Source organism: Phragmites australis, chromosome 6, assembly GCF_958298935.1.
Source record: "Phragmites australis chromosome 6, lpPhrAust1.1, whole genome shotgun sequence".
NCBI classification, from domain to species: Eukaryota; Viridiplantae; Streptophyta; class Magnoliopsida; order Poales; family Poaceae; genus Phragmites; species Phragmites australis.
Genome location: NC_084926.1, coordinates 39,817,992 through 39,889,636, shown reverse-complemented (window position 1 = coordinate 39,889,636; position 71,645 = coordinate 39,817,992). Strand labels below are relative to the sequence as shown.

General features: G+C 42.2%; 3 protein-coding genes across 12 annotated transcripts; 2 read left to right on the top strand and 1 right to left on the bottom strand.

The window, feature by feature from the left end:
• Positions 1–6,200: 6,200 nt before the first annotated feature.
• On the bottom strand, positions 6,201–9,328 carry LOC133922431 (uncharacterized). 3 transcript variants are annotated; one of them, XR_009910463.1, is made up of 3 exons: positions 8,535–9,328; positions 8,332–8,436; positions 6,201–6,589 (listed from the first exon to the last, which is right to left on the bottom strand). XR_009910463.1 is itself a non-coding variant. In XM_062367769.1 (2 exons), the coding sequence occupies exon 1, from the start codon at positions 9,232–9,234 to the stop codon at positions 8,536–8,538; it is 699 nt and encodes a 232-aa protein (XP_062223753.1). In that variant the 5' UTR covers positions 9,235–9,327; the 3' UTR covers positions 6,201–6,589; position 8,535. The 3 variants fall into 3 exon arrangements, 2 of the variants coding, with proteins under 2 accessions (XP_062223753.1, XP_062223752.1); XM_062367769.1 differs by lacking the exon at positions 8,332–8,436 and having other exon boundaries at positions 8,535–9,327; XM_062367768.1 differs by lacking the exon at positions 6,201–6,589 and having other exon boundaries at positions 7,500–8,436.
• Positions 9,329–26,258: 16,930 nt separating this feature from the next.
• LOC133922430 (peptidyl-prolyl cis-trans isomerase CYP95-like) lies at positions 26,259–36,057 on the top strand. Of its 4 annotated transcripts, none has more exons than XM_062367766.1 (14): positions 26,259–26,428; positions 27,313–27,435; positions 27,606–27,660; positions 29,251–29,339; positions 29,632–29,656; positions 30,413–30,451; positions 30,748–30,862; positions 32,005–32,171; positions 32,314–32,677; positions 32,746–32,858; positions 33,580–33,778; positions 33,862–34,695; positions 34,772–34,852; positions 35,389–36,057. In XM_062367766.1, the coding sequence occupies exons 2-14, from the start codon at positions 27,358–27,360 to the stop codon at positions 35,729–35,731; spliced, it is 2,502 nt and encodes an 833-aa protein (XP_062223750.1). In that variant the 5' UTR covers positions 26,259–26,428; positions 27,313–27,357; the 3' UTR covers positions 35,732–36,057. The 4 variants fall into 4 exon arrangements, with proteins under 4 accessions (XP_062223750.1, XP_062223749.1, XP_062223748.1 ...); XM_062367765.1 differs by having other exon boundaries at positions 35,386–36,057; XM_062367764.1 differs by having other exon boundaries at positions 35,380–36,057.
• Positions 36,058–42,570: 6,513 nt separating this feature from the next.
• LOC133922429 ((6-4)DNA photolyase) lies at positions 42,571–46,316 on the top strand. Of its 5 annotated transcripts, none has more exons than XR_009910462.1 (14): positions 42,572–42,995; positions 43,084–43,155; positions 43,233–43,313; positions 43,416–43,586; positions 43,667–43,738; positions 43,857–43,943; positions 44,040–44,138; positions 44,256–44,339; positions 44,425–44,511; positions 44,607–44,678; positions 45,222–45,335; positions 45,414–45,555; positions 45,638–45,722; positions 45,817–45,957. XR_009910462.1 is itself a non-coding variant. In XM_062367759.1 (14 exons), exons 1-14 carry the CDS (start codon positions 42,678–42,680, stop codon positions 45,999–46,001), a joined length of 1,626 nt encoding a protein of 541 aa, XP_062223743.1. In that variant the 5' UTR covers positions 42,572–42,677; the 3' UTR covers positions 46,002–46,316. The 5 variants fall into 5 exon arrangements, 4 of the variants coding, with proteins under 4 accessions (XP_062223745.1, XP_062223746.1, XP_062223743.1 ...); XM_062367759.1 differs by having other exon boundaries at positions 45,414–45,501; positions 45,627–45,722; positions 45,817–46,316; XM_062367761.1 differs by lacking the exon at positions 45,222–45,335 and having other exon boundaries at positions 42,571–42,995; positions 45,414–45,501; positions 45,627–45,722; positions 45,817–46,316.
• The last annotated feature ends 25,329 nt before the right edge of the window (positions 46,317–71,645 follow it).

The following is a 71,645-nucleotide window of genomic DNA, read 5'->3' as shown; positions in this document are numbered from 1 at the left end:
AATTTTACCAGATTTTTAAAAATTTATTTGAGGCGCTAACAATTGCTAGAAGTTATAAAAGTAGCCTTTTTTTGAAGAATTTTAGTTTAAATTCTACACAGGTTTTTTGGGTGAATTAAATTAAAATAGGTTGCACATGGATTATGTAACACGTACAAAAAATTTTTAGAATTTTTGGAGCAACATAACATCATTGTTTTGAATAGAGAAGATACGAGTGAAAATGAACTTCAGAGTACTGTTCATTGAGGTTTACTGTTCATGTATTGTATCTGCCCGCCTTCGGAGGGCTGAAGGCTAGCCGCCTCATGAAAGGGCGATAAGAGCCTGTGGGACTGCTTACAGCCCTCTCAGAGGTGGTAAGGCCTAACCGCACTATGAGAGGGCGGTAGACGTCTAATTTTGTAATTTTTTTCACGAAGAATCTATTTATTTGAATTTTTAATAAAAAAATATAAAAATAAAAAAGCTCTAAGTTCACTGAGTGTTTGGAACGGAGGAAATGTCAATCCATTTCCTCTAGAATAATGTAGCCAGGTGCCGATTTCCCAGGAAACAAAAAATCCACTCAGATCTTTTGGTTTTCTTTCCTTCGTGTATGCCCAAGGCAACGCGTGTAAAGTGGAGATGAAAGAAGGCAGCACGCCGCGGGAAGAGCTTGGTTTGCCGCCGCCATCGCTATCCCATGGCTCTCCCGTTTGGACCACCGTTGCCGCCCGTCCCAGGACATGCGGTCCACCTCCTGCCCGTGGTTGGCCGATCTGCGTCTTCTCCTCACGAGATCGACAGAGAATAATGAAGAGCGAGAGAGGATACGGATGAGAACGACCGAGGGAAGGGATAGGAAATTGATCTGTGAGAATAGAACGGCTAGGGCTTTGTTTATCTCACTGATCATGAGACCCTCAGCTTATTCGGTCACATTGTCAGTGGCTAAGAGATGCTCATGAGGGAACGATGTCATCCAAGATGTTGCTGATGATTCAACGATGGTATTATCAGTGTATTTTTTTCTTTTTAACACGAATTTATGTAAGATTTTATTTTATATTTAAACTTTTTATGTTGCATTTTTTTTTTGCAAATTTCAAACTTATTTATTGCATTTACGATGTAGTAAGACATTTTTAATACATTTATATTGTATTTTTAATAAATTTTATACTCGTATATTAAATTAGCAGTCTTATGAAAATTTTAAGTGCACATCCAACGCAATAATCCTAGCCCCGCCACTAAAACCATATCATCTCACGTTTGACAACCAACGGCAAACAATCAGAAACGAGAAGGCATGCGCGAGAGGCAGCCACGTTCATGGCATCGACGACCACCTGAAGATCCTCTCCGGCCCCTCCGTTCGCATCCTTGCACCTAAACATCGGGGGAGTGGAGGACGCCACGATGAGTGCCTCGGCAGGCAATCAGTAGCGCATCCCACCCACTCTTTTCGGGACCCGTGTTTTGAACCTCAGCTGGCCCCAAACGTTACACAATTCCATCGATTTTCTCTAGTGATGTCTCAACTCTCGAGTCTGTGCGAACGAGCATGGAGCTCGGCGATAAGACTCTAAGGAGGAGTCAAACCGGCGGGGGTTCGAGCCTCCGTTCTTCACCTCTGGCCTCTCAGAAGGCCGCGTAAGTTAGGGAAGCGTCGTTCAAAAAAACCCTCGAGTTTGTACGAAAGCAGAGGATTGGAACCATTTTTTGACCCAAATAAGTGAGGAACTATGCATTATATCCATGATAAGTCAGTGAAAGCAGAGGATGGGAACCATTTTCAATAATAATTTCGAATTTCAAGTAATAATTAAGCTTCATATATTACGACTCAAGCAAAATTTTGACCGAGAAAAACAAAATTGGTAAACGGCAAGCATAGCTAACTCCAACCTGACAGACAATGATCACATAGTTCCAGGGCTTCTCCACACTTGAACCGTTGATTTCAGATCATAGATAGGTAATGATCACATAGTACGTCGGATTGTTCCTCACTGAACCAAGAGGTGAAATGCTCAACTATGTTCTCACGAGAACCTGGTGGGGGCATGCTACATATGTTATAACCTCTGAAAATTAGCTTAAATGAAGACACCGAAGTTAAGCTTTCAACTTATGTGCAATTAACTTTTTGCCATTCTTACTAGTGGCGTACTCTCAAATATCACCGTTACTAAAAACTTTGACAAAATGCCACCTGAAGTGTAAAATGACTTGTCCGTCCTTCTTCTTCCATGGGAGGCCAGAGAGTAGTTGCCGTGTTGGCCACGTCCCAGCGCCGGCCGACCTCTTCACCCTAGCCGAGCCCATCTCCTCCCCCACCGGCGCGCTACTGAGCCCGCCCAGCTCCAACCTATTGGCGAGCCCCGCCATGCTCAGCCTTCCCCTTCCCTCCGGCCTTCTCCCTCCTCTCTGGCCTCCTTCACCCTGGTCGGCCACCTCTTTCTCTCCCCGGTGGCCCAAATCCAACTCCCCTCCACCGCCCTTACGGTCCCCCTCTTCGGCCATCTCCCGTTGCCGGTGAGCCCCCCTCTCCCGGCGTGCCTCCTCTCTCCCTCCGGTGGACGGCTACCACAGGGGCGGCCCAGGTGCCGCACCCGGAGAGGAGCATACGGCTCGCTCCGTCGGTGTCCTCGGCGCTGTTGCTGACGAAGGTCATGGCCGCACTGGCGTCTGCATCGGAGTTGAGCTTGGTGAGCACGAGGAGCTGTGGGGAGAGGCCGAAAACGAGGAGCTTGCATAGCGCCTGCACGACGACGAGGGAGTGGAGCAGCACGAGCTTCTTGGCCGTGAGCGCGCTCCTACCGGGGAGAGGGAGGGTGAGGGGGCCGGCGCGCGTCCTCCGTCGGCCGGAGAAGCGCGAGCATGTTTGGGAGGTGGTCACAGCGGCAGGTGAGGAAGAAGGGAGGAAAAAAGAAGAGGAAAGGTAATTGAGTTAATTTGTAGAGGAATATTCCTTTAAAGATGCCACCACGTCAGCGAAAATGATAATAAATTAACAATCTAATAGTCCCTGGTGGCATTTTGTTCTGATAACGATGGTATTTAAGAACACCCACCGATAAGGATGATAAAAAGTTAATTGCCCCTCCAACTTAAGGCTGCCAAAACTAGTCTTTATTCAATGGAAGTACATGTTTTAGCTCTAAAGTCCAGCTGTAACCACTGACTGGCCTTCCACGGCTGTTACAAAAGTCCAAAACGAAGCACATTAGAGATTACGGCTTGGACCGTTAGATGGGACGACACGCCATCAAATGAATCTAGACTGTTAGAAAAAATTAATATGAGGGTGCAAATTGATCAGTGTATATTAAATGGGGTGGATGTAGAAAAAAACAACTCGTTTATTTTATATTAATATATCGTATATAGATACTGTGAGCGGAGAAGAGGGGTTTTGGGAGAAAAGCGTCGAAGCCATGCAGCTAGCACGTAATATAAGTTGCCTTTTGAATAAGTTTAGAGAACATTGTTAAAAAAAAGTTTAGAGCATGCTTCCTTTTCAATAAGCTTAGAGGATGCTTGGATACTACGGGTGCAAATGGCACAGCAATTCGGAACGGTGCAAATTCATCAAAAAAAATACCTAGAAGCTTTTAAAAATTTTAAACTTTACATAGCTCTAGATGAGGTCATTCTCTAGATGCATGCAAAATTTCAAGTTCAAAATTGATCGTATTTTAAGGATATAAAAAAGGAAAATTCTGGAGTAATAACACTACAAGATAAAAAAAAATATCTTGCAGTTATATTGACCCTCACATTTGTCTTTTTATATCTTTAAAATGGTATAATACTTTGACGCGCAATTCTGCATGGATGATGAACATAACATCACCTAGAGTCCTAGATATGTTTTTTCTTTGATAAATTTGCACCGTTTTTCAATACTTGTGCCATTTGCACCCTGGATACTACAGCACTTGGCATTCAAATACAACAATTTTCAGTATATCAAGCATAGAATATTGGAGTTAAGGGATTTGGTAAGCAACAGAGGCCTAAATAAAAGTTCACTTTAAGAAAAGGGGTCCATGATAGATTTTTTTAAAGCTCCCAAAATAACTATGATATTTGCAAAAAGTATAACACCTGGTATGCCAAACGCTTAAAAGCTTTTTATGCATTTTTAAAAAAGATTTTTTTTTTACGTCATGTTATATCTATCCAGTCAGGCCCTTGGTACTAGATTTTCGTGATGTAGTAGGCAAAGATTTCATTGAAGTTCTTTTGGCCAAGATTTTCTCTTGTCGATTGGCTACTTCATTCTTGTTCACCGATCCACGATGGCCAAATCGTTCACTGACGGGTAGGGGTGGCAACACGTCGGAATTGAGTGGAGCAAGAAACGCACCAGACCTAAAATCCAAAATATAAAACCCGACTCAAACCTAAAAACTAAAACATGTGTAAATCCACCTAAGCCCTGCCCCCGGTGGGGATCGAGACCCGATGGTGGACCCAAAACCTGACAACGGTATCGTAGGCTCACAGCGAGATCTCAGATCTGACCCAAGGGAATCCGCTGGACCAGGAGCATGAACTCTGCAGGAATCAGAGGAGGGAAGGGGAGGGGGCACGCACCGACGCACGAGAAAAGGAGCACGCTAAGCTAGCGAGCGATGACGTAGCGGATGTTGGCGCCTCGGCGGCGTTGGACAGGTGCACGTACACAGTGAGATCCACCACCGTCTCCCGGAGCGCCCTCGCTCGTCGTGCCCTCACGCGCCTGCGCCCTACCTCGCCATGGAGGATGACAACTGACGCCCACTCTGCCTCGCTGTGGGGGATTGGCACGGTCGTATCGCTAGTGGTCGTACCATGACACGTGCGCCGCATGCCGTCACGGAGGTGTTGCGCGCGGGCCAGCTCCCGCGCAAGCCTCGAGTTCTCGTTCTGCAACCGTGCATTCTCCTCCTCCAGTTCAGCCACCGCGCCGCTCAATCTAATGGTATGAATCGCTGGGTAGAGGTCTAGTAGAGGAGCAGAATGGATGGGATGGGACGCTCACACACGGGTCGTGCTCCACAGGTTGGGGGAGCGAGGGTGTGGGAATGAGTCGACAGGGTAATGGGCTCGAGATTTCGAGATCCGTGTGGCACCCACAGGTGTAAAATAAGATACAAACCCGACCTGATGGTCCCGCGTGATGGTTTCTATACTTCAACCTGCCCTATCAGACCTAAAATCCGTAGAGTCCTGATCCAATCTGACCCACCGCCACCTTAGTGACGCGTTGGTCACATAATGGCGTTCAAGTGACGAGTTTCCGTGGAACGCCGCCAGACGTAGACCATAGCGAGCAAACAGAGACGCGATGCCAAAGCGTGTCGTAGTCCACGAGACACAGCGCTGCAGAATTCGTTTGACTTGCGACTTCACTTCACAGTTCACAACCCTCATATCATACTGCACCAGGCTACAAGCCCAACAGAAGGATCCCTGGTGATACCGGGCTACCGGTGATCGTCTCCCATGTTAAGACCATAAGAACTGCCTAGCCTCACGGTGCATCTCTGTCAACGAGCTCGAGTGAGCACATCGCTTCAAATTTAAGTTGGATAGAATTTTGAGCCAACCTCGATTTGAATTAAAGATCTGTCCAGGCCTATAAGCAGACTTAAGCTTGGTTTATTAGGATCTTGAGCCGAACTCAAATTTGGCTAGAGCAAGTCGACTTCAAGTAGCTCACGAAACTTGAATTTTTTTTAGCTCTATTTATGAGCTAAATATATGCATATAATCATATGACTTTAAGGTTGGATGATTGAACTTTAAGTTAGATGATGAAATTAAAAAAATAAATTTAGCAAAAATGAATGAACACCGGCTTTACTCGCCGAAAAGCAGTTAGAGTTAGCCAAGCTTTTGACAAGCTATTCGAGCTCGATAGGCTCGCAAACTAATGACTAACTTAAACTTGGTTTGTTATAGTCTAAAACGAAGCTTGAATCAAGCTATAACAAATCAAGTTCAAATAACTCACGAGGCTCGAGCTTTTTTGACAACTCTACATCTGATTCCATGTCCAGACCGTCAGGTGCACGAGGGAACCAAGGGCAACATGAACCAAAGGAAACCGTTCTCGCAGGGAAGCAGGATGACTCGAAGAGGATCAAATCAAAGCCCAAACTTGCACCTTTTTCTGCACCCAGATGACAATGGCGGCGCGCAAAATCACATACTCCAATAGATATGTAAGGGCTACTGGTTTATAAAGAAATTGCATATTCCAAAAGAAATGTAAGGCCTTACTGCAAACTGTAAGACCGAGGGAAAACAGATAATCCACTGGTTAATAAAGAACTGCCTACAAAAGCATCCGTTATTACCATGCGCAAAACTCTTGTCAGCTCAACAAATGTAGACAGGCCTGGGTGCAGTAGCTGTGTTGTAGAAACATCTTACATTTTGCAACAATCACCTTTGCATAGCACATTCCTTCATGTCTTCACCATCAATATTGTTGTTCTGGACATCCAGATACCCCGGCGCATGTACCTCCAATGAATCTCAATGGTGTAGATTAGGGTGCAGGTTCCCCTAGGGGCACATCTGTTTTTCCCCCAAGACAGTGCATATCCTGGTTTGAGCCCTCGCAACAGTGAGGATACAGATCACAGCGAATAAAACTACCATGTCATTATGCCAGGTCAAGTTTGTCAATTGACATGACACTAAAAGAATCTGAGAACTAATAAGATTTCTCCAGGAAAATATATTCTGTACTCATATTGTCTCTAGGACGAAAAAAATAGATGAATGGATAGCATGATTTCCACCAATATAGATTAAATAAACACTCTCTCATAGATTAAAACAGTCACAAGTTTCAGCTGGACATATAAATAAACGTATCATAGACTTACCAATGCAATTGTTTGGGTGATTGATAACCTAGGCAAGATATCAATTTGTTGGCAGGCCAGTGATACTTGACTTGAAAGACTTATCTGTCATCTCATTCTACTTGTCACTGAGATACAGTTCTGACCCTACAGTACCTTTTTTGGCACTCCATCCTTTTAGGTGTTGTATTGTGGCATTGTTTATTCGTTTTCTTCTAGTTTTCTTTTTCTTTTTGATCTCTCTTGTGACTTATCTTTTGGAAAGGGAATTCTTATTGAGATCATTAAACTTCCTCAAGATAAGATGTTTTGATATACAATGATGAGATTCGGTGTGCTCCTCTTTTATAGTGTATCTAATCAGGGGCTACTGATAGACCAATAGTGTAAAAAAAATGTGTATCACAAATCATCTCTCTGTTGAGTGGTAGACTATCCAAAAACAAAATACAAAAGAACGGAAACAATGTATAAAAGGAGCATCCAATGCTGCTAACAGATACCTTTAGACTCTATGCGATTATTTCATTCACTAGTAGAGTCTAGACAAGCATTCAGGAAAAAAAAGTATTGGTTTCCCTAAAAAATATGGGGAAAATGTAAATAGAGATATTTAAGCTAAATTATTACCAGCAGAGTCAACAATTGAGCCACTCATATTTTCATTCAACTAAAATGCAAATTCATTAATCTACAACATGAACCAACATAAGTAACATATTCAAGGTAAGCGATTACAGCAGGACCACATAACACATCACATTTACCACTTCAAGGGCGTCGTTCATTCCACCCCAATATGCAACATAAGTTAAATGCTCATCCAGAAGAAAGATATTATATTTCACCATAGTAGGATAACAGCAACATCCCTTCACCATAGTATCTAATTCTATGCATATTTATTTTTATTCTTAAGAGTACAGACGGAGGACTAGTTGTCCTTGTTCTTGGGGGCCTTCTCGATAGGGTGAATCCAACATGAATCTGAACTCGGTTACCCTATCATATAGCTGAAGCAAGTCTTAACAAAACTCTCCTAAAAAAAACCTTGGTTTTTTGGAAGGTTGGACTAAAACTGTAGCACCACAATCCTCCAAAAGCTAACGACATTTTTCACAGCATCATGGATAAGAGGGTCTTGAAAGCGTGTGGAGGGACTCTCTTACCCATGATAGCGTGAAAAATGTTGTGAGCTTTCAAAGGCTTGACGCGGAACAGTTTTGATTCCCACATTCGAACAAACCAAGCGACAAGCGTTGATCATTCTATCTAGGAGAGAGCTATTAAGTCTTGCTTCAACTACATGAAGCAAGAGCAACTGAGTTCGGATCCATGCTGGGTTCACCAGATGCGAAGGCGGTTAGCGCTCCCAAGAACAAAGCCAATTAGAACTAGGTACTGTGGCAAAGTGATGTTGCTAGTGTCATGCTATGGTGAAATATAGTGTCTTTGTTATTCTTTATAAGCAACGCACCTGTAGTTAAGACTTAATACTGACTATGGTGAAACATAGTCTTTGTTATGGCACGTTTGCTAGTTTGTAGCAAAAATGACGCCTTTTTTTTTTCTTTTTTGCTTCCTGCACATAATTATGTGATAGTCTAAGTCTAAGATGTGATCAACAGTATCTTACAGGCAGCAGCTCAAAACAAGAATTGAGGTTACAAGTTTGCTTACATCAGTCACTTTCATTGCCCTCCTCGCCCCCGTCTACCCGACGGAGACCGTCCAGCGCAACTGCGAGCTTTGGGTCGATGGATGCCGCGGTCTTGAAGGCGTCCCGGGCCTCAGCGGCGAGACCCTTCCTCTCGTAGCACTCGCCGAGCAGCGCGTGGGCGCGGGCGTTCTCGGGGCTGAGGAGAACGGCCTCCGCGAGATCGGCTGCGGCCTGGTCGAGCCGGCGGCGGCGGTGGAGCGCGAGGGCGATCTCGGCGCGCTTGGCGAGCGCGTCCCCTCGCTCGCGCGGCTCTAGCGACCGGGCGAGCGGCGGCGCGAGGGCTGCGTCGAGGGTGCGCAGGGCCGGGAGGCGGTGGCCCTGGAGGTCGAGGGCTAGGGCCTTGAGGATGAGCGGCGCGGCGTCGCGGGGGTCGAGGGCGATGGCGCGGTCGGCCTCTGCGACGGCCGCGCGAGCGAGCGGGCCAGGGGGCTTGGGCGCCGCAGCACGCGCGCGGGCGAGGAGCTGGGCGCCCTGCGCGAAGTGCCGGCGCGACTGGGCAGCGGCGGAGCCGCCGCCGCCGCCGGAGCGGCGGAGGCGGAGGGCGACGCGGCGGGGGAGGGAGTGGAGCGCGACGAGCATGCCCGCGGCGAGGAGGAAGAGGAGGCACTGAACGACGGCCTCCGGCCAGGTGCCGGCGGCGCCCAGAGCCAAGGCGGACATACTTGGGTGTGGCTTGGACTCCGCGTCTCCGCGTGCTTGGCAGTAACAGGGGTCGTCCTGCGGTCCGATCTAGGTTGGCTTGGTGGAATGGGTTGGAACTTGGAAGGTCCAGCTTGATTGGTTTTCCAAGAGTAATTTTTTGTGGAAAAATTCTATTTTAGCTCCTTTAACTATTGTCTATGTCTGATTTTTTTCAATGAATCGAGAAATCAGATATGAAAGCTCCCACACAATTGAAGTTGTTTGTTTTTCCTCCTTCGGGCAGTTTGGATAGTGGTTTTGTCCTATGTTGTGACAATTTAGCTTCGACCAGGTCAAAAGACGCTGAGGTTGCACAGCGGATCCCACGTGTCAACCAAACAGAGAGAGGGGCATCGAGGGAGAGAGAGAGAGAGGTGGCTCGGCATAGCGTGTTCGCTAGAGTTTGGCCAGAACCAACCAAACGGCACAAAAGCTCGGCGTGGAGAGCGAAAAGAGGGTCCATGGGATGCAGTGAAGCTCGTCTGTGGTTCGGCTTTGCTTGGGGGTGCACTAGGGCGGCTGACGGTGGAGAGGAAAGGCAACAGAGGAGGCGGGTTGATGGTGGCCTCGCACGGGCATGGGCTCGTACGGAGGAGGCGGTCGGCCACGAATCCCTCGTGGTACCCAGCCGCTACTGTGCGCGCCTAAGGAGGTGGGGTCCAAGTCATCGTACGCTGGTTATAACGGCAGCGAGAGCTCTCCAGAGTTGGTGGCGATGACTTGGGGCTAAACAAGAGGTGCGGGAGGGTGTTGTGAGGTGCGACTAGTGCTCCGGTGGTGTTGCCTTGGCCGGTACAGCTTCGTTGGCGGCCAGCAATGATGGAGAAGGGTGGCGGAGGAGGTGCTCTCGATGAGGGCCTCGCATGGGCACGGATAGGGAGAGATAGGGCCTGAGAAAGAGTGTTGGGGGCACAGTGATGCTCGCCATGGGCTCGGATCGGACGGGGAGGTCTTGTAGCGATGAGCAGGATAGGGCGGCAGCCATAGCGGCTTGGTAAGGAGGCGGTTGCGTCTACGGAGAGAGAGAGGTAAAGGAGGGGCCAGGGAGGTAGAGTAGGAGCAGGCGGTGCTCATTGTGGGCTCAGATAGGATGGATGGCGTCTGGAGCTGGAGATTGACGGCGGCGGCAGTGGTGCTCTGTTTTTGGGAAAAACCGAGGGTTCGCACCTTGCTTCTCTGAGTTCGGCGGCAAGCTCACCGCATCGATCTCCATCCTTAGTGAGCCCCAGTTCGAGCTGACCTGGATGGCACGCTGATGTGCGGCTGGAGCTTTTTCCCATACTTCTGTGGCGTGCTTCGCGCACATGGTGTTTGAGATCGACAATGTACTGCGACTGCTGCTGCTCTACTACCTCATGTCTGGAACGGCTGGCATCCAGGTGCTCATCTTCACGTCCATGGCCGGTGTTAGGATCACCAACATCGAGGTCGTGGCGCACGTCGTATTGCCCAAGTTCTATGGCTCCGACCTCTACCCGGAGTCGTGGCACGTGTTCTCGACATGCGGGGGCCGGTGCGCGCTCACCGTGAACCTGAGGATCATCATCGAGGCATTCCTCAAGGAGTACATCGGAACGGACATCGTCATCGGCACGGAGCTCGTGGTATGGCATGGCCGGGTGATGGGGCTCGTCAGCTCCCCCGGCGTGCTCATCGATGAGAACAAGGTAGACACACTCTGGTGTGCATGCCAGCCGTCTTTTTTTTAGAGAGAGAAAAGAGGGAAGAAGAAGAAGAGATGAGATGTCATATGACATGTGGGGACCATTGCCACGTACGATAAAATCACCATCAAAACCAGTTAAGGAGGTAAATTGAATCAGTATGAATAGTTGGAGGATGTGAGATATCTAGTTTTGCGATTCGAATGGGACAAACAGACTCGAGCAATAGTTGAAGGAGGCAATATGGACTTTTTCCTTTTCTAGGACAATCATGACACACGTTACAATTTTTGGCACTCCCACGCTAACCTAGCGGCGGCGGCGCCTCTGCCCCTTCCCTAGTCCGGTTGTCCTCCACCGCACGCAGTTAGAGGCGTTCCCACCACCTCGCTGTTCTGCTCACGCATCCACCCCACTGTCGGTCCAGCCTGTGGCCATGCGATTTCTCTCTAAGCCCGAAAATGAAGAAATTCTGCTAGAATCAAACCCACCTCCGCTACCTCCGTCGATTGAGATCGTCCATGTTTTTAGGCGACTCAACAGTAGGAGGTGTGAAATTTTAAGAACATTGATTGATGTTACTAAGATCATATAACAATTTATTTTATGGTTTTGTTGTCTGTAGTCTAGTCTTTCTTTGGAATCAACTGTAACTCTCAAGGACTACACTCTCATGTGACTATACGCCATTATGGTAGCATGTTTTTCATGTCTCACCATGGAAAGGAGGCAAGCAAGTAACACTAGCCCCCTCCTCCAGCATCACTCTAAATGTCGCCCTCCCTTCTTTCCCTCTCTATTTATCTTGTTAGATCTAGAAACTTTTGCTTGTGTACACGTGCATTTCCCTCTATCTTGACTCCTAAACCTTTTTGGCTGCTGGCATTAGAGGTGAAACCCGCAACCAAGCATGCCAATATCCTCCTTTCACCCAATCTTGTCCATTTTCTTTCCTCACATCTAGAACTTCTGTTGTTGTTTTGCTACCTTCTCCGACAGTTGTTGCTCTCACCAGCTGGTGGTAAGTGATGGGCTCTCTTGTAGTCACCCTTTCTCATTTTCTCAATCTAGCCACTCTTTCCATACTCTATATTAGTCATTGTCATTGTAGTCCGGTGTGGGACCTCTCCTAGGTTCCTTTTTTTTTTTTTGAAACCCAAACCTGCAAGAGAGCTGTCAATTATGTATTAAAAAGGAGAAGGACCCGACGGACCAAAAGTGTAATAAAATAAAAGGAGCAAAAGGGACTTCTCCACCCCCAGTCATAGTTGAGGTCTCCAAAACACCCGAAAGGGGAGAGTGGGCTAATCTCTCGCCACAAAGCACTCTAAGTGGTGCGCCCCCGCAAATGCCTCGATACTCGTCTTGTCAAGCACAATGCTCAGGATTTCCGCTGCCGGCTTATCTTTTCTATCGAAGGTGTGTCTGTTCCGTTCCTTCCAAATCTCCCAAGAGACAAGCATAGCCAGCGACCTCAAGGCTTTCCGAGACGAAGGGATGCAGTGGGTTATGGCGATCCACTAGTCTGAAATGGAGTGACTCTGCGGTCATGCCTTAGGGTGGATGGCTGGCTACCTTAGCTTCCTTCCTAGACCCTGCCAGACTCTCCTAGTAAAGGAGCATTCCTCTACCAAGTGGAGACAAGACTCAGGAGAGTGTTTGCACAAAGTGCAAATAGGATTGCAAGGTCAAGCCCTATGGGTGAGACGATCCGCGGTCCAAAGCCTATCTTGATTGGACAACCAGGCGAAAAATATGCACTTCAGCAGCGTCCACGCCTTCTAAATGAGCATGCTGAATCTTGTGCAAATGAACCCCTTGAACATGATGGAATATGCGGAACTCGCAGAATAGGCGCCTTGGCTTGAGAATTTCCAAACAATGGAGTAATGGACTCCGGGTTGAAGGTTCACTTCCCGTGTAGCGCTACAAAGCCAAATGAATTGAAGGATGTGCTCTCGTAAGACATGTCGAAGGGAGGCCATGTTAGTAATCCACATCATGTGGGTCATCACTTCCTTTAGGGAGCACCGTTTGGCTGTAGAAATCGCGAAAAGAAGTGGTGCATGATCCTTTGGCCTGTGTCCCATAGCCCAAGAGGAGTGCCAAAAGGAAATTCTCGTACCGCTTCCAATGGTAATAGAGGTGGCAGCCACAAAGAGAAGATGGTCTAAGTTGTCACATGGCATATGAGCATCGACCCAAGCCTCCTGCATCACCCCCATTCCTACCAAAGCTAGCGGCGCCTAAGCGCCCTACTGAAGAACTTGAGGTCGAGAACTCCAAGGTCTCCAAGAGCTAGTGGCTTGCATATTTTTTCCCATGCCACCTTGCATTTGCCTCCCGTGATGGGCTTGCATCCTATCCAAATGAATTGCCCCCTTACGTTGTTGATCTAGCGCAAGATTGGGTTTTGATCATCGATAGGAAGTAGATGGGCAGGGAGGTCATCACAACTTTTACAAGCTAAGGTGACCTGAAGGTGTCATGTTTTCCCCTTTCCAAGAAGACATCTTCTCGATGACCTTGTCGACCATCGGTTGCAGCACCAATGCCTTCAGCTATCCGATAGTGAGGAGCAGTTCGAGATAGGTGATAGGAAAGTTGGAGATGACCACCAACAGGTCCGACAGAATCACGTTCAGGTCCAAAGCCTAGCATCGATAGGAGTGACTGACGTTCTGCTGAAGTTGGTTTGCAGGCCAGAGGCCTGCCCAATGGAGTGAAGGATTTCTACCAGCATCGCCACATCATGGGTCGTTGCTAAGATGAATACCACCCTGTCATCGGTGTACATTGAAACCTGCATCCTATCATCATTGAAATTCTCGACTAAACGTCCAAGGAACCCCATTAGGGAAGCGAAGGTGAGAAGACGTTGGAGGGGGTCAATGACAAGCGTAAACAACATGAATGACAACGGATCACCCTGCCTCAACCCCTTTTCCATGAGCGATAGGTGGCCTAGGAATTCCATTGAGAGAGACCCGCGAAGTGGAGGTCGCTAGAAGAATCAAGATAAGATCTCTCCATTTCTACGGGAAGCCCAAGTTGGTGAGGAGATCAAGCAAATAGTCTCACTGAACAAAATCAAATGCTTTTGAGATATCCAGCTTAAAGAGAAAGCTTAAAGAGAAGGGTCAGGGTGTGGCTCTTGTGGAGTTTTCTGGCCGCACTCTTGACATTCATGTAGTTATCATGAATGCAGCATTCTTTGATGAAGGCGCTCTAATAAGTGGAAACTGTGGAGTCCAGGTGGGGGAGACCCTAAGAACTAGGATTTTGGAGACAAGCTTGGCCACAGAGTGAATGAGGCTAATTGGCCTAAAGTCTATGATGGCTTCAACGCCTGCTTTCTTCCGCAAAAGCACAATATTTGCTGAGGTTAGGAGATGAAGGCCAGAGGAGCGATGGTTGAAGAAAGTGACAGCTACGATCACCTCAGGTTTGATAGCGTGCCAACAAGCCATGAAGAAACACCTGGTGAAGCCATCTGGCCCCGATGCCTTGTCCTAAGGCGAGAGCTTAATGGCATAGAGAATTTCGTCCTTCGAAGGGTGCCCATCAAGCAAGGAGAGGTTCACCTATGAAAAGTTAAGGATGCTCCAGTTGATGTGTCCCTCGACGCCGGCCTAGCCATAACCTGCTGGAAGTGGCTTTAAATAGTGGAGGCTTTTTCTGCATGAAAGTCACCCAATATTGTCCTGTACGGAGCCTCAAGATTTGGTTGCGCCTTCTGCGAGCATTGACCGTGTTGTGGATGAATCTGGTGTTGGCATCACCCTCAAGAAGGAAAGTGATCCTCGAGACTTATCGCTTCCTAGCCCACTCAATGACCGCCAAGGAGAGCACCTTCTTTTTCAAATTCACTCTAGGAACTGCCTCCTGGGTGGATAGCCATCGGCGCTCTTAGGAAGAGTCCAAGCATAGAATGACTTCGAGTGCCATGATTAGTTGTATCTTGACCGGAGGTCCACCTTTCTTTTTTTATTTCATCATTTTCTAACTGGTTAATTTCCCATACGAAGATCGATTAGTGTTACTTTATATCAACCCCTTCATTGGTATCCTCATCCTCTTATGGTAGTCCATCCTCTGTGAGTTGACTGAGTAGCAACCAAATAGCCATTTCCCTACTAGCTTTATGTGGGACTAGCATTTGCAACCATAACTATTGAGTGTTGAATGACAAGCCCGTTGCATAGTAGATAGCTATGACCTAGATGTGGTTGTTCATGGAGTGGATGTTTTTTGTGTCCGATGAGCATCCACAAGAGCGTTTCACTTGATTGTTTCAAACAAGTTAGTGAGATCTTGGATTTTCTCATTCTTGGAATTTCTTCATTCTCTTAAGGTAGTTCACCCATCGTTCAAGCTTTCTTCCAGACAACCCTTGGGTGCTGGGGCGTGTAACGGTGCCATGCTTCGATTAGATGAAATTTGGAGATGTCAATCACAAATGTTGCCACAAAATCGACAAAAGCCAAGTCTTTTTAGTGGCAACCGAAGTGCATTCGCATTGGAAGGAAGGCCCAATTTTGGCTTAAAAGATTTGAGGTTGATTGAGTGTGTTGGTCATTTATGTGTTGTTTCTTGTACCTTGCATTGTGGTCTGTTCTTGTTAAATAAAGTCGATATATTTGTAACATAATTTGTTGTCAGTTGAATTAGGGATATAATCATTTGTAAATTAGGATAGTTGATTCCTTATAGCATAACCAACAACAGATAGTGCCGTTCAAATACTTCCTTGTATATCTCCAATTTGTCTATATAACATGAAGGGATCGGAGGAGATCCTTGCTGCAAATACATGTTTCCATATGGTACCAAGAGCCTAATTCATCCATTGCCTTACTGCAGCCATGTTGATGAACTCATTTGCCTCAACAACTCCAACTCCAACCCCACTCCCGCTCTCAGCAACTTCATTAATGTTAAACTCAACCGAGACAACTATCTCGTCTAGAAGACCCAACTCATGCCCTACCTGCATAGACAGTAGTTGGAGGGCTACGTTGATGGGTTCTTAACTATGCCGGCCAAGATGATCACCACTAGATCAGGCGACAACGCATGCGTGACACAAAATCCTGAATACCTCAACTCGTACAAGCAGGATCAAGCGGTGTTGGGCGCTCTGCTCTCTTCCATGAATGAGATGGTTTCTCATGTCATGACCCTCTACATTGCCTCAGAGGTATGGAAAACACTTGATTCCATGTTTGGATGTCACTCGCAGGCAAAGATCAAGCAGATGCGCAGCCAACTCGCCAGCCTACAGAAGAAAGGCATGTTAATGGTCGACTACTTCTAGAAAGTGAAGTCCTTGGCCGACATCATGGCATCATCCGATAGTCCATTGCAGGAGTCTGGAGTTATCGCCTACCTGCTCACCAGCCTAGGATCATACTACGATTCTCTGGTCACTTCCATCACAATGCGAAACTATGCCAATGAACTTGAGTGAACTGTATGCTCATCTCCTCAGCTACGAGCTTCGTCAAGAACATAACAACACCGTCTTGCATATCAATACTACCGTCTCTGCCAATCATGTAAACCGCACTAGTTAGGTGGTAGTGGTCATGGTGGGCAAGGCCTAGGAGGTGGACGTGGTCATGGTCAGGGCATGGGTTGCAACAGGAATTGATCTCAAAGTGGTGGTGGTCGTGGCCAAAACACCTCTGGTGATGGTGGTCAATCCAAGGTCATATGCCAAGTTTGTGACAAGGCCAGACATGATGCTTTTCGCTGTTGGTATATGTTTGATCAGGGCTACCAAGCTGAAGATCAATGAACTGCCAATGTTGTAGCAACTGGCTAAAACATCGATACAAATTGGTATGCAAATAGTGGTGCAACCGATCATCTTACTGGTGATCTAGAGCACCTGATCATGTGTGACTGTTATAAGAGAGGAGATCAAGTCCAAGTCATCAATGGCACATGTTTGCACGTCTCTCACATTGGACACTCTTTTTTCACTGGTTCATCTCGACCACTTAACCTGAAAAATGTCTTTTATGCCTCACACATTGTGAGGAATCATCCAAATAGTATTCTAATTAATCATCAGGATAATCATTTGCTTAATCAAGACCACGATGATTAGTCGGAATACCATCCCAGTAGTCCTGATATATGTTTTGTGTCTAAGATCGGAACACATGCCTTTCTAACATATAACATCACAACAAAGGTTAAGAAAGAGCGAGTAATTAAATTCTATTACAAGTTCTTAAGCATTAGATAATTTACAACAAAAGATTAGAGAAACTACGCAGTGAAAAAATAACACCTAACAACACCAAAATCTAGGTGAAGCCATATGTCCTTAGGCTCCACCCTAAAGCACGTCACACGAGTAGTTTGCACTATTCAATTCCGCTACCTACATCGTCGGGTTTGAAGTAGCCAAACACGAGCTCCTCCTTCCCGGTGGAACCTGAAAGAGCATCGTGAGTACAAAGGTACTCGTAAGACTTAATCCATTATGGGTAAATATGATAGCCCGAATCTAAGGAGAATGCATTAAGGTATTAACAAGGAATCAGACACATGGTTAAGTAAATTTCATAAGCGAAATGCAACTTGACATACACATGTGAGCTTCTATACTTAACCAAAAGTACATTTCTACCCTGTAACCAGGGGCGGCCCAGAGCCCGATGACCCTGGGCGCCTGCCTAGGCTCCTTGTGAGCAAGCCCAATTCACAAACTCTGAAACTCGCAACCCAATATGTAGAGTCAAAGATATCGATTAGCCACGAGCCCACGCAACACAAATTCACTGGACCCAGGACGGCATCACAACAACCAGGGATTGAGCGGCGTGACGTTTTCAATTCCAGAAATCCCCTTGCTGCGTAGAGGCGGGGGGGGGGGCGTGACTGATTGGTATCTCGTTGCTAGCATCGCGCAGTCTGCACTCTGCAACATCTGGGCTCCAACAAATCGATCACTTGATTCACTTGTTCTCAAATCTCACAGAATGGCAAACAGGAAGCGAAAACTCAACCAAACAAGTAATTGAATAATTGATTTTTGCTCTTGACTCAATAGTTAAACTTGATAGTTTGATTAATGGATCATCACTTCATCAGTGCCCTATTTAATATTTACTTATCCATGGTTCTTTTAGGAATTAGACGTTTCTTGGTTGGCACAAGGAATCAGCACGGTGACCCTGGTGGAAGTCACAGAACTCAAATGGAGATGAGCCACGGGAAGTATCAGATCATCCAGAGACACAACCAAATTTAGGCAATGCCATAACTGAGTTTAATCCGAATGAAATCTTATGTAACCCAGCTCTTAGGAAGCAAATCTACGAGTATGCCCTTGGAATTCAAGAACAAGTTAGGAGAGCACATATTCTAAAGGGTCCAACATAACCAACTAATCTAATTTTTCCTCGCCCACAATATGGGTTTGGTGATTCAAGAGCCTTTTAGACATCATAGTATAAGAAATATAATTGGTTATAATATAGTGAGTCCAAAGATGCTAGATTTTGCTTTTATTGCTTCCTTTTTAAACAATCAGGAAGGTCAGAACACTTCGGTTATGATGTTTTCAGTAGAAAAGGGTGGACTGATTGGAAGCATGCATATAAATTACTATCTGATCACGTTGGTGGTGTAGGTAGTGCTCATAACAAGTGTGTTAAGAAATGTGATGATTTTTAAAATAAAGACAAAGCGTGTCAAATGTATTCTTTAAAGCTAGTCAACATTCACAATAATTGTACCAAAATTGTTTGGCTTCTATTGTACATTGTCTAAATTGCGCAACAAGATCGTCGATGATTGGTTCAACAACTTGATGATTTGCTACATTGAGCGGGAACTATTCAAATCACTTGATGAAGCTACCATTCTTCGACGGTTTTAGAACATTAAGACTCATAAAATACAACTGCCTCATACCCATAAGCTTGCATAGTGTCTCCTTTGGAGATATACTATTGGACTTTTGGTGGCAAATTGTTAACGCACAATTAATTTTAGTGTTGTAATGAGACACTTGATGTGATATCTCCTTTTTCTTAATGCATGCATATTCACATGTGTAGTGGACGATGATTTTAGTTTCAAAACTATCGAGGTTGTCAACTATGCTTATGTTAATGGTTGATATGTTTGTCTGAACGTGTTATTAGTTGTTATGTTCGCCTAGGATCTAGAAATTTTTTGGATCCACCACTGTTTGGAACCAACAACTTGAATATAAATGTAATTAGAACCATCTCATGTAATTAATAAACCTTTCCAACAATCCTAATACACCATTCCATATCATACATCCTTGAATTCGAAAACTCTACGACCGATGTAAATGGACAGAAGCGTACTCATGACCGAGAGCGTGATAATTTGAATTATTTTTACACCCTACAGGGGGTACTTTTTTACCTACATGACTCGAGAATCATTCAGCTCACGTGTCCACATAGGCCCACATAAAGGGTACTCATGTCAACCTTTCTCAATAAATCCTAACTATTTGATCATGCGCCGATAGGTGCGGGAGTCATCTAGAACTACTCCCAGAGCAAACTAGATACCCCTACAAACCTATTATGCTCACGACACCATCGACTCGCATGCCAACATGCCGCATCTACAAAGGTATTCGGCTTATCGTTCTCATATGCGACATTTAGTAAGTATGGAAAATGTTAAAGCTAACTGTACCGACGGACGATGCTTAAACTATGCAAGCGGTCTATAGCATCTGGGCTTCTCTCTTGAACTGCGACGAGGAACTCGTTCAGTGCAGAAGATACTCCTACCACCACCCACATCTCGTCTCATCCTCACCTCTCATACAACCCACCTCATTGTTATTGTATTTGTAAACAATAAGTAAGCCATAAGCTCGCGAACAATGGTTGCACCATCGCTCGATTTTTACCGGGAACCTATGCATTGTTAATCATTTTAAATAACTCTTATGTTAGACATTAACAATGTTATCAAGGCTACAAGGATATAGATAATCAACAACTCAATGTAGAGCTAATGCAATTCATCAACAAAGGTCCTACCCATCGAAACCCAACAATGGACTTACTATTCATGCAAACATACATAAAATATAATTTATCAAGTTATACAATACGAGATCCAAAATAGTAAGTTGAGTATGCTTAGATGCTTGTCTTGCTGCTCTGGCGGTTGCCTGATACTCCCAGCGCAACACTCACAGAACTCCAGTAGATTAGTGTCGCCTTCACTCGTTTGGACCGTCAGCGCAACGCTCTCTAAATGAATCAAGAATGCATTGTATAAACAAACGAATGATGAAAAAAATATGCAAATGATGCATCTTGGATAATAATAGAGTGTCGTGTTTTCAAAAATGTTTGCAGAAGATCGACAAAAGACTCGGGTTGGAAAAGGTTTAAAACTCAAATAAGGTAACCTAACTGCATAGAGTTGTGAACCACTGGCTGTCTAACCGATGTTGGGATGGCAGTCAGACCGCGAGCATGCAGAGAGTCTCGGGCCTTGGCAGCCAGACCGAAGGCATGGCAGCGGTCAGACCATCGACCAACAGTCAAACCAGCCCTATCCGGCGATCTGACTCCTATGTGGAGTTCACTCCAGACCTTTCGGTCCTAACTGGTGATTAGACCGGCCCTATCGACAATCAGACTGCTAGACCTTGTCGGCAGCACCATTGCGAGGTTACCAACGAGGACTCTAGCGAAACCTTCGACTATGAAGTATACCAAAATGCTCTCTGGGACTAGAGGAGTGGTTCTAAAATGATTTGGACAATATTCGCCAACCTAAACTCAAAATACCCTATAGATTAGATCTACGCTAGGTTGAACTTGGGTCTAAACGATATGAGGATCAAATCGAGCTTGAAAACAGCAGGAAAACGATAGGGGATGCCTCACCTTAGTGTATAGCAGCTTTCTAGCGGATCAATCCACTCCGGAGAAGCTCCGATTTGAAGATCGGGCTCCGGGGTGGCGTGCGGGCTTAAGGTTGGATGAGCATGCCTTTGGTGAGGGAGAATAGGGGAGCTCAAGGAAGTCCTCTAGAAGCTTGAAGAGATTCCCACTGTCGATCACTGGTCATTGTGGACATCGAGATGGAGCTCTCCTTCTCTCTCTAAGGTGGAGTGGGGAAGAGAGTGAGGGAGTGAGTGTGAGAGAGAGAGCAAGAGAGAGTGGTCGAATCACTTAGGTCGAGCATCTATGCTCTGGTGGTCAGACCGTGGGAAGTCCCGGTTGGACCGCAAGAAATCCACATGGCAAGTCTACGTGGCTGCCTCGGCGGTCAAACCATAGGTAATCTCGGTTAGACCGCAAGAAGCAATTTCCCTGTGTTTTCTTTCTTTTCTTATCTCCAAGGTATTTAGGGTTTTTTCAAAAGGGCTCTAAACTATCTTCAAGTATTTTTAAAACATGTTTAAACTCAAGTTATCAACCGAATATGCATAAATATAATGTCATGATGATTATGAATGCTTAGTCACGTGATTATTGTTTGGAACATGACACACATAAACAAAGATCTTCTCTTAGTACACAAACTAGCCAAAAATAACAATGTTTTCTTTGAGTTTCATCCCAATTCTTTCTTTATCAAGGACCGAGCAACGAAGATAATGGCTTGAAGGGCCATGCAAGGGTGGCCTATATCCTCTGGATGGTGCACTTCTCCCTGTCAACAGTCAAGATCTCTACTAAACAACGGCATATACGTCTTGGCCACCCTTCTAGTGCAATAGTTCAGAGTGTCCTTATATCAAATAATATTGTTTTAGCACCAAATAAAGTTGATTCTTTATGTAATGCCTGTCAACAAGCAAAGATCCATCAATTTCCTTATGGTTCTTCAATTAGAGAGTCCACATGTCCTCTTGAATTCATTTATTCTGATGTTTGGGGACCTGTCATTCATTCAGTAGGAGGATATCAATACTATATTAATTTCATTGGTGATTTCAGCTGATACACATGGATTTATCTCATGAAGCATAAGTCTGATGCTAAACAAATCTTTTTGCCATTTCAAAAACTCGTTGAGGGACTGCTTAACATAAAAATCCGTGTTATTCAAACTGATTAGGGTGGGGAGTATCAGAAACTACACCAATTTTTCTCTAGTGTTGAGATCCCACACTGTGTCTTCTGTCCACACACACATCAATAGAATGGTTTGGCTAAATGCAAATATCGACACATTATTGAAACATGTTTGACTTTGCTAGCTCAATCGTCCATGCATGTAAGGTTTTGGGATGAAGCCTTTCTAACAGCTTGTTATCTCATAAATAGGCTGCCTAGCAGGGTTATTGATAATCAAACCCCTATTTTTTTGCCTTTTGAAAATCCAGCTAGACTACATTTTTCTTCGCACCTTTGGTTGTTTATGCTGGACAAACTTATGACCATACAACACACGCAAATTATCACTCGGTCTTTGTTATGTGTCTTCTTAGGTTACAGTAATATTCACAAAGGTTACAAGTGCCTCCATCGACCCACTGGCCATTTTTACATTTCCAGAGATGTCTCCTTTGATGAGAATATATTTCCTTTTGTCACTAAAAGCCTTACCCCGAACCAACATTCTCCTACTCTCACATCCTCCAATTATGTTCCTCTACCCTCATACCAACTGATAAAACAATGACATTAGATGTTCAAACTGAGGATTGTACTTCTCCTTGTGTTTCTAATGACATTGCTATTTCTAGTGAGCAGTCATATGCAAGTCCAAGCTCAGCAATCCGCAATTAAGGGGGAACTGAAGAGCATGCTGATGCTGCTACTGAATCTAAAAATGTTGAATCTAACACTGTCTCTTTTCAGCAATTTGTCATTCAGTAGGTTGCACCTAAAGGCCTTGAGTAGAAATAGTTGTGCTCACGCACATGACTACAAAACAACATTACTTGTCCAAATAAGTGCATTAATGGAACAATATTATATCGTGGAGCATTTGCAGCTCATGTAAAGGAGGAACCATAGGATTATCGTGAGGCTCTAGCTGATCCCAAATGGAAACAAGCAATGGATGTTGAGTACAATGCTCTTATCAAAAATCAAGCATGGCAACTGGTGCCACCACAGCAAGGACAAAATGTGGTGGACTTCAAGTGGGTGTTTAAGGTTAAACATAGATGGGACTATAGAAAGATACAAAGCAAGATTGGTAGCCAAGGGTTTTTATCAATGTTATGGGATTGACTACAGTGACACTTTCAATCTAGTGGTAAAGCAATCAACTATTAGACTCATCCCTCTTGCAGTCTCTTGAGGATGGGAGCTAAGACAAGTTGATGTTCAGAATGCATTTCTGCATGGAGAACTCAAGGAAGACGTGTTCATGATCTAGCCACCTAGATACATCAGTGCAGAGAAACCAACACATGTTTGTAAACTGCAGAAGGCACTATGTGGTTTGAAACAAGATCCACGAGCTTGGTGCTCACGACTCAGTGAAAAGCTGTTAGCTCTTGGGTTTGTGATATCAAAGGCAGACACATATCTGTTTATCTTCAACAAAGGTTCAACAATTATATACATATTGGTATATGTTGACGATATAATCATAGCTAATTCCAGTAGTACTGCCATAGAGAGACTTATCAAGCAAATCCTCAGAATTTGCCATCAAGGATTTGGGAGAGTTGAATTACTTCCTTGGTGTTGAAGTCACAAATACTAAGGAAGGACTAGTTCTGACCCAAAAGAAATATGTGACTGATCTGCTTCAAAAGAACAATATGCTGAAGTGCAAGAGTTCAGTAACTCCAATGTCAAGCACAAAAAAAATTGAACAAAGAACAAGGAACAATTTTGAATGAAATAGGAGTATTTCAATATCAAATTACAATTGGGGCTTTGCAATACCTAACACTTACATGACATGGTATAGCTTATGCTATTAACATAGTTTGTTAATTCTTGCAACAACCCGCTGACATTCATTGGAGTGCAGTTAAACACATACTCATATATGTGAAAGGGACAACAACATGACTGAAGATTCAACGTTCATCATCATTGGGCAAGTTGTCCAGATGATCGACTATCGACCGGGAGCTTTGCAGTATACTTAGATCCAAACCTAGTATCATGGAGCTCAAGAAAACAACCAATAGTATCGAGATCAAATACTGAAGTTGAGTATAAAGCATTAACTAATGACATGGCTGAAGTAATATGGTTGCAGTATGTTCTTAAGAAACTTGGAGTTTTTCAATCCAAACCACTATATCTATGATGTGATAACTTGAGGGCAATGTATCTGTCTGCAAATCCTGTTTTTCATGCACGAACCAAATAGAAGTGGATTTTCATTTTATGAGAGAAAGAGTAGCATTTGGCCAACAGGAAGTCAGATTCATATCGTCAGCTGATCAGATTGCAGACATATTTACAAAAGCTCTTCCCCAACAAACACATGATCGACTTCGCTACAATCTCAACTTGTAGAGTGGCTAAGATTGAGGGAGAGTGTTAAACAAAGTCGATATATTTGTAACATAATATGTTGTCGGTTGAATTAGGGATAGAATCATTTGTAAAGGACAATTGATTCCTTGTAGCATAACCAACAACAAATATTGCTGTTCAAATACTTCCTTGTATATCTCCAATTCATCTATATAACACGAAGGGATAGGAGGAGATGCTTGCGGCAAATACAAGTTTTCGTAGTTCTAACATGTACTATAGGTAGGGATAAGTTCCGTTGTTGAGTCTTTAAAATATTTTCTCATTTATTATCCTTTTTGTTTGATGACCTAGAATATGTAATATCAAAAAAATAATATAGTTAAAGGCTAGTTAAGATTGACTATATAAGAAAGTACTCCCTTCGTTCGAAAATTGTAGGCGTATTTCTTCTAGGTTCAATCTTTGAAGTTAGATTTTAATTAAACTTTTCTCCAAAATATATCATTTATATCTACAAAACCTATATTGTGTGAAATCATTTAGAATTATGAATCTATTTGTATAATTTTTATACTCTAGACATTCTTATAATTTAATTAAATATTAGTCAAAATACATAAAATTTAACTTTTCTTAAAAGAAACACGCCTACTATTTCTAAACAGAGAAAGATAGTACTATATTTATCTATAGAAATACTTTTACAAAAATATAGGCTTATTGTTACATTGTGATAAGATTATAAAAGTAGTGATTAATGTTTCGTCTTGGAGACCGCAAAGCCAGAAACATACATAAAAAGTGAACGGGCAGTGCACTTTTCAGATTGGAAAATTTGATTATTTGGCTATTTTTTCTAATCGTGTATAAGCAAAAATTAACTAAAAAGGCATACAGAAGAATTCATATTTTCTTATTTCAATTTAAATTCAGGAAAAATATGACAGACTATGCTCCGTGCTCAGTATTGGGCTGGTAGCTGGTTGCAATCATCTTCTGCTTTCGCGGTGGGAGGTCACTCGGGCCACTTCACGGCCCGTTCATGAAAAAAAAATCACCCAACCTTGACGAGAGATCTCAACTACGAATGGTAACAGGCACAGAACCTATCGTTAGAAACTATATAAACTCATGCCATGAGCTAAATGCTAAACTTGTGTCCACACCTATTATCTATTACAAGTAAAAAATAAAATATATTCCCACCATTCATAGGCATACATGTATACCCATCATTGACATAAGAGGCCCCTCATAATCTAGTAAAAAAGGGTCGCTGCGAACTTGTACGTCTCCGACGGTCACCTTTTCAGATATTATGTTTGTAATAATACTCATGTCTAGAAAATATAGAAATATGTATCTAAAGATATATTAATTATAAATTGCACTTGACAAAACAAAAGTAACAAGAAAGAGAGAGCAAAAAATAAGACATAAATATAATAATGTACAAGTATTTGAGTATAACTACTAAACTATATAAGTATTTAGATACACATATCCGACTTGTAGCAAATACACAAGTAAAATGGACAAATATAAGTTTTTTATACTATACATATATATTTGTTGGATTTAAATATAAGGGCAATTCTTTATATGCCATCGTTAAAATTTATAAATCTCTGATATGCTATTGTGTGTCTATAATATATAGACCACCTCAGTCACCGACACGTAGAGACTAATAGCATATCAGACATTTAGATTTTGATAATAACATATAAAAAACTATTTCTTAAATATAAACCCGCACATAAACCCAAATAACGCAATCCAAATTCCAAACCCACTCCAGTTAGCGTAGTACGTGCGTTCTCGAACCAACCCATCGCCGCAGGGGCAAAACCGTACTTACCCCGCGTAGAGCATGGGTAGGGTAATACTTGGCCGCCGCTGCCCTCGTCCAGTCTCCTATCCCCACCTCACTCCGCTTGTGCGGCCGCGCGGAGCTGGGCCGCTGCTCTCCGACTCAGAGCAGAACCCCCGGGGCCGCGTGGCGTCGCGGCTCCGACACGATCGGAGAGGATCCCGTCGCCGTGGAGCCGCCCCCGAATCCCCGGCCCCCCTGCGGTTCGTGCTCCCTCTCCCCGCTCCGTCTCGTCATCGCCGGATCGCGCGCCGCGGGCACTGGTTTACGCGTTTCGATCTGTGCGGCCAGGTGTTTCATGCGCGTTTGGCGTCTGGGGTTTGGATGGGGAGGGAAGGTTCTAAGGTTTGGGGCTGTGTTTGCTGTAGGGTCATGGGGTTTGGGGTGGGGTGGGGGGGTTTAGGGCTTGTGGTGCGGTGCATGGATCCTGATCTGATCGCGAGGAGTGTTGGGCGCTTGTTCCGAGCTCTGTTCGCAGGCTAGGTGGTGCTTAGATCCCCAGCGCGGCGCTTGGATGTGCTCTGCATGATTCCGCAAGTTAGTGGCGGCTGGCGCTGAGCGGTGTGACTGCGTTAGAACAGACGTGCAAAACTAGAACATCTGTAATGATATGCGCTATATTACGTGTGTGCATGTGATTTGTGCCAAGGCAGTGATGGTTGATTTTGGGTGGCCTGGACGCCTTGTTATCTCGAATCCTGGCAGTTTGGTTGTCAAAAGTGTTTTTTATGGTTGAAACTGGTTCTTTTGTGAGTAAGATAGCTGGTGACTAGGGTTGGTGAGTTTCTGTCAGAAGACAAAAGGAATTGCATTTATGTGTTTTGAAAGTGGTAGAGAAAAAAAGCAGGTTTCTGAAGTTGTTGAATTATGTAAATGCATGCAAATTTTAAGTTATGTACTTGAAGCGGGAAACCTGTGCTATACCGTTATCACGATGCCAATTTCTCAAAAAAGGATTCTTACTGACAACTATTTACTGGGGTTCTATATGTGAAGTCAGATTTTGGTGTGTGCAGCTATGTCATGTTTACTTATCTTTTCTTTGTACAAAATGCTAAATTTATCCATTCGTTTCAATTTTATTCAGTGTGAAGCATCCCTGTTGGTTAAGGGATTGTGGCCATCCAAGAATATGGCCAGTAAGAAAAACCCAATTGTCTTTCTGGATGTATCCATAGGTGACGAACCAGATGAAAGAATGATTTTTGAGGTACTCCTTTTCATATTACTGTTTCTCTTTTTCCTTCTAGTTGGAGTGCAACTGCGACTGCACAAGGGTTACTGAGATCAGGAGCTGTAGTTGTGTCCTTTCTTATCAAGGCTAAAGATGGTCTTAATTTGCTTGATCTGTATAACAGTTGGAATTGGCTTTCCTTGCAGTTGTTTTCTGATGCTGTTCCCCTGACAGCTGAGAACTTCAGAGCATTATGCACAGGTATTCTTCATTTCACTTCATTTTAGGTAAATTAATATAAGCCTGTCTGTCTGTCGGTTAGTGTTACTTGCGAATGATTATATGTGACAGCTACTATAGGATAACATACTTACTATAACCTTTGGATGACACAGCGCTAGGAGCCATGCAAGCATATTATGTCATCTTAGGTATTAGGAAATGTGATCGCCTCACCAGGGTGTTTATGCGGCAATTGAGCTTGTTGCTGATTAGAGTCCTACCAGGGTGAGTCAGATCTGCTAATACATCATGCAAACGGTCACAGTAAACGCTATCTCACTGCGAGTGATCCTGTGGTCTGTAACAAGGGCTGAAGATTGTAGTTTTTTTAAAAGAAATTAGGCAATTACAACTTCAGTTCCTCGGAACAAGTTCTTCAAAGTGTAGCTTTCTTAATACTTTGGGATGCTTTGTGAAATATACTCTTTAAATTTTGGGTTCTTATTTGATAATTTGCCACCCTCTTGATGTGCCAATATTGCTTTGTTTAATTTTGCTGCAACAAATTCAGTTGGCTAAATAATTTGTTGCCTGTTTAGATGGCAAATGTTTTGTGAATACTATTTCTTTCCAACATGGACAAATGCTGTTTATTCTACATATCTTCACAAAGCCATTATTACTGAAGTGGTGGTGCTTTGCTGCTCCCTTTTTGTTAGCAGTTGTAATGAACCTTTTTGTTCCTTCCTTTAGAAGGCTCTTTGGAATATTATTTAAATCTGAACGCTCTTATCTGCGTTCAGCCGCATCCAATATAGCATTCTGTGACTGCCTGAGTATTTCGTAAATCTGAGAACCTAATCTAATACTTCAGTGTGATGATTAATAGTACATTTTGGACATCCATTGATCCCTAACTCGGCTATAAATGAATTTGGTTAGTTTCCTCTTCAAAGTTAGTGTGTTCAACGCATAACTGCTAGACACATATGTCCAGCTTTTATAGTACCCAACTGTAGTTTTCGCCACAGTTATGTACTGAAATGGATGCTATATTTTTCTTTAAATTGTAAAACTTCATCATGAAATCTCGAGCAAGGTAATGTTGTTGCTACAAGTGAGTCTCTTACTCATTTCAAGTAAAACAGGATGCGTAATACACCTTGGTAGTGGTTGCTGTTTCCATTTCTTCTTTGGCAGTTGCTTATCAGCAGACAGTGTCTGATAGTATCTTGTATTTGTGTTATAAAATAAAATTAGGATGTGAGATGAAGATTCCAAGCTTGTGTTCTATACAACAACCAGCACGAACATACTTGCACGCTATTGTAGCTTCACTTCTTGACTTCTAGTCCAGATGTTATGTCTTAAACTGTTGAGCGCTTATTTTGGGACCAAAAATGCTACTGTGACGACTTAGTGGATAATATTCTAATATTCTTTGTGGAAATCATCTGATAATGTAATGGACACTTTTTTAATGGACAATTTTTTATTTTTTTTGTGTGTGCCACAGCCCACAACTTTTACAGGTTGAGTTTACAGTCTCTATTCAATTTCGAGCTTAAAGTTCACTCTTCCCTGATTCCTAGCATTGTTGGTCTTGCTAACTGATGTTGCATGGTCTAGGTGAGATGGGAATTGGGCAAAAGACTAAGAAGCAACTATGTTACAAGGGATCGACCTTCCACCATGTCATCAAGGGGTTAATGGCACAAGTTAGTTTTTCTTCTCCCTTTCTATTTTGCATTGATGTATTTTGCTTCATAGTCTACAAGTTCAACGAGATTAGGATTTGGTTAGCTTTATCTCTTTCCGTTTTTAGTCAGCTTCCTGTTTCCTTCTCCATGATGTAGGATGCAAGACAGATGATATCGACTGCTTTTCTTATCATATAGTATTTAAGGTTGTATGCTGTATTATCTATATTGCTATTTTAATGACAAGTGAGAGAGATTATTGAATTGCTTTCTTCATCTTAGCTGCTGATTGGTACTTTGTTTTTTTCAGGGTGGTGACTTCTCAAAAGGAAATGGTGAGATTGTACAATTTGTTCTTTCTTTTACAAATTTCCATTGCATTTTCTTACCAGAAAAGATCGCAACTCCCTGCCATTTAATGATTTCTCTTGTTTTCTTGCATTCTTCTACTTAAATAAAATAATGTGTTTATGTATCAGCACTTAATTTGAGTGCTTGTATGCATGTAACTCTGAAGTTGTGAGGTTACAGCCTGCTGATGCTAATTTTAATGGGCCTTGCTTTTGTTTTATCCATCTTATCCAAATGTCCTACATCTTGGTTTGATTATACCGTGCCGCTGCTTGCTGGCATTTGATGTTCTCTAAGCATCACATACTGTTCTCCTGAAGAGTACTTGAACAATCCATGCAAAATTATAGGATTTTAATTCTTGATTTTGGAGCTTCAGATATGTGAACATGAAACTTGCCATCTATTATATTTCTTCATGTGTTGTTCAGGCATCATTGCCTTAGTACTGGGTCTTGGTGTTCAAATTTTTAAATTCGCTTAGTGCTAGTTTTTTTTTTGTGCCGTGATTTGCTCCAAGAAACCAGCGGTATATTTTCCCTACATTTATAGATTGATGTAATTTTGCTTATTAATGCTACATATGATCTATGGTGATTATGTTCAGTCTTTCATAATAGTTTCTTTCTGCTATGAGTTCGGTTTGTTTGATAAGACTTTACCTTGTACACATAGTAGCAGGACCTCATGTTTTACTTTCTTGTTTGTGGAAGTGACTCTATAATTTTATTGTGTTACAGGGTCTGGAGGAGAAAGCATATATGAAGGAAGATTTGCAGGTATTAATCATTTAACTTGGTGCTAAAGCGAAACCCATTCTGTGGTGGAAATTTTGAAATGCAGATAATCGTACAACTTTGTCTGTATTGCTTCAGAATGTTGCTTACCAGTTTCCAGTGAAATGCTGTTAGTATATTTCTAGACATTTTTATAAGAATGCATCCAAATTCTAAAATATAGTTCAAGTCACCGCAGTGATGTTTTTGCTTGCTTTGTGCTAAAAATAGAGCAGATTTTGTCCAATTGTGCCGGTAGTCACTATGTTTGTAATGACAATCTATTATTTGCATTTCAGATGAAAGTTGTGCCCTACGCCATGATGATCGTGGTATCTTGACGGCAGATACTGGATCCAAAGCTAGTGGCTTCCAGTTCTGTATTACTTTCAAGGCTAATTCTCATCTTGACAGGTTTGTTCTGATGAGTTTCATTTGAATGACAATGCATTTCAGTATTGTACAGACACATCTTTGGACCATATGAAGTGGGTCTCTAGTCTCCATCCATTTGCTCATTCATATTATATTTTTGGATTAATCTAAGCACTGGACAGTTGTCTGTTAGACTGCTGTTCTTGTTTTGATACTGGATTAAAATTCATCTAAATGTCCAAAGCTAAAGCTCTAAGCTGCAATAGTCAGTGATGTGATGTTTTTAGTATAGAACATCATTTGCTTCATTATCTCTGTTTTGTCTAGCATTGGAATTACACAAGAGTTCTTTGTTACTTCTTTTGCATTTTGGCTTGTAGGGTCCTTGAATCTTCATTGTTATACTGGATTAAAATTTCATCTAAATGTCCAAAGCTAAAGCTCTAAGCTGCAATAGTCAGTGATGCGATGTTTCTAGTATAGAACATCATTTGCTTCATTATCTCTGTTTTGTCTAGCATTGGAATTACACGAGTTATTTGTTACTTCTTTTACTTGTTGGCTTGTATGGTCCTTGGATCTTCATTGTTGTGTAAGTCTAATTGAAGCAACATTGCTTGCAGAGATGTAGGAATTTGTATAGTTACGAACTGTATGTGTCATCCATCCAATTTTACAGTACTGTTTGATCATTCATGATTTGACACCCTCAAGACTTTGTTCTTTGTTGGTGAGGGGGGGGGGGGGTGTTCTGTTGCTTTCTTGGAAGTTTGTGGTTTTAGAGCTTATTGCTGCTTTGTTATCTCTGTCTGAAAGTTGACTATTTATTTGATTTGGGGGTAGTGTGTGCAATTTTGCGCTATGGAAACCCATTTTGTATGATATGAATGTGACTGGAGATTTTTTTTGTTTCGAAAAAAAATAGCATTTTAGACTAGATGTGAACCTGTCAGACTGATGCCTGTTATCCTGTATGGTCTAAGAGTGAAGCTTAAATTACAGTTATGGTATTTTGCTTTTTCGAAAAGTAAACCTTAAATTACAGTTATGGCATGCTGTTTAATGTAGAGAGGCCTCTGCCTTAAATATCATGTTTTATAGTATGAATTCATTTATGACTTTGTTTTTTGTCTCTGTACTGAAGAGTTTTGGTGATAATATGATATTGTACTATGCTGCAGGAAGCATACTGTTTTTGGCAAGCTTATTCGTGGAAATGATGTGTTGAAGAAGATTGAGCAGGTTGATGTGCATGAGCCTGATTCTACTCCTGTTGTTCCAGTAAGAATAGTAGACTCTGGGGAGCTCATTGACAGGAAAGACCATGGGTCTGTGCCAACTAAAAATGGTAATACTTGTAAATTTTGCAGGAATTTTGGCAACAAATGTCATACCATTTCGGCATTTTAATCCTTTCTGCAAAGAGATTCGGGAGGGCAATAATATCTTTGCTTATTTAACATCGTTTTGACGTGATTATGGTCGCACAGGTAAAAAGGGGGCTGCTAAATCAAGGTTGTCGAAGGATATATCTTCCGATGAGGAAAGTAATGAAGGACAACATAAGGGACACCGTAAAAAATCTTCAAAGAGGAGAAGGAAGAAGAGGAAATATTTTTATTCCGAATCAGATAGCTCATCTGAGTCAGAGACTGAGCCATCAGATTCCGAGAGTGAATCTGAGACTTACTCCAGTGACTCATCTGATCTCAGCCGCTCAAGTGATGACAGACGAAAGCGCAGAAAGAGACACTCGAAGAGAAATAAACGCAAGCATGCAAGAAGAAAGCGTGATCATAGGCGCGAGAGAAGGCGTAGGAAGCGTGACAGGAAATCAAAGCAGAAATCAAAAAGGTTTGTGCGCATTGTCAAATTGAACATTTCAGACCTTAGAAATGTAACATATGCTCTTTTATTAGCAGGGCAGTGGAAAGTGACAGTGAAACTGAAAGTGCGAGCGATAGCAGCTCTGAGGACGGTAGAAGCAAGCGACACCATCGTGGGCGGAAGTCTAAGGCATCATCTCATGTTTCTGGTATTTTTTTTTCTTTTTGCTTCTATATGCACTACACCTGTGCATGTTGATGGCACTTCTGTATTTCACTAAATGTAATTTGAAGTATACATAAGGTTCCTAAACTTTTTTTTAATTTCTCAATTAGGTTCATGAACTTTGAAACCTTACATTCTCTTAGCAGCTTGCCCTTAAACTTGTACCACCTCAGTCCATCCTTTAGTCTAATTGTTGAACTGAATAGGGATACCTTACCATTGTTGAGCTGAGCTGAATAAGGGTAACATGATACCATATCTGGTCATGTACTTCTCTATTATATTGAAGAAACTGATAGAATGATTTTGTTAACATATGTAAGGGTAGGAACCTCCAAGCCGATCACAAATGAGAAAGTGGTCCAAGTTTTGGCAAACAGGGCGTAAACTTGCTTTCTCTTTACTCTTTAGTATGGTGTGTTCCTCTGTGATTTGTTTGGATGCCTGATTGGGGCTGCCCAGTGTTTATTTATGAAGTTTTATATCATGGTTGTGTGTTATTAGGGGTGGCATGGTTATTCCATAATCTGCATGAGGTATCATCTGTTTTAATAACTAATTGGCCCATCTAATTCACTCCGCTGTTGAAAAAGCAGCCAGCGGTAGCTGCATCCACACATAATGTGCAATTTTATAATCCTTGCTTGTTTGGTTGGCATATATTTGCTTCAACTACTAATCACCCTGTACAATCTTCTTTCCAGCGGAAAATCTGGGAACACTAGCTGCTTTGAAGGATTCCACTTCAACTCAACAAAAGAGTGGAATACCAAGGAGTCCGGCACAAGAAGATAACTCTCCGCTGCAAAATGGGGAGATCCATACCAATGGTGTTACTGAATCAAAAACTGAAAGGAATGAGGATATCATGCCTGCTCTAACTGGCAATCGAAGCAAATCTAGGTTTCCTATACTTCTTCTCACATCAATCATTCTTTGTGCTTACTGCTTCTGCAAGCAGTGTTTCATCTGACATTGATAAGCAGGAGCCTGAGCATGAGTGCTAACCACTCAGTGAGCAAGAGTATGAGTATCAGTCCAAGGAGAAGCCCGATGAAAAGGTCAGTTACCAGCCTGAAGAGGTCAGTAAGCAGGAGCCCTGTTCACCGTAGTCACAGTCGAAGTCCTGTTCGTGCTCCCAAAAGAAGTGAAAGCCGGAGTTCAGCCAGACAGAGGAGTATCAGTATAAGCCCTGCTAGAAGAAGCCCCAGCAAAAGCCCACCTAGAAGTGCAAGCAGAAGTCAGGTTGCCCGCATGAGCAGGAGTCCTGTTAAAGCTCACACAAGAAGCATTAGCAGGAGCTCAGCTAGGTCTTTGCAACGAAGAAGTCCAAGCAGGAGCCCGGAGAGAACTCGAATACGAAAAAGTGTCAGCCCAAGCCCACCATTGGAGAAGAAAAGAAGCATTAGCCGGACCTCTCTAAGATCACCATTGCGAAGTGTTAGCCGAAGCCCATCTAGGTTTTCAAGGAGTCCACCTAGGCCTTCTAGGAGAAGTCCAATGAGAAGTACTCGAAGGAATATACGAAGAAGTCCCAGCAGGAGCCCAGTGAGAATACCTAGAAGAAGTCTGAGCAGAAGCCCTGTAAGAGGTGGTCGACCTCGCAGGAACATCAGCAGAAGCCCCAGCCTACCTCGCAGGGCAATATCACCACCGCCAAACAATGGCAGGAGCCCATCCAGGAGTGGCACTCCTGATGGGTCTCCAAAACGCATAAGACGAGGACGAGGTTTTACTCAGCGGTACTCATTTGCAAGACAATACCGCTCCCCTTCCGCTGATCGCTCATATCACTATGGTGGAAGGGGTGACCGTGACAGGTAATTCCTTTAAAAGTTTGAACTGTATTTTCCTTATATTTTAGAGTATTTAATTATAGTTTTTCTTCTTCTGTAGATACATGGGTTACCGAGGCTCGCGTCATAGATCACCACCCAGACGGTATAGAAGCCCACCGAGAGGCAGGGCATCACCCAGGTAAATTAACTGTTATATATGATACATGAACAATGACCATTTTCATGTGGATATCTAACTTCTGGTATTATTTGTGATGCACATTATTGAATCAATTCTGAACAAGTCATTTTGTGTGGATATCCAACTTATTGTATTAGTCCCTCCAATCACTAATAATTCTGAACAACTGGTCATTTTGTGTGCAACCGAAGCTTCTGAATTAACCATCAATATCTCTTTTTATATTGAGATTTAAACATTTGTAAATTGTGATAATGAGTAGACTTATCTTGAAAAGTAGTTTCACTGTTATAATTATGCCATGTCTTGTACATTATTACAAAAGAAATTTGTGGTCAAAGTTTCAATGTTATAGTTGTGTCATGTTTATAAATATATTAGAATACCAACTTAACAATACTGAAGAGTATTGTTTTATGCACATCATTGAATAAATTCTATTTCAAGATATTTTTGAGTTGGTATGCTTAGCCTAGTCTAGTGGTTGGTTCCATGTCATGATTTCTTTTATTTTGCTACTTGAGGCCTAGTAGGTACAGGAGGAGGAGCCCAAGCGCCTCACGCAGCCCTGTCTTTAGAGACCGAGGAAGGGGAGGTGGATACAGCAGAAGCCCTATACGGAGTGGTTCACCCCCTGCTGGGAAACCAAGGTCACAGGGTGATCGTGCACGGTCAATCTCCAGGAGCCGCCTGTCCAGGTCAAGATCAAGGTCTCCACCACCAGTGCATGATCGCTCCCCACCCGATTCCCTGTCTCCAAAGCGTGCAAGTAATGAGAAGTCCCGGTCCCGGTCCCAGACCCTGTCTGCTAGTCCTGATGGCAAGAAAGGTCTGGTTTCATACGGAGACGCCTCCCCTGATTCTGCTGGGAAGTAGGGGGCGGTGGATCGTATTTACAGCCTTTTGGTCTTTGGCCGTTGGTCGATCCTTCAGAATTTCTTTTTTCTGTTGCTACTGGTGGAGAAGCTGTTTTGACATTTGAGGAGCCCCTGCTGGTATATCGCTGTAGAAATGTTACACATGTTTGGGATGATCGTGGATCTGGTTATCTTTAGACCATCATATTCCGAGGTTAGCATATGCTTTTGATGGACATGTAGCACGGTTCTGTGAAGTTGTGCATGGTGGAGTTTGGATGTCGTCAAGGTAGCTGATTGCATAATTATATTTTGTTCGCGGATTTTACGAACATGTACACTTAACTCCTTTAGTATTCGTCCGTTGGTGTTTCTTCAGACAAACAATAAGCTTAGCCACTTAAATTGTTTTTTGCTTGTTACATTGTGTACTGTGGCACCGTGCTGTGAGAAGCTGTTTCAACAGCGCACAATAAGGTGGGTATCGGGATTTGGTTTGGTAACTACGGTCTCTCTAGTCTCTGTATCCTGGTTGTGTTTGGTTGCTTAACAATGTTGAATGGGAATATGGGATCGGACCGTCGATGGATGGAATGATCATGTATGAGATGTATAAGTACGTATGGTTATATGTATGAGATCAGACAGGAAATAGTTTTTGGTTATATGTATGGGATCAGACGGAACGTTGTTTGGTACAGATTGGTACGGGACGTTTTTTTTCCTTTTGTCCTCGCTAATTCTTGCACCGGGTGCCTCTTTCCAAAGCACGTTGATCCCACCACATGCCTCACAATTGAGGTTCATAAAATTGTTTGGACCTGAAAACCGCTTAATATTTAGTAGAAATTTGTTCAAAATTTACTCGGTTAATTTTCAAATTCGGAGAAAAAACCGAGCAAATCGATATTCGGTAACCGGTCGAATTATACCGGTTACCGAGCGTATTCAACAATTTATAGATCAATTTTTTTGCATTGTCGGTAACCGTTCGAATTATCGGTAACTGTTCAATTTTAACGATTTATCGAATGGTTTTTTCGAATTTCAGTGAAGTTTAAAAAAAAATCAAAAAATGGTTTAACTTTGTAAAATCAATAACTAATTCATTTGAGCTTCAAATAAAGTGAAATAAATTTTGTTGGTATCCTTCTAACATGATCTACGTGATAAAAGTATTTATACTCATAAAAAAAATTGAATATTTTCTATGAGAAAATATTTTTGATAAACCAAGTTAAATGCATAGTTTACTCTTTGCTAATCCAAAAATCATGAAACCAGTTTTTTAGTCTTCTTACATGATACCATGTCTTTTAAAAATACATGAACTCATGAAATAGTTGTTGTAACATGCAGGATTATGTAAATGTGTTGCAATTAGATTAATTCATAACTTACCTATCACACTTTAAAAATTAGTGAAACCATTTTTATTAGTTTACTTATAATATTATTTATGCACGAAAATATGCTATACATGAAAAAGTTAATTACAGTGTAGTTTCTTAACATATTCACTTTATGCTTGTGAACTTTGTAAAAATTATGAAGAAATTAATAAAACTCTAAATGAAGTGAAACCAATTTAAAAAAACCCTCTTAAGATACTCCCTACACAAGAAAAATATATTTTTACATGTTAAGCTTTTCCTTAACATAAGTTAATAAATGAGCTGCACGCTTCAACTTTTTTCTTTTTTTCAAACTTCCTCCTTATAGAATAGGATGCAAATGACATTTTTTTGAATTTTTTTTCACATAAGGTCTTATAATTGTCTCTAGTTTTTAGGATCTTTTTTATTGTTTGTTTTTTGAATTTTTTAAATTCAAATTCGAAAAACGTTCTGTTTACAAATACAGTGCGGTCCGGTAAACTTGGTAATTGCGATTACCGAGCGGTAACCGACGATAAGTTGAACCCTGCCCATAACTGGGCCCGTAATCAATAAAGCATGCTGCAGAACAGGTGGCAGGGAAAAAAAGAGAGAAAATGAACTATTTACCACCGAATCGTGACTTGTTTTACGATTCACTATTAAATAGGTCAGATTTTCTTTCATGCCATGTAATAACGATAATAACGAGTTTTCTTCTTTTTAGGAACAAAATGATTTTTTTACAATGTCTAACGGAGGTTCACAACCTAGCTAATGGAGACAATGGCATAAAAGGAATAAACTCGTTATTCCATAGCATGAAAGTAAACCAGACATTCGATGACGAATCATAGATCAGTGGCAAGTAGTTTATTTTCTTAGAAAAGATATTCTCTCTCACGCCAAATTGTATCCTGTAACACCTCAAAAGAGAAAAAGAAAAAATATTTCCTATAGTCTTCTTCCCCTGGCTATGGGAGGCAGAGCAATGGAGCTCATCATCGCTTGCTTTTCTTTCATCCCAACTGTTTCTTCCACCAAGCGCCACCATTTCCCAGGCACCACCGCTCCCGACACCTACTCGCCCAGCACCACCTTCCCCATCACCTGCAGCGTCTCCAGATCCCGTCTCCTCGCCACCACAAATGAGAGGGTGTTCGTTGAATCTGTACGCTATCATCCTGAACCAGTTCATCCAACATCTTTTTGGTCTGGGATAAGACTTCATTCCATTTTGATGTTGGAGTGAGGATGAAAAGATAGATGAGGATGTAAATGCTGACCTAACTAGATCTTTCTCAACTGAAGAGGTGAAAAAGGCTATTTTCTCAATGGAGAGAAATACCGTGCCCATCTACCTATTAAATGTTACTAACAATGTTGGGATATTGTTGAGATTGAGTTGATGAATATGTTTCATGATTTCTATGAGCATAATTTAGATATTTCTAGACTAAATTATAGAATTATTACCCTTCTATCCAAACTGAAAGAAACCAAGAAAATACAACAATACAAACCTCTCTACCTCCTAAATGTTAGTTACAAGATTTTTACTAAGGTGTTGACCTTGAGACTGAAAAAGTACATGCAGTTGTCATAATATCTTTATAAAGGATAGAAACATCATGGAGGGGATAATGTGTCTACATAACCTTGGATGACACTAGAATTAAGAAGAGGAGTGGCCTGGTGTTAAAACTAGACTTTGAAAAAGCCTACGATAAAGTCAATTGAGAGTTTCTTCTCAAATGCGTTGAACAAAGAGGGTTCAATGAGAATTTGGTGTCATTGGGTGAAAGCAGTGGTAACTCAAGGTACCTTCAATGTGAAAGTAAATAGAAAAATTAGGTCTTATTTTCAAAGCAAAAAAGGTGTCAGACAAGGTGACCCTTTGTCACCCTTACTCTTTAATATTACTGCTGATACTCTTGCTAAAATAGTTGCTATGGTCAAGCAAAACCAACTTATTAGCAGATTGATACTGAATATATTGAGAATGAGGTGACCATTCAATATACTGATGACACAATTAAACTATTGGATGATAATGTAGAAAATGACAATTATCCTAAAATTGGTTCTATACAATTATGAAGCCATGTCTAGACTCAAAATTAACTTTCAAAAACGTGAAGTCCTCATGATAGGTCAAGAGGAGGGAAAGAAGCATTTTTATGCTAAAATATTCAATTGTACCATTGGTGATTAGCTTATTAAATACCCTAGAGTCTCTATAGCCAGCAGTAGACTCCATGTGATATATTGGCTAACTTTGGATGAGAAATTAATAAGAAGACTAGACGGATGACCTTTCCCTTGGGGGTAGAACCACTCCGGTCAATTTTAGTCTGAGTAGTGTTTTCATTTACCACATGTCCATATATCTCCTTTCTAAAACTATTCATGCCAAGCTAGATAGAACTAGGAAGAAATTCTTTTGGTAGGGAGGTAAATAAAAAAGATATCATCCGGTAAAATGGACTAAAGTTTGTAGTAAAAAAAAGGTGGTCTAGGAATTCAAGATCTCAGCAGTTTAACATCAGCTTGTTGTGCAAATGGTGGTGGAAGCTTCAAAATGAAAATAGACTGGCAACAGATTGCGGTGAAAAAGTACATTAAAGATAAATGTATTTCTTAGCTAAAGTTTAACTCTAAATATTTCCCTGTGTGGAATGATTTATTAAAGGTACAAAGCTTTTACCTTGCTGGTAGAAAAAATGAGGATTTGAAATGATATGAAAACTGACTTCTGGAGAGATGCTTGGTGTGATGAAGTATCTTTCCTTGATAAATTTAAATATCTTTTTAAGATCTGTAATGATCAAAACATAACTGTGGCAGCTATGACCTCAAAATATTGAAATTTTTCGTATAGGAGATGGCTTAATGAAGAGCTTCAATGCCAATTAAGAAGGTTGAGAGATATTCTAATGACTTATGCTTTGTCCCCTGAGAAGTACAAGCCTATTTGTAATTGGGGTAACTCTAAAAAGTTCTATGTGAAATCTATATACAATCATCTGTGTAGAAACATAATGGTTTACCACATAATGTAATCTGTAAAGCCAAAATTCTTTTGAAAATCAAAATCCGCATGTGCTTGTTGCATCATAATGGTATTATGACTAAAGATAACCTCATCAGGAGGAACCGGTAAGGGGACCCAAATGTGTTTTCTGTTGCAAGTATGAGAATATTAATAATTTATTTTTCGGTTGCACCATGGCTAATTATGTGTGGAGTTTAGTTGGGTTAGTGATTGGGGCTACTTGCCAGCCAGTGAACATCAATCAATATTTTCTTTGGGTTAAGCATTTTCTTCCTGGAGGGGAAAAGCTTCACATGGTGGGTTTAGACACAAATATCTAGGCCGTTTGAAAAATGAGGAATAGAGTGATTTTTAATTAAAAAAACCAGTTCAATCTCCTACTGAGATAGTATGTTGTGACTGTTCTTTTCTCTGTTATTGGGTAGGGCTCCAAGAGGAGCAACACCACGACATGCTGCTAGCCGGTGTGCAGACCGTGTAGGAGACGACGCTCCTCTTCCATCCCAAGCAACATGAAGATGAGGTGGCAATCATCAAGTTTAGCTAAAGGAATAGAGCTCAAGATGGAACAAACATCAGGCTTAGCTGGTAGGGTTGTCGATGGTAGACTTTTGAGTGCAGTGGATGTCTGAGGTCTCTTTTGACCATTTTTGGGGGTTTTGCTGCTTGGCTAGGCTCACCTTATGTACATAAGGAACTGTGCTATGTTGACCGCAACCGTATATGGTCCAGTGAGCACCTTTGTTGGTCTCTTTGACGGGTTTTGTTTGAGAACAACCCTATGTGCTGTGTTGGTAATCTCAGAAGTAGTCTGGTTTTTTTAACCCGTTTTCTGTAATTCAAATATTGGGACAATTTGTAATTTTGTTAAGTAATGAAATTTAGGGATGGTCCGTTCCGTAAAAAAAAAATCGGATGAATACACGCACATCACACTCATATACATACACATTCACGTGGATGTGTTCTAGCACACTTTAAATAACATTAGAGGTATAATTTTACGTAGCACGGATACACATTTTGACCACTAAATATACCTATACGTGTATATGTTCCTTTTAGGATTTAATCTACAATATACGAGCACCCACATTGAGTATAGGACTCGAACCCGGTTAAGCAGATTCGCCATTTCATCCAATTCGTGCAAACAAACACACGGACCGCTTTAGCTCCTAGACGGGACCAAACATAGCCGATTCTTTCAGTATGGTTAGGTACTGTTTTGACGACATCAAATTTTACTGGAGTGAAATGTACAATAAAGATAGAGGCTTTTCAGTCTCAACCTCAACTACGGGTGCTAACAATTCAAACCCTAGTATCCTATGTATGGATGAAAACGAATAGAAATAGTCGAGAAAACTCTTTAATCATTTTTACTTTCATATTTTTTTAGTCGGATGGAAATAAAAACGAGATAGGCGGGAACGAGAATGGTCGGTATATAATTGGAGGGCTGAAACGAACCAATCTAATCGGGAAAATGCCGTTATTGATCAGGATTCGAAAATACAAAACGGAAATACCGACCCACAAAACCATCAAGACATGTTAATATATATAAGTTTAACATAATCTTTAGACAACACCGAACTAATAAGTTTAACGAACCAATGCAATTAGCAAGTCGCATGAAAATAAAAAAATATCATATGATTTTTCGATTCACATGACATATCATTTTTTATCAATACTTGGCTCAAACAATATAAGATATGGAGATACAATCACATAAGCCTTGAAGATCGAGCGGTAGCTCTGTTGGTTCGCTCCTAGTAGCAGGGACGATCAATCATTGGTTCGATCCCTGAGATCGACCCACGAGCCTCACCAGGAGTTTTTTCTAGTAGTTAGGGGTACACACGTTCGTGTTTAGTGAGAATATATCTATAGCGTGTGTACTTAGAATACGTAGGTGTGTACATGTATTAGGTGTGAGAATGATGTGAGTGAGTTATGTGCGTCTTGTTTTTTACCTCTTTAAAAAACCGTGTAAATCTTAACTCGATACTCAAGAATACAATAAACATAAGTGATAAGTTTTAACCAAAAATATAAGTGAACGATAGGATGAAAACGGATAAAAAGATAAAAAAAACCTCAAATCGTTTTTACTTTTATATTTTTCAAGGCCGAATAGGAATAGAAACGGAATAGACGGGAATAAAAAAAAAACGAAAACGGACTTAAAAGAAGATAGGTAACGAGACGGGACGGGATTTTCCGTTCCGTTTTTATTCCTAATACTCCGGGCGTCGGCGTCTCGCTGGCCGATGTTAGCCCGAGCCTGACGCACAGCCTCCACATTCCAGCACCCGCACCGGATCTCGTGTGGCACGGCAGGAACGGCCAAAAAGAAACCGACGTGGCCACTCGCCGCGCCACTCGCTACCGTTAACCTCCCTTGTTCAAACCTCCACCGTCCAATCTGCCCATCAACGTCTCAGATCCTCTCTCCCCACCCGAGAACCGTCAGCATCCCCCAATTCCGAGCGCCGTCCCCAACCCCAGCCGACGGCACACCAGCTATGGAGGCCGCCACCGCCGCGACGGCGGCGATGGTGTGGTTCCGGAAGGGGCTGCGCGTCCACGACAACCCGGCGCTGGACGCGGCCCGCCGCGGCGCGGGGCGGCTCTACCCGGTGTTCGTGCTCGACCCGCGCTACCTGCGCCCGGACCCCGCCGCGGCGTCCCTGGGCTCAGCGCGCGCAGGGGTCGCTCGCGTCCGCTTCCTCCTCCAGAGCCTCAGCGATCTCGATGCCCGCCTCCGCCGACTCGGGTCCCGACTCCTCCTCGTCCGAGCCCGCGACGACGTCGGCGACGCCGTCTGTGCGGCCCTCAAAGACGTAAGCATCCTAATCTCAACCTTCCAAGCATTTGGCGCACCATTGGCTAGCATTTGGAACGCTTCATCCTGGTGTTCTTGCGTCGCAGTGGAACATCGGCAAGCTGTGCTTCGAGTCCGACACCGAGCCGTACGCGCTGTCCCGCGACAAGAAAGTCACGGTGAGGCTGGTGAATGTGACTTCTCTCCAGTAGTTTTTATGCGCGATTTTACCTGATGAAGATCTTGGTTCTTGAAGGATTTCGCGATGGCGTCGGGGATCGAGGTGTTCACGCCGGTCAGCCACACCCTCTTCGACCCAGCAGAAATCATAAAGAAGGTACTCCACTACTCAAACCCAGTACCGGATAGCCCACGGTCAGTCCTTGGCCAAATGTTTGGAGCCCTCTGCTTACTGAATTTTCGTTTTGGCAACTTGGAGAACGGTGGCCGGCCACCGTTGACCTACCAGTCGTTCATCTCCATTGCTGGGGAACCGCCTGAGCCTGTCATGGAGGAGTACTCCGAGCTCCCTCCGGTTGGAGACACAGGGGAGTACGAGTTGTTGCCTGTGCCCACAGTGGAGGAGCTTGGGTATGGGGATATCAGCCAGGTAAGAGCGGTGGCATACTTGTTCCAAATAACTACTATTTGATTGTTGCTCGATAGGAACTGCTTGATGGCAATTTGTAGGAGGAGATTCCACCATTCCGAGGCGGTGAGACAGAAGCTCTGAGGAGAATGAAAGAATCACTTAAAAATAAGGTGGGTGCTTCTGGAAAGCACATTTGTTTCACATTTCTTTCATCTGTCAATTTTTTTAGTCGTCTCTACAAGTGATCTTACTGTGATGGCCATGATTCTTTTTCTTTTGTTTTTGCAGGAATGGGTTGCCAAATTTGAGAAACCTAAGGGTGACCCCTCTGCCTTCCTGAAACCTGCAACAACTGTCTTGTCACCGTATCTGAAGGTGAGTTTTGTCAGTTTCCCAGTGCAGCTAGTTGTCCTTCTTCCCCATTTATTTAATTGCAGTGTTGAGACGGATTGTCATGCTGCAATGTTGCAGTTCGGCTGCCTGTCGTCCAGATATTTTTACCACTGCATTCAGAATGTCTACAGGAGTGTCAGAAATCATACAAAGCCACCTGTTTCATTGGCCGGCCAGGTGATTTGTAATTATTGTTGGTTGGACCTGAAGTATAACCTGAAAATTGTGTGCACGGATTCTTCTTCTTCTTCTTTTGAACTGGATTTGAATGCACGACTCATGTTCTTGTAACAGTTGCTGTGGCGGGACTTCTTCTATACAGTGTCTTTTGGAACTCCTAATTTTGATCAGATGAAAGGAAATAATATATGCAAGCAGGTGCGCTCGATTTGATCATACCATCTCCTTTACGGTGATGCAGTTTAACGCATCATAATCATTGTCCTAATTTCTTTTAGTTTAGATTCCATGGATCGGGAATGAGGAGCTTTTTGTTGCATGGAGAGATGGCCGGACAGGATATCCATGGATTGATGCTATCATGATTCAGGTTTTGTCAAACGAGCATCTATAAGATACTGCTCCTTGCTTCCTTCTCTAATTCTAGTTTTCACCCACGTGTTTTTCCCCGTGGCTGGCTGCCAGCTGAGGAAGTGTGGATGGATGCATCACCTTGCTCGGCATTCAGTTGCTTGTTTCTTGACGCGCGGTGATCTGGTATGGTCTATATTCTATGTAAATTAGCTCGTTTGCAATAAGAAATTCAGCTCAGAATTGTACGCTTAGTTCTACTGAAACATTCTTAGCAGAATATGAGTGGTGATGTTGTATTTTATGGTCTCTCGAGCAACTTTGGAACTTTAGTGAAGAAAGGAGAGAGGCCATAAGCATTGGCCATTTGCAAGATGAATTTCTTCAATGAAAAATATGGTTATTGGAGAGTTTTGATGAGCTATTTATCGGGTTAATGTTGTGCTGGTGGAACCTAATAATAATGCTTTTTTGAGGGAAAACAGTAGGGTAATCCCCTACTGTGGTAAATAAATTATATTAAAAAATAAAAAAATAAAAGAGGGAGGATTGTACAAAGGGAGAGAACCTAATAATAATGTTAGTTGCCTAACTATCACTAATGAGGACATTAGCAATTTTGAAAAAAAAAATTTTGAGGACCTTGACATACGCATATGAAGTAATTTCTGAAGTTTAATTCCAATATACCTTCGCTTTTATGAACTTCTGAACTTCTTTCATTTAAAGTTTATCCATTGGGAGAAAGGCCGTGATGTATTTGAAAGGCTCCTGATAGATTCTGACTGGGCCATTAACAACGGGAATTGGCTGTGGCTCTCTTGCTCATCTTTCTTCTATCAGGTTACTGATAATGCACATCCACTTGTTATCGACATTTTTCTTAGTTTGCCTACCTTGATTTCACATCTTTTGAAACAGTACCACAGAATTTACTCCCCTATCACATTCGGGAAGAAGTATGATCCTGACGGGAACTACATTAGGCATTTCATCCCAATGCTGAAAGGTACTTCTGGAACAACATTTCAGCACCAATATGAACTCTCTTCTGAAGTCAAAAGTAAGTATTTCTTTCTTGAGAAAGAGGAATAACCATTTTTTTTTGCACAATGCTACATTATATTAATTTAGACATGCCAAAGGAGTACATTTACGAGCCGTGGACTGCTCCACTTAGCATCCAAAATAAAGCCAAGTGTATTATTGGCAAAGACTATCCAAAACCAGGTAAAAACGACCCTATCTTGAGGTACAAAAAAGGCATTCGAACACTATGGTTAGAGATATTTAGTGCGCAATTAACATCCTTTTTGTTTTCCAGTGGTTCATCATGAGACTGCTAGCAAAGAGTGTAGAAAGAGGATGGGAGAAGCTTATGCATCAAGTCGCCTTGATGGCAACCCTATCGAAGGGAAGCCCTCAAACGTGTCGCGAAGAAAAATGTCCCATGGTGACCAAGATGCCTCTAGCCCATCCATTGCTAAGCTACTGAAGAGGAGTAGCTGAGCTGCGTGATGTGCAGCTCCCCTTCTGTGGCAACTTTGCACTAATTGTTTCACCTTCAGCATTTAAAAATTTCAGTTGTGACAACGACGACGGTCTGCACTGTAGCTAGTATGATATTCTACTGGAATGGTTTAACCAAATGGAAATGAATTGTGATCCTTTCTGAATTGTAGTGTCTGAATCAACAACGAAAGACCAAACCTATAACTCAAGGTCATGTAACTGCTGTAAACCTGTAATAACTGCTTGTCAAGGCCTTATTTGGAACATGGGAACTATTCTTTTCTTGGAGCAAATGAACTGCTCCATGTGCAATCCATTTATTCCACACAGGCCCTTACATCTGCAACAAAGAGCGTATGCCTGTTTGCCGATTGTTTGCAGGCTTGCAGCTGTATAGCTAGCATATTCCATTATAAAGAATTCCAAAATCACGGATGTGGAATCGGATCTCAAACATGGGACACATGAGAGCTAACTGTTATTCATTTTCACTCTGCTGTCCGGGCGTAAACTGTCCTTAATTTGCAATCTTAATGTCATACCCTTGGTATGCATGCATCCTCCGATAAAGAAACTTTATTAACTCTCATCGTCATAACAAAAAGATACAACTATATAAGAGTTTACTCTCGACTTCTACATTGCTGAGAAGTATCCTCCTGAGTCCATATGCTGCATCTACTATCATTCATATACATGTCCCACAGCAACACAGCAAGGAATTCACCTAGTTACGAAAAATATAAAGCACAAGCGTAGGTAGTTCATGGATGCATGCGCGCGTTACCCTTTTTGTTCACGCACGCATGTAGACACAATGCTGCCTATTGCCCACCAAAATGATACTAGGAACTAGTGGAATCCCCCACGCGTTGCCGCGGAAATTACGGAGCATCAACAGTTGCATATAGTTGTAGAATTTCTTTTTTGAGGAAAAAAAGGAGTCGGTAGAAAGAGCTCAAGAAATGATTTCCTGATTTTAAATAGGCTAGCAATCAAAGGTGACACAGCTAGAAGATTGCTAAAGCATCCTGAGGATAACAAATGAATTTGTTCAAAGAACTAACACAATTGTAGCACTAAGAGTAATCGGTTAGGGATAACTTGCTCGTCAATCATCATTTGGATCATTCAGAAACTGGACGAAATGATTTTATCGTTACACCATATGTATCTGTAAGAAATACATTGCCAATATTCAATGGAAAGTATGTTGGATAAATACACACTTTTAGGTTTAATTTAATTCCTAGATAAATCATGAACCAGGACTAATATACCACCATTACTATGAAGCAAGAGTATTAACATAGACATGCATATAACATAACTACACATATCTAATATACTCCATAACATGAACGGCAGAGTACTGCTCAACATGATTAAAGTAAGATTAATCATAACGAACATACTGATTGACAGCGACAGTTGTCAAAACCCTCTTAATGACGATGCAGAAGGCGACAACGAAAAGGAAGCAGATCACGAGAAGTCGATGGCGATGATGAAGCAAATCATAAGCAATTGCACAGAACATTTCCCAAAAACCTTATTCACCCTCTTCTGGTGTTGGATCTCAAGGACAAATAGGTTCTGCAGACATGCTCTCCTGATCACCAGTACATGCCAATGCAGCGCGATGGAATAATCTACCTGCAACGACATAACAGAGAGAGAGGCAAAACCATAATGTTTTGTATTCTGTATTACTGGTGGTGGCTGACAGGTATATATATAGAGAACCGATCCGCACATATGTGCCACAGTTTGTTTTTATATATATAACCGTGTTAATCACTTTCTCACGCAACAAAAGAATTAAACTACAAAAGAAGATAACACATGCGCAAGCAACTGAACCTGATTTTAGCAAACCATTCACGTATGTGTCGTGCACCCGTGCCCTTTGCCCCGGCTCGGCCCGGAGAGTTGAGGCAATCGTACGTGTGTTCTTCTAATTATCTCATCCACACATGCTAAGTGGGTAGAGGAGATAACTCCTTTAAGTTGATCTTCCTCCACCTCTACATGTAAGGTAAGACTAAAAGACTACAATCTCTTTTCACATGGTGTGCCTTTGAGATTTATTTGGACTTACACAAATATAATGGACCAAGCCTATATATTCTAAAAATTCCCCACCAAATCTTAAAGTCACATAGTGATTTGCCTATTCCTAATGCTATTTGATATACTTATGTTTCGATAGAGATCTGCTAGAATTGAATATCCATCTAGAGCATTAAGCTACATTCATTCATAACTTGGACAATAGACTATGTCTTAAATTGTAAGTTTTGTGCAAACAAGTTTTACTTAAAGTCATAGCTGATACTTGATTGTCAATAGGCTACCTCTCGAATGGAACATATTAGTCATACTCCTTGATCTCCATGAGTTTATTAGAGATTGCCCAAGTCTCACAGACTACGACTAACAATCAGGCTCATATAGGTGTATTCTTTCAAAAATACTCTATATGATAACATCTTTGCTAATTAAAGCCAACAGAGCACATTAAGGCAATAACCAACCTACCTTAAAACTTTTGAGAATATTGCATCTTCACTGAAATAGGTTGTATACTACTCTCCTTCAGTTAACCAATAGTTTGTTCTTCTCATGTCTTACCTGTGAAAAGAAAAAGACGTTAGAGAATGCCAACCCACCCTTTAAGTGTACAAAGGGTTGCTTGTCACCATCAACTGCTTGCGTGATTTGCTTCCTATTCATTGTTGCATTCTACATTATCATCACAAGGACTTTAGCGTCTCTCACTACCAATCGATATGTTGGCTATGATTAATCTACTTTTAATCATTTTGAGTAGTACTCCATCGTTCATGTTATAGAATATATTAGATATGTAGTTTTTTTATATGTATATCTATGTTATACTCTTGTTGCATAATAATGATGGTATATTAGTTCTTATTTATCATTTATCTAGAAATTAAATTAAATCTAAAAGCACGTTTTATCCATTGGAAACATACTTGCACCTCTTCCTAGAATGCATGGCCATTCGAAGCCTCTCCATCTACCATCCTTGCATCCAAATTCCTAAATTAACATCGATTCTTTGCAATCATAGTGGCATGAGCGCACCTCGGTACCACGGGCCATGGTACCTAGCCCGTGGGAATATGGGAATGGTGGAAGAAAAGAATTTGCATGATCTTCGAAGGTGAGTTGCTAGAGGAGCAAGTTATCCTTCAACGCATGCAAGAAGATTGAGGCGATGATGAAGAGCATGGCGGGTGCATCGGTCGTAGCAGAGCCCAGAGACAGTGGAGAGAATTCAACATAGAGTTCTGCTTCGGCCGAAGGGCCTTGTAATCCTTCTCTGGCCTGGGCCTTCGGCCTATGGTCTTGTAAATGCTGTCAAAATGCAGTCCATAAACTGCAGTACACAAACATTCATCTTCCCCTTTGGAATCAAGCACAAAAAGGGATGCAAATTCCATAAACACATAATAATTGAGTAAGGTTGCGGCAAGATAGAACAGTTTTAAAGGCCTAATGTCAATCAATAGCCCATAAGGTTCGGGTTAGTCATGACAAGTCACGAACCCAAAATACAACACTAAATGAGATCAAATTCTACTCTGCATGATGGTGGATTTGATGTTGTACGGACCGTGCTCATGGTCTACCCGAGCTTCCCTCCCCTCTTTGATAATGTGGCTCATCTGTTCAGCTCGGAAAAAAAACTCGTCTGTTCTTTTCGTTTCAAAGTCGGCATAAAAATTTCTCGTGAACTGGCAAAACAGATTATCGATGGTGCTGTGTAACTCTCTTTCACTTGGGATTACTAACAAGAACAAGTTTGGAGAACTTACATGCAATAGAATAACATAAAATAAAATTAGTTCTTGGATGCAATTCCATAGTTGATATCAGGAGATCTTGTCATAACATGACTTACCAACAAAATATCCACTTTCTGTATATGTTTTCAGACGACTTATCGCCATAACAGAGTTGATTCTTTCTGTATTGTGGCTTTATTTGACAGCACATTTCGGTGCGTGTTGGTAACCGCATTCACAGGCTTTTTCTAACAATGCTTTTACTATTGCTTCAGGTGGTCTTAATCTGAAGTCAGAACTGATTGAAGTAGGGCTCCATTTCTCCATTCCTTCCAGATTTTTGGGCACAATTACTCACCTTGTCTTTTTGTTCACAGAGAACTCGATTATTCAATTAAAATACATAGTCCATTTCCGAGCAGCTAATATTGCTGTTTTCTTGCTTGTGAGATAATGACTTAGCCTCAAAGTTCCAGTGTGCAAAGTTCAAGCAGTAATAAGAAGGAAAATTCTTCAAGGCAACTTCGTTGTTTCATAATCTGGACACCCTGAATTTTCTGGTAGGAAAGAAGTATTTCCCTGACAAACCTGTGTACCTTTTGGTTTTGAGCATATTCCTCATTCATTGGAATCCAAGCATTACATTTATTTCCCACAAATCTATTACCCTATATATTTTTTAGACGTACGTCCTCCTCCCTTCTAATGTAGAAACTACAGTCCAACCATACTTCACAGCCATCCGATCCTCCAGATCGTTTAGACGTCATCCAATCGGATCCAACGAGCGCCAAGCGACTCTCTGGAGAGATCGAACAAAACCAAATCTCATCGCTCCCGCTCCACACGCAAATGGCGGACCGACCCCGCTGGAGCTCCACGCCCGAGCCACGAGACCACCGCCCGGGGCCCCCAAGGGCGCTGAGGCCGCGCACCGCGTCACACTGCAGGCGCTCCGCAGGGAGCCGCTCCTGTGCCTGCTCCACGCTCGAGTGCACGGCTCCTCGACTGTGAGCCCCCACGACTGCGTCCGAGAGCTGCAGGACTCACGAGGGGGGGGGGGGCGCTATGGAGGTGCCGACCACGGCCTGATAGAGAATCCCCTCTGACGGCCAGTCGGTCCGCTCTCGCGCCTTTCCGCTCACCTACTCGGTGACACCGCCATCTGGATGTGGCCTGAGTCCTATCAGGTCAAGGGTTGGCCAACCCAATGTACGTGTGGCTGCTTATCGATTCAGCGTGACTCATTATAAGTTCATCCATTTTCCTCTTAATCATAACTTTTAGAGTTGCAATATTACTATTGTTTTCCGGCAACAACATAATCCTTCAAGGACTTTGCAATAATAATCACACTTATGATGTACTTCGGATGTTTCAGAACCCATGTTTAATTGATTTGTAGCTTGATACTAGGACTTTGATGGTACTATAATTAACCAGTGTGAGATATATATAATGTCAGATGATTAGATCAGGAACATGTATATATCTGTCTGAAGCATTTGATATATATTTCGACCTGCTCGACCAAAGCCTATGCAACTCAAAGTTCTTGAAAGAAAAGAAAAAAGGAAAAGATTTTAGGTTTTGCTCAGCCATCTTTGAATTATCAATCCTCTACAGGGACCTGCCTTGCCTCTCAAATCTTAGCATATTTTCAAAGGCAGTTTCTTTGGATCTTTTCCATCAAAATAAATAAAAAAACTCTCCTTTGTTGGCCCATGAATGACATGTATGAACTAGGGTGCAAGTGGTGTTTGCTTTCAATTTCAAGCTCCTAACCATCCATAACTGTGGCCACATATTCATTTTAATCACGTATTGGCCTTAATTAAAAAAGATGTTGATGTATAAGCTAGCTTAGGTATATATAGTACTAGCTTTTTAAAAAAACAAGGTAATTGCCATACCGATTAATTAAGAGATCTATAACTTATTTTTGTCACATCAATTAATTAATGAACCTAGCAGCATTCTAAGATTTTGTCATTACATTCAGTCTGTGTTTGGAATATATACATACTTTCTATTCCATACCTATAACTATTTACCAATACACACTTTCAAATAAATATGTATGTTATGCTAAAATATATTATTAACCTAATACAGTTCTTCCATGGTGGGGGCGTCGCACGCAGCAACGCGCTTGCTTGCTGCTAGTTAGGCCCTGTTTGTTTCAGATTATAAAAGCTGGATTGTGATCAAAATCCAAAAGCTGAAATAAACAGCTGAATTGTAAAAGCTGGATTCTGATCACAATCCAAAAGCTGAAACAAACAGCTGGGTGAAAAAGCTAGATTGTTACAATCCAACACACAGATTGTAACAATCCAGCAATCTGTTTTCCACCAGATTCTAACAATCCACAATCCAGATTTTACAATCCAACTTCTTACAATCCACAATCTATAAGCTGATTTTCACCATCTACAGCTGAAACAAACAGAACCTTAGTTGTTAATATCAGTTGTTTTGCTGGGACTGTACATTTGTTTTCTCGTGGCAGAGTGTCCATTCTTTTGAGGCAGTAGCAGAGCACCTGAATAACCCTTTTCACTGCATCATCCACTGGCATGTCAAGAGCACTGATAAAGCTAGCAGTTAGTGGACATATCCAAGGAGATGTGACAGATGGCTGCGAAGCACTATGATTGGAAGCCTGTGAAGTCATCCGTTAGTGTACTGCTTGGTTGTTTCTACCACATGGTTTCAGTGCAGTGGCTCCATCGGTGCGCGTGTTCAGAGGCAAAGATTTGCTCCCTGTTTGTTACCAGTACTACTTGTATGTAAGAACACTGACTTGGAGGCAGCTTTGGATTTGTTGCTGCCATTCATGGCCCTTATCCGCTTGATGGTTGTTCTTGTATGTTTTTGCTTTCATCGGCTTAGCCACCAGTTTCTCTATGGTATTTCTGTATCGTCAGTAAATTCAGAGATGGCTGCTGTGATCCACGACTGAATGTATAGGTGCATATAAATTTGTTTATGAATGGTGAAATAATTATTAGAGAAATGTCCCGGTCTTAAAATATTTAGAAGATATATTGTAGTATTATTATAGCAATTATAGTAGTGTTACTGTATCATATGCAAAGATGTGTGTAGGATTTAAATGAGATGAATAGCCGTCTCGAAAATTTCTTTGATGATCTTATCCTATTATTATCATCTAACGCACATCAAAACAAAGCGGAAGCAAAAATCGGAGACACTAATTGTTCCGAAAAACTCCAAGCATGACTCTCATGGGTGTAAATAAACTATATGTTCTATTGGCACATATCCCACAAGTCATCGCTAAAAAAGATAGCAACTTGAAAAACCCTTCGCTCCAAAGAAAAGACCACTGGAAGAAGGAGTTCTTCGAGTTGATGATCTAAAGGTAAGAGAATTCAAGACCCACTTGTATATATTTGAATGTAAATTTTATGTCTCTAGCAATAAAAAAAACTTCCTAAGATGTGAAAATCTTAGCTCATCAACCAAAATAAAAATCACAATAAAAAAGAAAAAAACTCTTAACAAAGTAAGGGAGACAATAGAAGTAAACTAGAAGAAGATAAACACAAGCATCAGAGAAAATATGCACTTCATTTCTTACAAATGTCAACCCTCTTTTCGACAGATTATAAGGTATTTTTCTCATAAAAAGCTATCACCTATTACAAAGGTAAAGTTCTCATCTCTTATTTTCTCTAAAACACTAGCATACAAACTCAAGTGGCTAGGTCAAACCTCTCACATAGCCTTATCCTTCTATTTATAGGTCCAGAGAAGTAACTTAGCATTTAAGCTTTCTTATCCCCAAAATATCTCTATCTTCCAATGGTGTCCTACCTACCTCTAGGATATTTTGATCTATTTTTCGCTTCATCCATCGAACGATCACGGCACCTTCATGACTTAGTTTCGCTTCGACGCAAATTTCACGATGATGCCACATATCCTTCATCTTTCCACGGTTTTAAGGCTAAACCGCAAAACCGCCTCGTACGCTTCTCGAATCGTGACTTGCTGCAACTTGCTTTCACCTCAAGCAAGTTTTCCGATATCGACACGTGTACTCCGTCTTGCCATCTTGACCGTTGGTAAGTCTCTCCCGCTTTCGATCCCTCGGACGGCCTTGTCATTTACACCGACATCCCGTTTGCTTGACTTCATCAACACATCATTTTCATCATTCCTTCCATGCTTTACTTGACCTCTGTGTGCACGGCTAGGATCACCATTGATTTCGCTCGGTCCCCTCGATCGTCCGGCACCAAGCACTCCACTTAGCCCCGATCATCCCACCGTCGGCCACCAAGTTGTATCCATCACCTACACATTATGAGACAAGTACACGCATATCTCCAAACCATCTCCAGTTAGTTCCAAATCGAAATCCTTAATTAAAGCACATCTCAGAAAAAACCGTGAACGTCGGATAATCCAGTGTTCACAAGTTCTAAGCGCCGGACCATCTGACGTATACTTCTTCTCTGGACTAGCCATCTTGCAACCTCTATGTAAGAAATGTTCCGGTAAAGTATCCAACGTTTATCCCTTTGAACGTTGAACCATCCGGTGAGTACAAATCCACCAGAGCCAGTTTGCAACCTCTCTGCAAGAAAAGCTTCAGCGTTCGCTTCACTCTATCGTTGGACCATCCAGTGTGCACTTCAATCTTTATCTCTGGGATAAAATACACCGGTGTGTATATTTGTCTATCGTCGGATCATCCGACACATGTAAGTCCACTAGAGTCGATTTGCAACATCTTTGGAAGAAATGCTCCGACGTGTATACATGCTCGTGCAATCCTCAAATCAACAAACCAAAATCACAACATTGACAATCAATCATCACATATAAATCGAGGTACATTTCAACTTGGTTTCTCAATCTCTCCCTCGATGAGCGCATTGATAACCCTCAAAGTACAGAAATTTTGGTTTGAAGAAGTTCAACAAAAAAAGCGTATCCAATGACAAAAACTCAAAAAAAAAAAAAACAAAAGATGTCACTCGACATAAGAAGGATCATAAAAGCTCGAAGAGAGGCAAAGACAAGCCAAATATGCAAGAGCTCCTCCCTAGATGGATGCATAGTTTTTATTATGCAAGATTTTTCTTTTTTTATTTAATGCATAAGTTCTCCCCTTTGATAATACAAATATCAAGGACAAAAACATCATGAAATACGTGAATATGGAAATCTAAAGAGCTTCCACAAGTATATCATAAAATATTTTTATAAACTAGAAATATTAGAGAGCTATAGAGAGAGTAGAATATAAGTACATAATCGCATAAATGAGCCCTAGGCAGTGGGGGGGGGGGGGGGGGCAGAAGATTTTTCCCTATTACGCCGAGTCAGGTCTCTCCTTTGGACTCTCAATTCCTCTTTAAGCTTGAACTTCTTATTAAAAGAGATTCTCGTTGTGTCCTGTTCACAGCCAACAACAATGTTGCTGAGAAGTATGTAGTAACCCCAACTTGTCCTGTTGAAATATATGATTGATCATTTGCGTCCAAAAAATTTAAAGCGCTGATGGCAGAAGAAGCTGCTGGACGAAAGAAGCAATCACTGACATATTTGATGGGCGGTACCGGATAACATGCTGAGTAAATCCGTGAAAATGCTCGACGTAGGAAACGAAGCCTTCCTGATCTTTGTGAAATCTATTCTTGGTAAATAAAATGACATCAAGACCCATGCATGAAAGAACATATAAGAGCAGTAATCTGTTTTTCTTTAACAATTTTATGTTTTTAGAAATAAAATCTGTGAGCAGTAATGTAGATTATGTGGTGGCAAAAAACAAAGCCTTATCGATCCTTTTAGTGAGTTGACATCTATTCTTTTTTAGGTGATCACTGTTTTCTTTCGGAGTTTAGAATGTATATATCCAACATAAGGCTAGTGAAGAACCAGGAATCAATTACAGTTTGGTTTCCATGGACGGCAAGCAAATTCCTTTCACTTTTTGCAAAATCAGTGGTTCGATCTTCCTGCTTACGGGGACTCTGCAGTCTGCAGGTAAGGTGTGCAATTATTGAGCTAAGTCACTAGCCATGCTGCCCATTTCTTTCGATTTGACAGCCATGTCCTCAACACAAAAGATATGCACATACATCATTTAAATCATGAGCTGTGTTACGGTGCTTGTGGGTACCTCAAGTAGGGAAAAAATTCGGCTAAAAACAGGTGATAAAACCGGTTTGTCGGGTCTATCAGTGATGCTGATAGAAATTTTTTATCATATTTATTGATATTTTATTTAAATTTAAAGTTTATATGTTATATCTGATATATCTGATAAATCACGTTTACTCGTGATGTTTGGAAAATTTTATTTACCGGTAAAAAACCCTGATCGTATGTACCTCTCCTCTAAAATAATATAAACCGGTATCTCCCGCTCTAAAATAATATGAACAGTTGATCTTAACAAGGGCACATAAGAACGGAAATTTTGTAGTAGTGGGCAGTTTAGTAGTAATTTTTTTATGGATTTAATAAACCTCAATCGTCTTGCATGCCATCTCAGATTTGCTTCGGCACTGCTTCCTTGAGTTAGGACCTGTTTGTTTCAGCTAGAAATTCTGAAAAGCAGCTTATAAAAATTGGATTGTTAAAAACTGGATTGTGAAAAGCTGGATTGTGAAAAGCTTTTAGACTGTAGATTCTAAAAAAATTTAATGGACATTTTAGTAAAATGGACTTTCACAATCTATCAAAAGCTGAGAAAAACCAGCTTCTCAGATTCTCACAATCCAACCAGCAGATTTTAAAAAGCTATAACCAAAAGCTGCCTGTTTGTTTCAGCTTCGGATTATAAAAGCTGAAAGCCAGAATCCGAAGCTGAAACAAACCGGGCCTTAGACAACGTGGTGAGAGGCACAGGGAAAATTGAAAGGCATTGGAAGCACCGCAAGTTCGTGAAACCATTACGCCTTCACATTCGGAACTCCAAATCTAAACGGAAATTACATCTAAATACCTAGCATTAGTACATCCAGGCAACCACAGGCAGATGAAAGCTAGAAGTTTGCATTCTGATGAGGTATTCGCTTTTTTGCCATTTTGAAGAAATGGTGATCGTTCATATATATATATATATATATATATATATATATATATATATATATATATATATAGTGATTCGTATATTATCTTTAATAGTAATTATTATTTTTTATGACAATTGAGTAATTATTCTTGTTACGGGCGCTAGCTCTTCCTCAATCCTGCTCGGCCGACGTACGCGTGTCACGATGGCACGCGGCCCTGATTCGGCAACATGCCGATGATTACGGTTCAAAAATCTGTTCCACCGATTACCTTCCTCTCTAATTAGGAGAACGAGTTACCTATATATCCTTCCATATATTTTGTAAATTAATACCTGATCCATAATTTAATAGTATCGGACACACAACTAAGTACCTTTTCATAGGTACTTTCGATTGCTGACCGTTGGATTTTAAGTAATAAACAGTCATCATTACATCAAGCACTGTAAAATCTCTCATGACAGCAAGATTCCTATTTCGGATTACATCGTATAGGGTGAAAATGGGTAGGTTACGGATGAATATTGTTGATCCTATATTCTATCTTATATTTGCTTCTCGGGTTTGAAATTAGATACAAATAGTATCGAATATAGGTATGAATATAGATAGTTTCAGATCGATACTGATTGATATGTGATGAGTCCGATACAGACAATGTCAGTCACAAATATTAAGTAAAAGTAGCAACCATATATATATCAAATATGTTATGATTGTTTAACCATTACACGTATCTAAAACTCAACTATATTAGAGGTCCAATAAGCAAATCAACAATATATTCTCTTGAAACGAGTTATGTTAGAGTGAAATTAGAGAAGTTATGAGTGCCTAATATACTGGCTGAAGTTTCTATTAATTATTTGAACATATTAATAACTTCAAATTAAAAAGTATCAACTATAAACTTGAATATCTCATCAATAACTACAATCTTTCATATAAAGATCGTCTTCATTTGACTCCATATAAAAAAGTTACAAACTACGGAAGATAGGTTCAAATAGCCGTCGAATAGTCTTCGAATATATCCGATTTTATTCTTGGATATTTGATATCCGACGTATACCTGGCTCCCTATATTCAAATCCGATATAAGATTAGCATATAAATCGGATCGGGCGATCAGGCAAGAAATATTCGGCCCATTTTCACCCCTAACGTGAGTAGATATGAGCAAGAAAAAGAACATACATGGAATCAGGATCGGTCCTGAGATTTTGGTGGCCTGGAGCGAAACTGAAAACGAGACCCCGTTGAATTGAAACATCAAAAAATTAATTAATATATAAATTATAAAGATAATATTCAGACATTAAAAAATTATTTTCGATAAACACTTAAAGCATATGAAAAACAACGTTAACCTCAGATACTTTCTAGATATGATCCTAAATAATTTCTTTTAACATTTTTAGATGCGAGAAAACCGAGCGTAGAGGTGGTTTGGCGCGAGGTTGTTTGCTCAGCCCGTCTGGGTTTGGTCCTTAGGGTTGCAACCTACATGTTTCATTTTCCGCAGAAGGATCTCCCCTACCGTATACCCCCCTAAAAAAACATTTCTAGATGCAAAGTCACTGATACTGGTATCAACATCAATTTCATCCATCAATTTCTTCTCAATACATAAAGTTATTAAACCATTTAATCTTTCTTGAAACATTGGAGACCTCAAATAGTTTTTAAATAATTTTAACTTTGAAAATTTTCTTTCAACTGACACTACAGTCACATGCACAATAAAAAATATTCGATAAGCAATAGAAATATTAGGATAACAATATGTTTCTTTACATACTAAAAAATCTCCAAAAAATATATTAGCATATCTGGTAAAATCAGTTACATAAATATTAACTCAGATATTAGATCATTTAACACAACATTATATGAACCATCTAGAGAGAAAATATTTACAAATTTAGCACATCAATCTTTGAGTTTAATATCATACAATGACTTTTAAATTATCAAGCTCAGTAAAAACCCAAATATACTTTTGAATACTTATAGTTCTTCAAATCTATTTTTCAATAAAGCGTTTGTCATATCAACCGTTACAAAAAGTAATTAACTTCAAAAGCATTACTAGCTTGTAAAATAATTAACCATAACCAAAAACCAAAACCCATACACCACTAATACATGATATGGGAAGGGCCCCTGGATTTTGCGGGCCTAGGACAGCTGCCCCGTCTGCCCCCTCTAGGGTCAACTCTGCAAGGACTAAAGCTAGAGTGATCTATTTTTCACATGCCTGAAAACAAAGATTTCTTAAGACGACGAACAACATCCATCGGATGTCGATCCAACATCTAGGACTTTGTCTTCTACCTCCAATCAACATCGCCTTACCGCACTCCCTGCCTTGTCCGCCTCCAACCATCTTCGGCGACGAGGATGTTGCCGGATCTGCTCTTGTAACCCTCGCCACGCTAACCTGGCGCGCCGTGACACCCCCACCCCACCCTAGCCCACTGGTGGTCCTCCGCCTTCCACGGCCGATGGCGTCCTTGCACCTCACCACCCCATCCACAGCCCACCTCCTTCACCTGGCTAGCCTGCCTCCCCCAGAGTTTCTTCTAATCCCGGAATCCTCCCAAACCCAAACCCCGAAAACCCCTTCTCCTAACTCTGACCGGAGGTGCACGTCACCTGAGCACACCTCTTGAATTTCTGAAATTTAAGGAGGTGTGATAAAGTTAGATGCTCTAGAGAGATCTTTGTCCTGCTGATGTCTTCCTAAACTTCACATGGAACAATACAATTCTAGCGAGGCTCATCATGTTCCTCGTTACAATGAGATATTAATACTTGGCACTTTTAACCAAATCGCTATACCAATAAAATCGTGGCTTGAATAAAATTAGACTGAAATACTCCAATACGAGAAGCCCCATGAAGTTGAGGTGCAAAGTGAAGGGTGGTTGGGAGAGCTTGTAGGGTTAGTTTACAAAAATCCTCATGAAATTAAGAAAGTGCCAAGTACTCAGTGAAGAATTATTTATTGAAAGAAGCAAATGTTCAGAAACAGAGGAGAACTCGTATGCCAGTAGACATGTACAATTGATGCTATTTACATAATTTACATAAAAAGATAATTCGTTGTACATGTTTAAATCATCAGATGGTGATATGTGCTAGCACGTAGAAATTGCCAAACTTACTCAATAACCATATGCTCTGTTTGGAGCGAGCACAAGAATTTATGAGCAAAAAAATAACACCATATTTCAAACTTGTCTTTGCTACCACGACAAGAAATAGTTTATGATATATAACATTAAGTCCACTAGTTTGCACCGAGTTTCTAAGCCTACTTGCTTCAACAATTAAAAGTCCAAAAGCCATGAAGATTGAACCACTAAAATTAAATAATTTGTTCTAAGCGAAACTGCTTATAAATTATGTCTCCGCTATTAGAATTAATTCTGAAAGTTGAATTTCTTAGAGAGGCAGCAACCGCAATGCAGAGTGTTTTTGACTGAGATAGCCGGGGGTTGAGCCGGCTATGAGATTAGGCGTGCGGACACGGACACGACCAGCTGGGGACCAGGCGACTCCCTGGCACCCTTCCCTGCCTCCACTCTGCCACGACATGGACATTCACCAGCCGCTGCCGCCCCTGCCGCTGCCATACTACCTAGCATAACGAACCTCATGATGGCACTGCCCCTGCTGCTGTTGCCATCGCGTCCTGTCGCATTGTTTCGTGTGCCGGCCATTGGTGGCTGCCCTGCCTCTGCTGGGGCTTTAGACCATCCAACTATTTTTTTTTCTGCATTTCATTTCGTTTTCTTCTTAATTCTTTTTTTTTATTTTTTCTTATCTTCGATAACTTCTTTAATATTTCTATTCTTTTTATTTTTTCTCATCTTCAATAACTTTCTTTCGAAGGAATTTGTAAAAAAGAAAAAAAATCTTATCTGGAGAAAATGATCTTGAGAATTCCTTCATGAAGGGAATCATGAAGGAAAATCGTTGAAGCACTGAAGAAAATAAAAATCCTTTCGCGAAGAGATTCTGGGTCGCAAAGGGAATTCGTTGGGCATGGTCTTATAATATTGGCTAAAGCATATTACCCGGGAGGGACATGTCTGCATGTTAATATAGGTCGACAACATCTGTTGGCGTGGCTTACATCTGGATCTCTAAGTTTTCGGTCCACAATCCTATACAAGATGGAAACTATATATAGATCAGTGCATGGAGATACAAGCTAGATGCACAGAGATAAAAGATATTAGCTACCATACTTATCTCCAGATTACATGTATTCCAACACTTCCCCTCAATCACAACTCTTCTAGATTGATATTGCGCCGAAATAACTCCAGCTGTCTTATTGTCAATGACTTTGTAAATCCATCTGCCAATTGATCTTTGGATGCAGTAAACCGAATATCCAATAATTTGTTTGCAACTCGTTCTCACATAAAATAATAGTTTATTTCAATATGTTTTGTACGTGCATGAAAGATAGGATTGGCTGACGTATACGTAGTCCTACGATTATCAAACCACAAGAGAGCAGGTTTTGGATGAGATATACCTAGCTCAGCAAGAATTGACTGAGCCGAGATAATTTCTGTAGTTGTATTCGCTAGTGCTTTGTACTCAGCCTCTGTGATGGATATAGATACAATAGCCTATTTCCTAGCACTCTAAGAAATTAAATTTGAGCTAAGAAAACTACAAGACCTCCTGTTGATCTTCTATCATTAGTACATCTTGCCCAGTCTACATCTGAATAGTGAAGTGTCTGTCTTTGATGCTTTAAAGCCATTCTGCTGAAGTTTTGTATTGAGATGGGAATACGAGGCTCTAGGAGCCTGTTTCTAGCTATATAAAGCGTTGTCAAGTTTGCAAACATATTTTAGATAAGATGAATCTTCATACTGAGGCAGTTGTCTCATACAAACTTCTTCCTCCAGAACATCATGAAGAAACGTATTTTTTACATCCAGCTGTCGAAGGCACCAATTTCTAGATACTACAATAGACAAAACAAGATGAATAGTAGCAGCTTTAACAACATGACTAAAGGTATCCTCATAATCTATACCATAACGCTGTTTAAATCCTTTCGCCACAAGACAAGCCCTGTATCTGTCTATCGTACCTTGTAAACCCATTTACAATCTATGATATTACTCACATCTTGTTTTGGAACCAAGTGCTAGATCTTGTTCTTTATCAATGCAAAGTATTCTTCATCCATAGCCTTATGCCATCTATCATATCCCAGTACTTGTAACATCCCAGTTTTTGGCCAAAACTCAAATTCAAATTATTCGAACAAAACCTTTCAAAACAATCCAAAATCATTCCAAATCCTTTTTCCAAAATATCAAAATCTTCTCCCCCTATCGGTCCAGCCCAACTTCCCTTCCTCTCCCTCTCACTGGCCAGCCCATCCATCCACCCGGCCCGGTTATTCCTTTTCCCTGGGCTGAACACTTCCCTCCATCCCCAGCCCACCTCGCCTCTCCCTTCTTTCCTCCCGCGCCGCGTCAGCCCAGCCCGCGCATACCCCCTTCTCCTTCCTCGCGCTGCGCCGTGACCAAGCCAGTACGCGCGTGCGCGTGGAGCTCCATGGCCGTTCTACCTCGTTGTACTCCCCACTGCCGCATGATGTTCACGCCTCGCCGCCGTGCCGTCCTCTTGCCCCTTCCCTTGCCTAGCTTGTCACCTCCCCACTGTACCAACGACGACTGAGCGTGGAAAGCCGACCGCCGGACACTGCGTTGTCGACCGCGAGCCCCAACCCCCTTCTCCTTTGCCCACCCAGTCTACGCGTGCAAAGGCTCGCACGATCGCCGTGCTGTTCTCTCGCCTGCGGCTGCAATTAAGCCGCTTGTACCGAGCTTGGCGAGCAAGTCCTCACCGCCCGAGCTCACGGTCCTCCCTCACCTATAAATAGCCCCGCTCGAGCCTCACCACCCCTCACTACCTCTGTCGGTGAATCAGGAACCAGGGGTCCCCGAGTCCCGAGGCCAGATCAGCAATTTGCCACGTGGCGCCCTCCCGCGGGGATCATCTCCGCAAGGTACAAGAAGACTAAGTCCCAGGAGGGGGTGCTCGGGGCCATGAACAGTGGTCCCCGAGTGCCCGAGTTTCCCGATGATCCGCGAAGACCACGTGCCGGGAAGAGAATGCTCGGGGCCATGAACAGTGGCCCTCGAGCACTCAAGTCCCCCGATGACCAGAAAAGCCAAGTACCGGGAAGGGGGTGCTCGGGGCTGCGAACAGTAGCCCCCGAGCGCTCGAGTACCCCGAAGACCCAATGGAGTTAGTTCAGGGAGAGAGCGCTCGGGGCCGTGGACAACGGCCCCCGAGCATTCGGTTCCCCGAGGACCTGAACAGTCAGTCCGGGAGAGAGTGCTCGGAGCCGCGAACAGTGGCCCCCGAGCACTCGGTTCCCTGAGGACCAAGAAAGGGCATATCCGGGAGAGAGTGCTCGGAAATGTGAACAGTGACCCTCCGAGCACTCGGTTCCCCGACGGCCTAAGAAGTCCTTCGTCGGTGGCCCCCACAGAGGTCCAGCGGTGAGGTGTCAGCCAGTGAAAGGCCCGATGCCACATTTAAGAGGGCGCGTGGCCTGCCACTTCCAACTGCTCCGGCCACGCTCGGTGTCAGTCCCTGCCACATTCTAGCAGGAGGGCGTGGGGACATTTAATGCACGGGTCCCATCCCGCGTCATCCGGCGCGCCTCGGGATAACATCACGAGGCCCAAGGTGCACCGCCTGCCGCCCTGCTGTGTCAGGCGTACAAGACCGAACGGGCCCGCCGGGCTGCTCGGTGGCTGCCCGGTGGGCCCTCTCCACGGCGCCTGTTGCAGAACGCCATCATGACTTCCGAGACCGGGAGGGGGCGCATTTTCAACCCCCCGTCACTTCGCGTAGCAGCCCATGATGGTTGCTTTTCCATTTATGGCGCCTTGGAACTCGTGCCCTCCCTTCCAGGGCACGCTACCGCCAGCGAGTATTTAAGAGAGCCGGTGGACACGGACAGCGACACACTCTCTCGAAAGCCCCGAATCCAGACACATCCGAAGTCCAGACAAAGATCGAAGATAGAACACTCAGTACAAGCACAGAAGCTGAGATCCCCGAAGAACAAGGAGCCCAAAGCTCTAGGATAGACAAATATTCTTGTAACCAGCAACATCCCTGAGAGACATTCTCAGTGCATTTATAGCATCCACACAGGAGTAGGGTATTACGCTCAGTGCGGCCCGAACCTGTCTAAAAACCTCCAGAGTATTTACTGCATTTCTGCATCCGATCATTCTATTCCACCTGCCATCGCATTCACGCCCATTTATTTCTCCCGCAAACAGATTCAGAATCATCCCCCCGGCCGAATCTCAAAGGGGGTCCCTCCGGATCCCTGCTTTAGGAGTTCACCCTCCGACAGCCTCCCTCCAAGCTAAGCTAGGCAAGTCTCGCTTCTTCCCCTCCCTCTCACTACCCCTCTTTCTCTCCACCACTGAGCCGAGCTCACCCCCACCGTTGATCTCCCTCAACCAAGCCCCAACTGCTGCCATTCTTGGCCGCCGAGCACCTCCACCCTCCCATACACCCCTCTCTGCCTCACCGAGCTCCACGCCGAGCTCCCCAAGCCGCTGCTATAGCCACTAGACGCCAGCCCATCCTATCCCTTCCCTCGCCCAAATTTTCACAAAAATGGAGTCCCCACCATCTCCTCTCTCTCCTAGTGTGCTCGCTGTTGTTAGATACGGCCTGGAAGACCGTTCCGGCCGTCTTCCGCGCCGTCGTCTCCAAGTCGGTCGTCCGAACTGGCCACGACGCCGCCTCCCCGCCGTTCCCTCCCGTCACCTCTCTCTCTCTCTCTCTCTCTATCTCTCTCTCTCTCTCTTTCTCTATCTCTCTCTCTCTTAATCTGACAGGTGGGCCCGGCCGGCTAACGACCGTTAGCCCGGCCATTAGTTTCCCCGCCGGGCCGATATGGGCCAACTTGGCCGAAAGGCCGGCCCAATCACCAAGCCCAACGCCATATAAAACCCACCATGCACAGTACTCTTTCACCTTTTCCAGAAAACTGAAATTTAGTGGAATATTCTGAGGATATTCTCCCTTCTTCTTTTATTCCACCGATTAACTTCCAAAGCCCATAAATCCTCCGTTTCAACTCCGATTTTGATGATTCTTCCACCGATATTCTTCTAAATCCAAGCTCTATCCATTCATACCATTTTCATAATTATTAAAAAATTATTTGTATTTATTTATGTGTTGTCTTGTTTGTTTGTTGCGACTAGACGCCGGAGAGTTAGTTGAGGAGAAGGAGGAGGTGCCAGGAACCCAGGAGTTCGAGCAGGACCCCCTCGAGGACTTCAATGAAGGCAAGTCTCAATCTGTTTCCCTTTGACCATATTGAACCCAGTTTTATCAACACAACCTGTAGCAGCCGTTTCACTCCGATATAATGCATGTAGTGTTACTAGTTGGCAAATTTTAAACTGTTGATCTAGTTATAACCTAATGTAGTCTTAGTAGCCATTTGTATTATCATGTATGCTTAATCTTGGTAAACCTAGGGTCTCGCTGTAGCCTAGGCGATTACCTTGTACATGCTTAATCTTTACTGTTACTTCATGCTTATTCATATCTAGCTTTTCAAAGGTGTAAAACTTGGTGTTGGTATTGTGTGGGTTATGATTGGGTGATAAGGTTAATTCCTGAGTTGGGGTTAGAGTTGGGGCAAATTAGGGTTCTTTCGGGAATGCCTAGGGAGTCGGAGCGCTATCATTGAGACAGACTTCGGGAGGAGTGCTGCCCGTGTGGCAGGCGCCATGAGGAGATGCTTGCCTTGGCTCGTTTAAGGACCGAGTTGATGTGACATCCTATCCAGTCTATACAGTACAACCACTCGACCCTGTATGGGTAGAGCTTAGTCTAAAGCCCCCAGCTAGTCTACTATCGTCTGGAGGCAGACGTGCAGCGGGAACCATGGAGCAGGTGCAGGCGGTGCAGGCTTGGCGACCCGGTTGGAGGCCTGGCTAAAGGTCATGAACCCCTGGTTAGCACCCGTAGGCGGTTAGTGTGATGATGTTATGGTGGGTAATGGCTTTGTTGAGTCGTGCTTCCACGGCGGTGGAATATTATAGAACTCAGTTTGTGGGTAAAGTGTACAACTCTGCAGAGGTAAAACTATTCAAATAGCCGTGTCCTCAGTCATGGACTAACTATGGTTTGATCGCAGCAACTAGCTGGGTTGCGTGTGTTCTCCTTGTGAGTGCATGGGCAAGGTATGCTCTGTTTTGGAATATAGATCCGGCCGTGTGCCGTGGGTTGCCATGGACGAGGTGTCCAACAACAATAAAACTTGGACAACCATATTTAATTACTGATGTCGTTTTCATAAACCGCTTTATATAAAATGAACCATACATGTGTATAACTTAGCTTTCTGCAAAATTCAACCTTACAGCTTGTCCTTGTCATCCTCTTATGCATGTATTCGTACCCTTGCCGTAGGGCAATGGTTGAGACTTGTTGAGTACTCTTGTACTCACCCTTGCTTGTGCTTTCAGAGGACGATCCGGACTTCACTGAGGCAGACGGTGAGGAAGACGAGTAGGCTTGATCACGTCCGCACCTGAGTTGCCTGTGGAGTAGCGTGATTCTCATGCTGCCTCTGCTATGTACTCTGTTGTCATGGACCCTTATAATAATATACTTAGGCTTAGTGCTATATGTTTTATTAAGATGGTGGATTATGCTCACTTTCCCTCGAGTTGTATGATATTGATATTACCTGTTGTAAGATTTTTATTTACCAGCGACTGATCCAAAGACTGATATAATAATAGTTTTACGCACCGAGATCACTGAGATGCTTCAGTACTTCTTGTAAAATCTCGGGTTCCCCTATAGAGAAAAATAGCTATAACAAATAGTACCATCAGTATATGTTTTTGTCTCCCGAATATTATTTTGCAGACGCGTCCTTGGTCGCCACTGCTCTGGCTCTGGTGGTGAAGTAAGTGCTGGTTGCTGCTCCCCTCTAGCGCATATTCCTGAGCATCTGGATCAGACGTCGTAGGAGCTTCCATAGGTGTAGAGGATCTTTCAGTGGACGTAGATGATCCCGGTGATGGTGCATCCAACGATGCAACCACCTGGCCGGCACGAGCGCAGCGCTGAGGGCAAGATAGGTTCGCGCAGGTGACGCGAGGCACTGAAAAAGGATGGCCCGGCAGATTTTAGCACATGAGTGCTGAATATAATACTATATACTGTATTCGGCTTTTTAGATGTCGAAAATGAACTGTATTCACCACTTTGGTGCTGAATATATGCACAGTGGTGTATTTAGCATCTCAGTGCTAAATACGCAAGGGCGCCGGCGGTAGAAAGTATGGAAAGAAAGCTAGCAATCGTTGTACACGTGTATTTATATTTTTTATTTAATTCTCAATTTTATTTAGAGTATAAAAGTAGTCCAAAAATTCTAAATATTTTTATAAGCAAACTAAAGTTCACTAGAAACCCATTTTAATTGGTTTGATCTAAAAATCACGAGCCAATATTTAATTAAAATTCTCTAAATAAGCCTACTTTTATAAATTCTACCAATTTTTAATGCCTCAAATAAATTCCCAAAAGTCTAGAAAAATTCACTAATATTTTTCTCATGTGATGTACTAATTTATAAAAATATTTCTAACCCTAGGTTATTTGGTGAAAAAGTAAACTCCTTTGTAATACTTCATTTATATACATTTTAATCATTTCATGTGATATTCTTTTTTTTAATTCAATTTGAATAATAAATTTAAACATGCACAAAACCTACAATCACGGGTTCATCAAAAAATCATCATAACCAACTCAGCATCATCATTGCATATACAAAACACATGCATAATATATAATAGGAGGCTTAATAGATGCATGGCCATCATATTATTAAACTAATTATATAATGTAATTACACTAACTAATCAAATTCACACTAATTACTATTATACAATCTACTTATCTAAGCAAATAATTACTATTACACAACATCAAGCTAATTACAATTATACAAATTCACACTAATTACTGTTACACTAAATAAGCAAATAATTAAATTAATATGATCAAACTAACAAAATAATTGAACAAATGTAATTAAATGGATTAAAAAATCTACTTACTTTAATTACTATCATTACTGCAAGTATTAATTAAAAACATAATTTAAGTAATTACTGTATCTCGTGCTGCTTCTCCTTCTCACCTCAGGCTGCTTCTCCTCTCTCCTCACCACGCGCTGCTTCTCCTCTCATCTCCACGCGTTGCGCTGCTGCTTCTCCTCTCCTCTGCTCCATTGCTCGCGCTTCTGCTCTCCTCTCGCGCTGCGGCTCGTGCATGCGCTACTGCTACTCCTCACGAGTGCGCTCTCATCTTATAGCGAAACACAGCAGCGCGAGGCTCCCTAAAACCAGCTAAAGCGAAACGACGCAACACGACGTGACCGAGGCACGCTGAGAACATAGACATAACGCGACGGGCAAATAGTGCTGTATTCGGCACCTCAGTTGTCGAATACAAGTCGGGCCCATCATTTGCGGTGCCTCAAATACCAAAATCTGGTTTTTAGAATTTGAGTACCAAATATGAGTGCTAGATTTGTAAATACACTGATATGTTATCTATTTTGACAAATATGAGGAGCGTCTATTACCTGTTTTTCGATTTTTGTCGGAGATACAAGCCAGATACACAGAGATACAAAAGATATTGAGGACTTTTACAGTACACCTAAATGAGTGCATACCGTCCATTTTCTTCATCCGGTGACTTAGATTGGTCCAATGATACTCTATCGCCTATCAGTATTATGGGTATTATTAAAGAGTATCATGGGTATTATAAGGGCAGAATTGGAAAAAAAAACTATGATAAACTTGTAAATTATATGTTTAATTGGGAAGATCAAAATGTTAGTTTATTCTTTGGATAAGCTTTTACTTATTCTGTTCATTTCATTTATTAGTGTTTCCACCCTCCGTCGGTCGGTCGATGATGGGTGGTGAAAGTCCGAAGTCCGGTCAGTCAATGACGTAATTACCCCTAAGAGTATCAAGATAATTATAATAATATCTACTAAAATGAACGGTTGAATCACAACAATAATACTCTCCATCATCTAGTATCATGGTGTACCGTAAAGATTCTCAAGATATTAGCTACTATACTTATCTCCAGATTTCATGTATTCCAACAGGCTTCCTCTCCCTCTGCTGCTGCAAATGCTCTGAGCGGCGAGCGCTGATGCAACGTAAAGCAACGGACGTACATGAGCATGCACCAGGGCGGGTACGTACGTACGTCGGTGCTGCTGCTGGCAGTGGATGGATAGATGCCTGGCCATGCCCACATGAACCTTCTGTTCATCTGTACACTGGCTTTTGTAGTTTTCGGTACAGCTTGTACGTGATGGCAGATGGCCATCGCTTGCCTGGCCATGCCCACATGAACCTTCTTTTCATCTGCACACTGGCTTCTGTAGCTTTCGGTACAGCTTGATGGCAGATGGCCATCGCTTGTAGTAGTAGTATGTATGCGTGAGCACCATGCGCATCAATCTATCCTTCTGCAATGGAAGGGCAAAGCTGGTTGCATCACTGATGAGGGTGAGGTAGGATAGGCTACCTGCTTGCTGCAGTGCAGTGCTGCGGCCATCACATTCATGGCTCATGCGTCATGAAGAGGTTGCATACTTCCATGGTGCGCGTACTGCGCCTGGGTACGTACCATAGCATGGCAAGACGCACGAACTGAATTACGCAGTTAGATCGGCGCCTGGAAGATCTCGATAGATCGGCTGCGGCACACGGTTGTGCCATGCCACAGCTGCTGCTGCTGCAGCAGCCAGCAGCCTCTCATGTACGCAGATAGAGCTAACGGAGTACTACCCACTAACTGCATGGAGAGGATCGGATCGAGGAGGCGCCTGTGCTGTGTGTGTAGATCCTCTGGCCTCTAGCTGCGTACCCAGCCCTGCCATGGCATGGCATCCATCCATCAACCCTCTCAATAATTCCCTCCCTTTCATCCTTCAGTGTGCCTCCCTTTCGCCAGTAGCGAAGTGATGGCGGCAGCAGCAGCAGCTAGCTAGCTTGAGCACTGCACCGCACCTTTGGGGCTATGTGTTGTAGAGGTTGCTCAAGAACCAGCAGGCACCTAGCTGCCTGCCTCTCTTTTATTGCTTTTGGGATCACATCTTTCCCTGCACAAGCTTGGCATTTCGGCAGCTGCAGCCTTGCCTTTTTGGTACTGCCCACCAGATTTCTAGTAGATGTGCTGTCCTTCCCCACTCTGAGCTCTGGTCTGAATGTCTGATGATGAGGTAGTGCTTCAGTTAAGATTCCTGTGTCATCAGTCACTGAGCAGATGCCTTGGCAGGTACCTGTGCTTCTTCAGTGTGCACAGATTAACTGCCAGTCTATGTAGCAGAATAACTAACAAACTAGCTAACCAACTAATCAGAGTAGACATATATCTAGCGTGGCAAGCACTCCATCCACTGGAAATCTGATACTACTAGAACCTAGTAGAGCAAAGTTTGTCTGTTCTGCATTTTTACTGTAGAATTAAGAATAGCGACTAGAAGAAGTAAATAGACGTTTTACCAAATTCTTTCGAATCAGATAGTCTTCTTCTTTGTTTCACCTAACGTATCTCAAAAATTCAAGTGAAAGTAAATAGAGAGAAACAAATAAAAGAACCGATATCATGTGACTCTATGGATAAGATATGAACACAATGTTACATTTAAGACTATTTCATAACTCTAGTCATAAAAAAGCTCACAACTTTGAAACAAACTCGAGAAGATAGTTATCAGGTGAAGAAACTCTCTAAGTTGATGGTTTAGAGGAAAGGGATTGCGGGACCCAAATTTGTACTATTATACTCACATTTTATACTCTAGCAATAAAGAGATCAACTTCACAAGGGTGAACAAAAATTGCAGCTCAAAAAGAAAAACAAAAATCATAACCGAAAAAGAAAAACTTACAAGAGAAGTAAGGGAATCAAAAGAAGGATACTAAAGGAGATGAACACAAGCTCATACGAGAAAATTAACTTCATTAAGCATAGAGATCAGTCATATTTTAGATAAATTATAAAATATTTTTCTCTCACAAAAGCTCTAACTTAATACAAAGGCTAAGCATATCCTCTTCTCTCATCCAAAACCTATCACTAGGCTCTCAAATGATTGGCTCAAGGCTCTCCTATAGCTTTACCTCTCTATTTATAGGTATAAGGAGGTGTCTTAGCTCTTAAGTTTCATTGTTCTTAAAACATCCCTCGCTTATAATTGCCTCCTACTTACCACCAGAGCATTTTGATCTATTTTTCGCTTCGTCCATTGAACGACTATGACACCTTCACGACTTAGCTTCGTCTCAACGCTTGCTTCGCGATGATGTCACATGTACTCCATCCCTCCATAGTTTTGAGATCAAACCGTGAAACCGTCTTGCACACTTCTCAAAACGTGACTCACTGTTGCTTGCTTTGACCCCAAGCAAGCATCCCAATGTTGATATGTGTACTCCGTCTTCCGATCTTGACCGCTGACAAGTCTCTCTTGCTCCCGATACCTCGGGCTGCCTTGTCACTCGTGCCGGCATCTCTTTCGCTTGACTTTATCACCACGTCGTCTTCGTCTTTCCTTTCATGCTTTGCTTGACCTCCAGTTACACAGCTAGGATCATACTTGACTCTGA

Excerpts from the sequence above, each read along its gene's own strand:
- LOC133922431 (XM_062367768.1), bottom strand. The coding sequence starts at position 9,234 with ATGTCCGCCTTGGCTCTGGGCGCCGCCGGCACCTGGCCGGAGGCCGTC.
- LOC133922430 (XM_062367764.1), top strand. The coding sequence starts at position 27,358 with ATGGCCAGTAAGAAAAACCCAATTGTCTTTCTGGATGTATCCATAGGT. Across the intron at positions 32,859-33,579 it reads GGCATCATCTCATGTTTCTG|CGGAAAATCTGGGAACACTA; the intron begins GTATTTTTTTTT and ends TCTTCTTTCCAG. Across the intron at positions 34,853-35,379 it reads AGAGGCAGGGCATCACCCAG|GCCTAGTAGGTACAGGAGGA; the intron begins GTAAATTAACTG and ends TTGCTACTTGAG.
- LOC133922429 (XM_062367759.1), top strand. The coding sequence starts at position 42,678 with ATGGAGGCCGCCACCGCCGCGACGGCGGCGATGGTGTGGTTCCGGAAG. Across the intron at positions 43,739-43,856 it reads AAGAATCACTTAAAAATAAG|GAATGGGTTGCCAAATTTGA; the intron begins GTGGGTGCTTCT and ends TTGTTTTTGCAG. Across the intron at positions 43,944-44,039 it reads TCTTGTCACCGTATCTGAAG|TTCGGCTGCCTGTCGTCCAG; the intron begins GTGAGTTTTGTC and ends GCAATGTTGCAG.